Below are 72,089 nucleotides of genomic sequence, written 5' to 3'. Positions count from 1 at the left end.
TACAGGATAGGGAACAAATAAAAGATTGTTGGGGGTGTGGGGAGGACAAGTTAGTTTTAATTTGGAAAATCCTTTTCACCTTAAAGAACATATAAACAAAAGAAGCAATACTTACTTAAAGTCACACTGTCACCCCCTTTTTTTGTATGAGGAATTCTGTACACAGCTGTAAAGCCTAAATTCTGCATACCTTATTTTATAATAGATTTCTTGGTGCTTGGTTAATTGAAAAATTCTTTTTATCGTTGGTGGATTGTGCCACCTAGACAGGGCTTCATGGCCGCTGCGCTACTTCGCCACGCCCACATCGGTGCCGTAGGCATGTAGCTTTTGGAGTCTAGCCCCTCGGTGGCCATTGGAACTGGCCCCCCTCCTAGGTCAGCCCATTCCAGTGGCACAATCCACCAACAATAAAAAGCATTTTTCACTGGACCAAGCATCAAGAAATCTATTATAAAGTAAGGTATGAAAACTGCAGAATTTACACTTTACAGCTGTGTAGAGAAGTCCTCATAGAGAAAGGGGTGACAGTATCTCTGTAATAAAGGTACTTAGGTATACATGTATCAGCAGCCCATATACCTTGTAGGGGATTTGTCAGATGAATATTTACTGGTGGGGTGCTGATCGCTATAACTTCTGCTAGACAGTACCCATCGTGGCCACTTCTTTCAGTAAGTAGTTCATTAAAAAGTCAGAAAGAGATGCTCTATACTCTATGTATCGTGGTCATTCTTGTCATTTTGCACTTTCTTTAAAGTGTCATTGGCTGTCAGCAACGCATTCCCGCTCAAGGTGCCGCTCTATTATCGGGCGGTCATAAAGCACTGGGGGCAGATCTGCTGGCCCTCATTGTGATTCTAATGGAGCTGTGTCACAGAGGGGGAGGGGGTTTCGTCCTACGTATTCCAAAATTGTACCAATAATGAGTACAACTTGTCCCTCAAAAAAAGCCCTCAAATGGCTCTATCGTTGGAAAAATATAAAGGTTAGATGACTTGGGAGGTGACATGGATAAACAACAAAAAATTAAGGCTAGAATGTTTTATGGGGAAGAGGTTAGAGGGAATCTATCAACAGGTTAGACAGGTTCTAATTGGGCTGGGGACAGAAAGTGAGACCATGCCCTTCTTAGAAGGTCTGCTGTGCTATTAATGATAGATCTTATTTTTTCTTAATTTTTTTTCCGCTGGAGTACCCCTTTATTTCAAATCAACTTCAATTTCAAATTATATAGATTTGTAATTTACTTCTATTATAATCTCAAGTCTCCCTATACTCATAAGCTACCATATATCCTGCAGGAAGTGTTGTTTTATTTTCAGTCTGACACGGTGCTCTCTGCTGACACCTCTGGCCAAGACAGGAACTCTGTCTCGGTTTTCTTTTAATCCCCATAGAAAACCTCTCCTGCTCTGGACAGTTCCTGTCTCGGCTAGAGATGTCAGCAGAGAGCACTGTGTCAGACTGAAAGGAAAACAACATTTCCTGCAGGACATACAGCAGCTAAAAAGTATGGGAAGACTTATCGGCCCGTGGAATAGGACCCTAAGGTTCCATAGAGTTGTAAAACATTGTGCTGCTGTTATATAAAAAATGATAAAGAAGCCATTCTTACCAATCTGTGCTCTCCCAGTGTCCTGTGGTGTCTCCTGGTCCCTCGCTCAGTGATAGTCCACTCAGCCTATCACTGGCTGATACAGGTCATCGTTGCAGCCAGTGATTGGCTGAGCTGGGCTGTCACTGCCAAGACCAATTCTTCTTGAAGGTGGCTGTGGTCAGCAGGAGACCTGGAGACCCTGCATGAGGGCATCAGGGGAGCGTACACAATATCTGAAGTTTTACAACGCTATGGCACTTCATTTTCGCAGTGGAATAAAAAAAACTACTGAAAACTAGTGCCATGGACTTTAAAGCAACTCTGTACCCACAATCTGACCCCCCCCCCCCCAAACCACTTGTACCTTTGGATAGCTGCTTTTAATCCAAGATCTGTCCTGCAGTCCGTTCGGCAGGTGATGCAGTTATTGTCCTAAAAAAATAACTGAAGCCTGTGCCAAACGGGAGTCCCTCCTCCCTGCCCTCTTGATCATTAGGAATGCTCCAGGCAGATTGCCTCCTATTGCCTACCTGTGGCAGCCCGGCACATGGGCTGGATCGTTAAGGACCTGTGCAATGTTCAGCATGGAGAAAATGTTTCAGTGGCATTCCTAATGATGAAGAGGGTGGGGAGGAGGGACGGAGGGGTGGTGCAAAGTTAGGGCACAGATACTCCCGTTTGGCACGGGCTTCAAATTTAAAAGTATTTTTTTAGGACAATAACTGCATCACCTGCCGAACGGACCCCAGGACAGATCTTGAATTAAAAGCAGCTATCCGAAGGTATAAGTGGTTTGGGGGGGGGGGCAGATTATGGGTACAGAGTCGCTTTAAAGGAGAAGTCCGGCCAAAATTTATTTTTTATATGTTATTACTTATGGAAAGTTATACAATTTTCTAAAGTACATTAATTATGGGAAATGCTCATATACTGCTATTTCCCTTAATTTAGTGTATCAGGAAGTGTTAGAATTCTCTCAGAAGCAGTGACGTCCCGACGAAGGGTGTAATTCCTAGGGAGTGTCCAGCAGGGGGCGCTCTATATATAGAAGTCAATGAGTACCATTGACTTCTATATATAGTGCGCCCCTGCTGGACACTCCATTGGAATTACAATGGATGTGTGTATGTAATGTAATGTACTTTGCGATTGAATACATTTATGGAATACTTTGGGGAGCAAGTGTCCTTGCTCCCCAAAGTATCCCATAAATGTATTCAATAAATACATTTGCTGGGCACCGAGCAGGTAGGGAGAGAGGTCCCATCTACCCCCCCCCCCCCCCCCTCCTTGCTCGGTGCTGGGAACATATAGAAAGTACTACTCCCCCACGATCTGCAGATAATGGGGGAGTAGTACCTGTGCTATCTTATCGCCGCCCCCGCTCACACTATCCGGCGGGCCACCGATCTCTGATCCTGCAGGCCGGCCGCATCAGCCCTCACCCACACCGGCCTGGGACACCAGGAAGCACCGGGAGCGCCGTGCTCTTGGCCGGGGTGGGTGAGGGCTGACGCGGCCAGCCTGCAGCATCAGAGAGCGGTGGCTGGCCGGATAGTGTGAGTGGCGGCGGGTAGCACAGGTACTACTCCCCCATTATCTGCAGATCATGGGGGAGTAGTACTTTCTATATGTTCCCAGCACCGAGCAAGGAGGGGGGGGGGAGGTAGATGGGACCTCTCTCCCTCCCTGCTCGGTGCCCAGCAAATGTATTTATTGAATACATTTATGGGATACTTTGGGGAGCAAGGACACTTGCTCCCCAAAGTATTCCATAAATGTATTCAATCGCAAAGTACAGTACATTACATACACACATCCATTGTAATTCCAATGGAGTGTCCAGCAGGGGCGCACTATATATAGAAGTCAATGGTACTCATTGACTTCTATATATAGAGCGCCCCCTGCTGGACACTCCCTAGGAATTACACCCTTCGTCGTGACGTCACTGCTTTTGAGAGAATTCTAACACTTCCTGATACACTAAATTAAGAGAAATAGCAGTATATGAGCATTTCCCATAATTAATGTACATTAGAAAATTGTATAACTTTCCATAAGTAATAACATATAAAAAATTAATTTTGGCCGGACTTCTCCTTTAATGGTAATCACATTCACAACAGATTTCACTGTGAAACTGTAAATCTGAGCTATTGTTTGCAGTCACAATTATTAATATAATACTTGTGATCCCAGACGTATATGCCCCTTGCCTGTATTATTAATAAGCTAACGTGAACTTTTGTTATTTATTTCAGGTCACAAAGAATATTAAAAAGGAGGAACAAAGTACACCAGCTCCTGCTGTTCCAGAAATCGATCCTGCCATTGGCTTGCTGTTACCTCCTCCATATACTCCTAGTCACATAGCAGTAATATGCGACCACAATTATACAGTGGAAGATACAGTCCATCAGAGGAGGAGAATCCAACAGCTGGAGGAACAGGTTGATAAACTAAGAAAAAAACTTAGAATTGCAAACCAGAGGTGCAGAAGACAAGAGCGCAGCCTAGAAAAACTGGAAAAAGAAGTGTATGATTATAAATATGGGGCTGGCTTTGTGATTGTCCCAAGCAACTATTTTGAAGTGTACAATGAAGGTGAAAGAACTGAAACACCAACAGTTATAAATATCTAATGCTTGACCTAGTTCAATTGGTATCTGTTATGTGCAAATTCAGTATAGCATATCTATTGCTTAAAAGTTCTTTGCTAAATTGTTCTACATTTTGAGAGAGGGGCTTCTTACATCTCCTGATTTGTGAACATTACTATACTATGACAGCTTTTCAAGTTCAAGGTTTCACATACACAATAGTAAAACCTGCTTATATACCTCACTACTGGTTATTAAAACATATAGCTTTTGCATAAAACTGTTCACATTCACAGAATTATAGAGATTGGTGAATAGATTTAACCATAGTAATTGTTTCATGGTAGCTTAATACTTACCCTCCACTCTGCTGCCACAGCTCTAGTTTCTTGTTTTGATGGTTGTACTTTTTAAAGGCTCGTGATCTGTCATGATACATCGTAATGTATAGAGGGATTTGTTTATGTCCTAAACAGCTATTGAAGCAGTGACGTTCACAGGTAAATTTTGAACATATGCATTCATGCAAAATGTTAGAACTGTACTGCAACAAAATCTGTAGGATATTTCTCATAATATTGGAACAATATTGAAAAGTTGAGAATTCTGTGGTGAAGCCTCAAAACTGCATTTTCTCTCCATTGATGATTTCTTTCCAGTTTTTTTTAAATCTTTCTAAGGATGTATTTCTAATATCTGTATCAAGAGTGGGTAAATTTAACTTTTTGATATAGTTGAACCTAGAACTGTCCTGTTTTTGTACAGCTCACATTAAAGTGACACAAGTTAATAAATGCAAGTCATTGTCTTGTATTTATTTATTTAGTGTTTGTGTGTATATTGCTAAGTTTATGTTCACCAAAATAAAGCAGGCATAATTCATTAAATCCTTTTTACTGGTGAAATGCTGCTGGCATTTATGTGTGTAAGCAGTCAAATGATTGCCTATGAAAGTTCCCTGGGGGGTTTCAAAAAGTGTTAAAAAAGGTAGTATGTCTCTACAAAATGACATATTGTTTGAATACTTGACAAACATATTTTTACATTTTTAGTGATTTTTTTTTAACTTAAAAAAAAACAAAAAACTACCTGTTATAAAAAAAAATTGGACTACTAGACTTGAAACTAAAATTAAACAATGTCCAATGTCCAATGTGCTGTATGTCTATGAGGTATACTGTAAAGCTTTTCACTAAATGCTGTTAAAGGGTTTATCCAGACTCATGGCTGCTTTCTTCCAGAAACAGTACCTCTTTTGTGCTCAATTTTAGTGTGGCTTTGCAGCTCAGTTCTGTTAAAGTAAATGGAGCTGAATTGTAATACCACAAACAACCTGAGAACAGGGGTGGTTCTGTTTTTGCAAGAAAGTAGCTGCATTTTTCTCATTCTAGATAACCCTTTTAAAACAGGTTGGGCAAGATGGCAGCCCCTATAATAACATACTAAAAATAAAGCTACAATGGGAAAACAGAAACGGATTACAAAAAATAGTTTCATTATCTTTTGTCAGATACCTGCCCAGACTATTAAAGGGGTTATCAATCATTTATAATTTTTTCCTCTTGCCTCTCCGTGCTCCCCTGGTGTCCCAATGCGGCCTCTCCGGTGTCCCCTGCTTTCTGCAGCTCCGCCACTTCCGAGACTAACTCTTCTCGGCAGTGACAGCCTGCTCAGACAATCACTGGCCATGGGGGTAACCGGGCTGCAGCCAGCAGATGACACCAGCCGCACTGCATTGGGGAAGCTAGGAGAGCTAAGCATAACGTGTTTATTATGTTTACAAACAGGCCAGCAATATAGGAAAGAAATTTGTTTACCTGAAACTTGCTTTTCTTGGAGTCCATAGGCAGTAGAACAATGAGTTAAAGCGTAACTGTCATTTCAGGGTCATTTTTCTGAAAACATTAAATATCAACCGTACAAGCGATTTTAAGAAACTCTGTAATAGGTTTTATGTACTAAAAGAGTTTCCTTCTGGACTGAAAAAGCAATCTCCCAGCCTCCCCCCTCACATCAGATGAAGCAGGATTTCTGTGTCCATTATGTGGCTATGGAGAGGGGAGGGGCTGTTAGGAGTGACTGAGCACGGAGCAGTCCTGCAAAGCACAACACCCTGCAATCTTCTCTCAGTAAGTTCATAGATAAGCACTGACCTTTCTGACACCTGAATTTAGCGTTTTAGGTGCCCAGAGAGTCTACAAACAGCTGACCTTCATGTCACCTCTTCCTGCTCCCTCATCTCCCTCAGCCCCTCCCCCCTTCATAGGCTTACAATGGAGAGAGCAGAGCCCGTCTTCACTGGCTTCTCTGTAATGAAGACGTGTTTGCCTGATAATGCACAGATAAGAAGTCAGGGGGGGAGGCTGGGAGATTGCTTCTTGAGTACGGAAGGAGGCTTTTTTGGCTGATGAAACCTATTACAGAGTTTCTCAAAATCGCTTATACTTCTGATTTCTGCAAAAAAAAAAAAACATGACAGTTACGCTTTCAATTTACGTCACCTGGAACAAGGCAGACGAGACTATGGAGGAGATCTATCAAACTGGTGTAAAGTAGAATTGTCTTAGTTGCAACCAATCAGATTCCACCTTTTATTCCTCTCAGACTCTTTGGAAAATGAAAGGTGTAATCTGATTGGTTGCTAGGGGCAACCAAGACAATTCTACTTTACACCAGTTTCATAAATCTCCCCCTATGATTAGCAATTAACAAGAATTGGACTAATGAGACACCATAAATACGAAGAACACCCATAGACACACTGAGTTGTATGCAGTTGTAAACTTGTGCTGCCTAAAGACTCCAGGAAAAGAAAATTTAAGGTAAAAAAATTACTTTCCTCTGCTGGATGTCCTAGGGCAGCACAACAATGGGACAAAGAAAAAGTGTGGCACTTTCTGTCAGCACCAACTTGAAGCAGGTGTCTACTAAATGGTTCAGATATGTCTAGCCCATGAGGTTGCTCTTGAATGTGTGGAATGTACCCTCAAATGTTCAGGAGCCTGAAGACCTTCCTGTTGATAACAAAAGGCAATAACATCCCTGATCTATTTCAAAAGAGTTGGCTTTGAGGCTTTTTGACCCTTAGAGTTAAGAGCGTATTGGAGAAATACTTGCTCCACTAACCAGGGGTAAATGCCCACCCATTCCTACTCACAATCCTGTAAAACAGGCATGTCAAAGGGCTCTATTCTACGGGACGGTTATCGTTCAGATTACACTGGTCAACAAATTTTCAACAGTAGTTTGGTTCAGAAATAAAATTATCCATTTCTTAATGATTTTTATGTGCTGAATTCAAATATCACAAAGAAAAATGTTGATTGGCTCTAGTTTTTATTATATCGAAGAGTTCTCATGTTACTGTTTTGTGAATTGTATAGAATACAGTATAATAGCCGACATATTTATTACTTCTGCAATCATAAGGAAGCTGTTCATAAACTTTTGAAATATATCCATAGGAAACTTAGTTCTATCTAAAATCAACTACAATTTACAGGCATATCCAAGAATTTTTACAAATTAATTATGTTTACTGAACTCTGGAATGTAGGTCCTTATTCAATGGCTACTCGGTGCACTTACACATGTCTTTTGTATTCATACATGGGATTGTCTCTGATAACTGTCCAACAGTAATCTGCAAGCATTGATGGGTTCCATTTACCTTGATACCTTAGACTAGGTTCACACAGCGTTTTTGCAATCCATTTTTTTTCATTTGTTCTTTGCAAAAAAACGGATGCATTTGTGTGCATCCGATTTGATCCGTTTTTCCACTGATTTCCCTTATAAAAAATAAAACTGATCGAAACATCCCTTTTTTTTTTAACGGACACAAAAGTAGTGTTGCCACTACTTTTGTGTCCGTTAAAAAAAAACTGATCTGTTTTGAATCCGTTTTTTTTTTTTTTTAATAATGGAAGTCAATGGAAAAACGGATCAAAACGGATGCACACAAATGCATCTGTTTTTTTTTCATCCTTTTTTCGAAAAAAAAAAAAAAAAAACGGATTAAAAACACGGATAGCAAAAACGCAGTGTGCACCTAGCCTTGGTCATTCTAAGATGATGCAATATTCCAGTTGATGATGCAATACTGATGATGCAAACTTTTCCCAGTATTGTATCATAGGCTGTGAGAAGTATAGAAAGTACGTCTATATCTTGAAAATTAGAGCCAATTTCAAAATTTGAACATCATTTTCGATCTCAGCACCCCAAAATCAGTTAAGTTCAACTGGTTTCATGTCGGAACCTTTTTGGCTGTTGACCAGTGTTATCATTAAATTGTTCGGTTGAATAGCAGTTAAAGGAGAAGTCCGGCCAAAATTTATTTTTTATATGTTATAACTTATGGAAAGTTATACAATTTTCTAATGTACATTAATTATGGGAAATGCTCATATACTGCTATTTCCCTTAATTTAGTGTATCAGGAAGTGTTAGAATTCTCTCAGAACCAGTGACGTCACGACGAATGGTGTAATTCCTATAGAGTGTCCAGCAGGGGGCGCTCTCTATATAAAAGTCAATGAGTACCATTGACTTCTATATATAGTGCGCCCCTGCTGGACACTCCATAAGAATTACAGTGTATGTGAATGTAATGTTATGTACTGTACTTTGCGATTGAATACATTTATGGAATACTTTGGGGAGCAAGTGTCCTTGCTCCCCAAAGAATCCCATAAATGTATTCAATAAATACATTTGCAGGGCACCGAGCAGGGAGGGAGAGAAGTGCCATCTACCTCCCCCCTCCCTCCCTGCTCGGTGCTGGGAACATATACAAAGTACTACTCCCCCATTATCTGCAGATAATGTGGGAGTAGTACCTGTGCTATCTTATCGCCGCCCGCGCCGCCGCTCATAGAGGTGCCGCTTCGCCGCCGCTGTTTATAGAGGTGCCGCTTCGCCGCCGCCCCTCCTCCTCCCGGCTTGAAACACTATGGTCGCGCTGACTCCCCACCGCCCGCGCCGCTGACTCCCCGCCACCACTCACACTATCCGGCGTCAGGGGTGGGTGAGGGCTGACGCGGCCGGCCTGCAGGAGCAGAGAGCGACGGACGGCCGGATAGTGTGAGTGGCGGCGGGGAGTCAGCGCGACCATAGTGTTTCAAGCCGGGAGGAGAAGGGGGAGCGGAGGAGGAGGGGGCACCTCTGTGAGCGGCGGAGCGGCACCTCTATGAGCGGCGCCGGCGGCGATAAGATAGCACATGTACTACTCCCCCATTATCTGCAGATAATGGGGGAGTAGTACTTTGTATATGTTCCCAGCACCGAGCAGGGAGGGAGGGGGGAGGACACTTGCTCCCCAAAGTATTCCATAAATGTATTGAATCGCAAAGTACAGTGCATAACATTACATTACATACACACATCCATTGTAATTCCAATGGAGTGTCCAGCAGGGGCGCACTATATATAGAAGTCAATGGTACTTATTGACTTCTATATATAGAGCGCCCCCTGCTGGACACTCCATAGGACCATTTGTCGTGACGTCACTGGTTCTAAGATAATTCTAACACTCCATAGGACCATTTGTCGTGACGTCACTGGTTCTAAGATAATTCTAACACTTCCTGATACACTAAATTAAGGGAAATAGCAGTATATGAGCATTTCCCATAATTAATGTACATTAGAAAATTGTATAACTTTCCATAAGTAATAACATATAAAAAATAAATTTTGGCCGGACTTCTCGTTTAATGATTAAACGATGGACGGCAAATCGTTGATTGCTTAATGAGACCTGGACCTATTTTTATCGTTCGTTCGTACATCGTTCACCAATCATTCGGTGGAACAAAAAATCGTTCAGTCGTTCCTTGATCATTAGCTTAATAGCGCAAATCCTATTGGCTAAACACATTGACAGGGACCATACTTCCATTTTTGTTTTAAATTTTCTATTCATTATTCTATTAATTATTCAATTATTTGTATTTATAAGATAGTTGTGGATTGATGAACATTACTAAATAGCTTAAATATATAAAATATGAATTGCATTCTTGCAAATACCCCGTGCATCGAAAAGGGCGTTAAAAACATTTGCCAAACCCCTTGTATATGGAGACTACTGTGCTCTATAAAACCCTGCGGCCTAGAATGCGCACAGCACAGGGAGGAAATCGATGATGTGCGGGCCACGGAGAGCTAGGGGGGTGCATGAATAGATGACACCATTCCCATCGTTCTGTAACAAACCCTGGCTTCAGTCATCCACAGCCTGCATCATCTGCCTGTCAGGTCAATGCACCTTCCCCAAGCGTGATGACAAGATGCTGTACAGTTCTGGCGCAAGGATGTTGCCTGAGGCGATGCCATCTAATTTGCCTGTGGTGCTGAAGCCTACATTAGTGTCGCATAAGAGACACAGTTTTGCAGCAGCACAGCAGTCAATGTCGTTATCAAATGAAAGATGCAAGCAAAGGATTCTGTAGTATTGTTAATACATTTAAAGGCTTTGCCTGTTTTGTCACTTATCTTAATACCTATAATGGAGTGAACATGTTGTTCACCCATAAAGTAGGGGCTACCACTGGATGTGCAGGCTGACATAGTAGATGGCAGATTTGTCACCTGTTTTTAGAAATAAGACTGCCTTTAATTTTTTGTTCCATTACTCTAGCTGTCACCCATCCCATGTCAAGGATTCTATTCCTTTCAGTCAACTTATATGCCTTAAAAGTATTAATACTACAGAATTCTTTAACAGACAAGCCCATGATCTAGAACAAAGATTGTTAGCTAGAAAATATTTTGCTAAAATCGTAGCTGAAGCCAGAAAAAAGCTAATAGATTCTCCAGATCAGATTTATTCTAAGCAAAATCTCCAAAATGTTATTGCCAATAGTATACGAAAATACTGGCACATATTAAAGCAGGACGAGGATATTGGTAAAATTGCAGCTTTAGGCCCCTTAATTACTTATTGTAAAAATCGATGTTCTTAATATGAACACGCGCATAAATAGAAAGATAGAGGCTAGCGAGTAGTTTACCCGAGCCCCCTTAAGAAGTAATAAAAAGTGCGGTACCTGTAAATACTGCCCTCAGTTGATTTCTGCAGATTATATAAACCTAAACGGCAACGATTGTTAGATTGACAGCCTCATTACATGCAGAACTCCATACACAGTGTATGCCACCATTTGTCCATGTAAATGGTTTTACGTGGGCAAAACTAAGAGACCAATGTGGACCAGATATAAAGAACATGTTTATTCTGTAAAAACGGAGCGGTGTTCCCCGGCTCATAGATCATGTGAATACGATCCATGCAGGGGACACCAGTTGCTTGTGGTTTTTAGGTCTGGAAAGGATTGATTGTAATGAAAGAGGAGGAGACAGGCACCAGCGGCTCCTTAGTTGAAAAGCCATAAAGATTGTGAACTTAGATGCGACCGGCCCCAGTGGTTTAAATGAAAAAAAAAAAACGACTGGAGTGTCTTCTTGTAGGATGCACTACATTTGTTATGTGTTTGCATTACTTGTTTCTTTCTTTTTGTTTGCACGTGTACACCAATTGTATATAAGCCACTCCTTCCCCGGTAGTGACGTACTCTGAACTTGACAAAGCACTACGGCGTGAAACTGTTGTTTGCAGAGACGCTCCTGAGCCTCTACCATCCTTACCCCTCCCTGTGATGATTTACTGAATTAAAATCACTGAAGACTCCTACATCGGTGAGTGCTTTGGATTCGTTTCTTGTTTGCTTTTGCCTCTATGTAATATATTTTTTGCCCAGTAAGCATTTAAATTCACATTCCAAACTTCTGAAACTGTTAGATAGCTGTTGGGTCAAGGAGACACATGGTACCTTTACCATGCAATTTTTTTTTTTTACTTTTAAAAAAAATAGCAAAGATTTCTTTGACATTATGGGGCATTGACTGCAGAATAATGACAAAAACTTGGTCTCTTTTTATTTTAGCACAAGATCTAAACAAAACATAAAATAACATATAGAAGACCATAAATAATGATTTAATTACCAGATACCACACTATTAGAAACATGCCATGCCTCTTTATTATTGTCATGCATACGAATCTTGATTTTGGTTTCAAGTAACTCATGAAAAGATATGTAAGAGGCCTGGAAACAAAAGCAGATGATGACGCAGATTGCTAGCTATTCTTATTTAAGTGGATTCAGCCTAGCTCAATGAGAAAAAAGGCAAGAGGAAAAGAAATGTATGACTCATTGGAAATCCGAGGACACTCAGGTATGTTTCCAACTTTCTGAAGAAGTTGTATATGAATGATAATATAAAAAATTCACAGTACATAGAAAGCTACCAATAATCCATGTGTGCGACCCGTCAAGTAGTCCAAGGATATTATTGGATATATTGAAGGAAATGTCTAATTAGATTATTTTCAGGCTTTTCTAAAATAGGGCAGGTGGGACCTGTAGGATTTAAAATCGGATGTGCACCCCTTTTTCTCCAGTTACACAGTGCCTTGAGCTGGACGCTTACGTTTCTTACAAGGTTTCAAAGTGCAGACTGATATAAAATATCTTGTATTCTGTAGATACATTCACCACAACAGAGCTGTCAGACTGCGCTACCTGCTTAGAGGTCACATTTCTATAAACTGACAAGAACTTTGTATATTCACAGGTATAAAGCCAGTCTCTAGGCAAGTAAAACGACACACCACCAATCAACAAAGCAATTCACAGAAAGGAGTGTACACATGTTAAAACAGAACTTTTACAACAAAAAAAAAATACACCCCCCCCCCCCCCCCCACAATAAACATAAAAGCAAATACAGTGGTACCTTGATTTTGCTAGAAGCCCACAGTTTTTCAAAATTGTGACTTGGTTTAAGAGCATTGCTTTGGTTTAAGAGCTCCCTGTACTTGGTGGGAGATGGAGGGGGGGAGGGGCATGGCCTGCCTAGCGTAGTCTATAGCCCTGTACTCTGACCCAGGAAGTCTCCCTCACCTTCCAAATCACAGCAGATCCACTTCAGGCTGGGGCTTGCATCAGGGGACAGGACTGCGGAGGTAATCTCATATCTGTAACCCCTCTCTCCCCGGACAGGAAGTGCTGCATGTATGTGCCCACATATGTCCTGCTTATTCCTTCATGCTCCGTGCAGTCTCTGTCAGCCCTTGTGTTTCCCATCTTCTCCATTATTGGGATCTGCAGCTCCATCCTGTATCTACAAACTGCTGCTGTGTTATCAGGTTTATGCAGTTACTATACATTATACTCCACATGCTGACTGTTATACTGTACAGTAACTTATAATGACATATTCAGCTGTTTCTAAATGTTTGTTTCATGTGTTTTACTTGTTATTCAGAATAAAAAAATCATTATTTTTGGTGTGTGGTACCAATTGTCTGCCTTTCAGTGATTTCTTATAGGAAAATTTGCTTTGGTTTAAGGCTATGTTCACACAACGTGAACAACCGGCCATTCTGTGACCCCGGCAGGGTCACGGAACGGCCGGTCTCTGCCCATATCATCCCGAGCCGCTCGCTTCTCTGTGTGAACTGACAGGGTTTCCTACGGCCGCAATTCATTGAATTGCGGCCGCAGAAAACTGACATGTCAGTTATTTGCGGCCCTACATAGGATACCGGCCAGAGCGTGTACGATGTGTATACGCTCCGGCAAGGATCCCATTGAAAATAAAGCATTGTTCTACCCGGCAAAAAGTAAGGCCGTTGTTGCCGATGGCAACAACGGCCGTACTTTTGCGTAGTGTGAACATAGCCTAAGAATGGATTTGGATTACAAGCACGGTCCCAGAACGAATTATGCTTGTAATGCAAGGCACAACTGTATACACAAGGAGCCCTCCAACCTGCACAAACCATCCAGAGCAAGCCGCATAGAGACAAAAACATGTAAAGATAAGAATAAATGGTTCTTGGCAGCTAGATGTCTTCCATGTAAACTTGCCTTATGGAAAACACAGAGGTGAGTCCACACCGCTAGGTTAAGAAAAGGAGAGGATAAATCACTATATTAAATCCTTATAGGGAGATGTAGTATATAGAGATGAGCGAACCTGGAGCATGCTCGAGTCGATCCGAACCCGTACTTTCAGCATTTGATTAGCGGTGGCTGCTGAACTTGGATAAAGCCCTAAGGCTATGTAGAAAACATGGATATAGTCATTGGCTGTATCCATGTTTTCCAGACAACCTTAGAGCTTTATCCAAGTTCAGCAGCCCCAGCTAATCAAATACCGAACATTCGGGTTCGGATGGACTCGAACCCGAACCTGGTTCGCTCATCTCTAGTAGTGTACTATCCTTGCTCACACGGTATATCTGGGCTCCTTGTGTATATTTGCTTTGATGTTTATTGTGGAGACTTTGTTTTAGATTGTTTGATTACGGCTATGTTCACACATTTCTGTCAGTCTTTTTCAGTCTTATTAATTAATACAAGGCATGTACCCAAAAATGGTTCCTAACAAGCTGAAATTAGTTGTGTCACTAATGGGTTCAAAATAGACATAACACTGGAGTTAGACGCCAACAAGATTTGCTTAAAGTGACACCGTCACTCATCATTGCCGTCTAGGCCCTGCCCCCTCCTTGGACCTCTAGGCCGGCCCATTCTAATGGCCTTAGAGGGGGTGGGGCCTATATGATGACATCATGGAGGGGCAGGGCCTAGAGAGTCTATGTGGGTGGGGCTAAGTGGCACTGTGGTCATGAAGCCCCACCCAGGTGGCACAATCCACCAATGATTTAAAGCCATTTTTCACTGGACCAAGCACCAAGAAATCTATTATAAAGTAAGGTATGAAAACTGCAGACTTTTAGGCTTTACAGCTGTGTAGAGAAGTCCTCATACTGAAAGGGAGTGACGGTGTCCCTTTAAAATTTTAAAATCTACAATAAGGCAATGTTCCCACACTGTATAAAACAACGGCTGTTCTGCGTGAGCGGCCTTTGTTTTATGCTACCTACGGCCGGAATTAATGATCATGATCATTAATTTTGGGCGTAGGCAGTGTTAAACAACGGCTGTTCACGTGGATTGGCAGTAGTTTATACAGTGTGAGAACATAGCCTAAAAAAGTAGCATTTTGGGGGTTGAGTTTCCAATTTTAATTTGTTAGGATCCGCGGTCGAATAAGTAGTGAAGTCCACTCTCCTGGCAGAAGTTCGGGTCTCCATGTCTATGAACAGCCGCCATTGTGATGAAATGCGTTGTGTGCATGATGGTGTCATGCATGTTCAAAACCATGAAAAACTGGACTTCCACCAGTAGAGTGGACTTCACCAATTATCTGGCATCGGTCCCTTACGACAGGTACACTTTAAAGGGTTAACTAAAGAGTTTAAGAGGTCCTGTGACAGTACAGTAGCGCAAAGATTTAACTCTTTTGGAGATCACTGCATCATAATGAATGATGATTACAGGAGTTCTGAGGTCCGGTCTGTGGTATACAGTTCATACACAGATTATATAATACAGATGTGTGAAAAGGGCCTTAGACTGCAGTGGCCCTTGGAAGTCATTGCTGTTATAGCCCATCTCTGCTAAGGAATGATGAGCAGTGTGTTCAGACATGTTCATATACTGGTTTGAAAACACAACAACTGTGCATATTATAATATTGCCCTGTCAGTTCCACTCCTGATTTTGGGTAAAAAAAATACTGACTAAAAGACTGATGGAAATACTATGCGTGAACATAGTCTAAGAGTGATATTTTAACATGTTTAAACCCCTCTCTGTGAATATCCTTGTTTATTGGTGGTGTGCCGTTTTACTTGCCTAGAGACTGGCTTTACAACTATGAGTATACTTTAGTGATTATCCTCGGGCATAGCAGGTTTCTTTGGTAGTCTGTATTAATACAGTCATGGACAACAGACGCACAGGATGTGTTCCCTGAAAAGACCCTTGTACAGAAAATATATATTGTGTCTTTTAAATCGCCATTTAGAGAGCTTCCTAGACTATACAAAGTGTAGGAGCACTTCCTGGTGTACAAAGTTTAGAAAACTACCCAAAACATCGGATAGTCTCTTGATGCAAAAATGGGGAAAATGGGAAGCCACGCAAAACTTCTTAGATTCATGCAACCTTTATTAGATGAGGAGAAGGTGACATCCACAAACATTGAAAGTAGATTTAGGTTCCCACACAGTATTTTTGCTCAGTATTTTGGTCAGTATTTTGCAACCAAAACCAGAAGTGGATTGAAAACACATAAAGGCTATGTTCACACACTGTTTTGTTGGCCAACAAAGGTATCACTCCTAAAATACTTTGATCACAAGTATTTACCACAATATGGATTTTTCTGGCTAACACGGTACTATACTATATATTTTTTCTTTGCACACAGTTGAAATTTAGTGGATGGCGAATTATTTCAGTTATTTCAAAAAAAAGTTTGTTGTTGGCATCCTGTCCCACTGGACAGCAGGCCACCAGCGACCTCAGCTACAGCACTGGCTTTACGTCTGCATGTCCAGCACTACCGCTACGTCCCTCCGCGACACGGTCTCTACCCCTGGTGGATGTCTCGCCACGTGCCATGTGGTAGGATGACTCGGCCTTCTATGGATACTACTGCCCTGATGAAGATGAGGCCAGTTATGACTTCACTCTGAAGGGAGAGGAAGCTGCTGAACCTGTCCCAGCTCCTGAGGCACCAGAATCCCCTTCAGTGGCTACCGGATGCAAGTACCTTAATGCTAAGTCTCCACCAACACCTTTCCGTCATGCAGGAACACCTTGTCCACGCCTGGAATCCTTCTCACTGTTGTCAGGACAGTTACCAGAGTCAATCCATATTAGGAGCACAAAGTCGAAGAATCGTACTAATTTTTGCATGGCTATCTTAGGAAGTCTCGAGAAGTCTGTCTGTTGTATAGGCCTGGAGCTTGTACTAACCAACCTGGTACTATCTGAACTGGTTGGGCAGAAGGTGGTCATATATAAATATATATATATATATATATAATATATATATATATATATATATATATATATATATATATATATATATGTGTGTGTGTGTGTCTCCTAATATTCTCTTTTTAACCATAAGTATTTTTCTCTACACCAGGGGTACTCAACAACTTTTAGTGAAGGTCCACTTACCGGGGTCTATTGTCAGGTGAAGGTCCGAGCTGAACATCAGTAGGAAACGTGTTTTGTTACTTTGTCACAAACGTTCAACTATTTATATACAGAATTGCTGCTTATTAGCGGGAAAACTGGCATTTTTTTCTCTCTCACCAGGCCTTTGATATTAGGTACAAAGGGGGTGACAGCCCTGGTAGTATATAGCCCCCCTGTTGCTCCCCCACTAGTGTATAGCCCCCCCTGTGCGCTCTCCCTCAGTAGTATATAGCCCCCTGTTGCTCCCCCAGTAGTATATAGCCCCCCTGTGCGCTCTCCCCCTGTAGTATATAGCCCCCTGTGAGCTCCCCCCAGTAGTATATAGCCTCCCCGTGCGCTCTCCCCCTGTAGAATATAGCCCCCTGTGAGCTCCCCCCAGTAGTATATAGCTCCCCTGTGCGCTCTCCCCCTGTAGTATATAGCCCTCTGTGCGCTGTCCCCCAGTAGTATATAGCCCCCTGTGAGCTCCCCCCAGTAGTATATAGCCCCCCTGTGCTCTCCCCCTGTAGTATATAGCCCCCGTGAGCTCCCCCCAAGTAGTATATAGCCCCCCTGTGAGCTCCCCCCTGTAGTATATAGCCCCCTGTGAGCTCCCCCTGTAGTATATAGCCCCCCGTGCGCTGTCCCCCTGTAGTATATAGCCCCCTGTGAGCTCCCCCCAGTAGTATATAGCGCCCCTGTGCTCTCCCCCAGTAGTATATAGCCCCCTGTGAGGTCCCCCCCAGTAGTATATAGCCCCCCTTGTGCTTTCCCCCTGTAGTATATAGCCCCTGTGAGGTCCCCCCTGTAGTATATAACCCCCTGTGCGCTCCCCCCAGTAGTATATAGCCCCCTCAGTAGTATATAGCCCCCTGTGAGGTCCCCCCTGTAGTATATAGCCCCCTGTGCGCTCCCCCCAGTAGTATATAGCCCCCTCAGTAGTATATAGCCCTCTGTGAGGTCCCCCCTGTAGTATATAGCCCCTGTGAGGTCCCCCCTGTAGTATATAACCCCCTGTGCGCTCCCCCCAGTAGTATATAGCCCCCTAAGTAGTATATAGCCCCCTGTGAGGTCCCCCCTGTAGTATATAGCCCCCTGTGCGCTCCCCCAGTAGTATATAGCCCCCTCAGTAGTATATAGCCCCCTGTGAGGTCCCCCCTGTAGTATATAGCCCCCTGTGCGCTCCCCCCAGTAGTATATAGCCCCCTCAGTAGTATATAGCCCCCTGTGAGGCCCCCCCTGTAGTATATAGCCCCCTGTGCGCTCCCCCCAGTAGTATATAGCCCCCTCAGTAGTATATAGCCCCCTGTGAGGTCCCCCCTGTAGTATATAGTCCACCTGTGCGCTCTCCCCTTGTAGATGCCCCCCAGACAGAAAAAAAAAAATTACAAAAACAACTCACCTAGCACCTCGTTCCCCGCTGCGGCTGTCTTCTTCTCTTCCCGTCGGTCCGGCCCCCGGCTGATACGCGCTCTCTGGGGATGTCCCGGGGATTCCCCAGCAGAGCGCGCATCAGTGACCTCAGCGTACGCCGCCAGCCTGCACTTCCGGTAGAGCAGGCTGGCAGCGTACACTGAGGTCTGTGGTGCGCGCTCTGCTGGGGAATCCCCGGGACATCCCCAGAGAGCGTGTATCAGCCGGGGGCCGGACCGACACTGCCCCCAGCCCCACAGGCGTACTGACATCTGAGGACAGTACGCCTATGGGGCGGGAGGAGTGCGGTGGGGAGCGGGACGGACCGGATCCGGGGCGGTTAGGAGGTCTGACCAGGGGTCCGGACAGCTGGCCTCCGCGGTCCGGGTTTGGACCGCGGTCCGCCAGTTGAGGACCCCTGCTTTACACTAATCTTGGCAGAGTACATTACTACCCTAGACAAGGCCCCCAAGATGGTCCCTGTGCCTTCTCTCAGTCAAGCTTTACTTCTACCTCAACTTACTATTCCTTTAGTCACTATTGTAATCTGCACCTGTCAAGTTCTGTTTATTCTTCAACTGTATTGCACTGAACTTTACAAGTAAAAGTCACTTTAGGTTAAGTGCTGGACTCTGTACTATTTTTGCCGCCGCACCTGCACCTACACCCTTACAAGTGCCAGTGCTGTGTGGCTGGGAATGGGTGGGGGGGGGGCATACAATTACGAGATACTGAGACATGACCCTACACAACCCTCATCGTCAGAATTTAAATCCCTGATTTTAAAAGCGAAAGCAGTCCGTGTGACTGATGCTCAGACGAGAATCAGGCTTTTTGATCCTGAAACATCCAGTAATGGCAACATTTAATGTTTTGCCTACTGTATATAAGGCTACAACGCCCTAAATAGGGAGACCTATAGTCTCTGGAGTACCCAAAACATAGAGAGATATATTTTTCAGGTATTGAAGCCCTTTGTAACACTATTGTCTTCATTCCCTCAGAACACTACAGATTTATTACAAATGGTGGATTTTGAGGCCCTTTATACATTGATCGACCTTGAATTGGGCATCTCTGTGGTTGCAGTTGCCTATGCCTGGATCCTTGTTTTTAGGACTCCCTAGGGTGGCATCCGACTTTACGGCTGGACGGCCATGAAATGATTTATTACTACGATGAAATGGATGCATTGAAATTGTATTTTCATTGCAGTGTTACTGAATATATGAATACAGCCTAAGGCCGGGTTCACACTAGGCTGCTAGGGATCCCGGCCGGAGAGTATACTATGGGGAGATTTATCAAACTGGTTTAAAGTAGAATTGGCTCAGTTGCCCCTAGAAACCAATCAGCTTCCACCTTTTATTTTTCAAAGAATCTGAAAGGAATGAAAAGTTGAATCTTATTGGTTGCTAGGGGCAACTGAGACGGCTCTACTTTACGCCAGTTTGATAAATCTCCCCCTATGTGTGTACACTCCGTCCGCAATTCCCTCAGACTTCTTTGCAACGTAAGTTGTGTATTAATCACGGACGTTGTTGCAAATTGGCAACAACGTCCGAGATTAGTACACAACTTATGTTGTGTAAACATGGCTTCAGGCTATCGTCACATTAAGGGAAAAAAAGGCTCCCCTTTTTCTTTTTTAAAAAGAGGTAAGTTTTTACCACTTTTTGGTTGAAGTCGGTGGAATGATAGCCTTTTCTTTTGTCTTTTGCAAACAACGGACGTTATTTTTTCGTTGTTCACACAGTTTTTTTTCAGCGTCCTTTTACCATCTTCACTGTTAAATTCAATGGCTTTTCAATTAAGACACACCCAAAGGCCAATCAGTCCACCTAAACTAGAATAATGTAGCTACAGCCGTCATTGTACTGACAGGAGCCCAAACTACGAAATGACGGACGTAATTATAAAAAATAATGAACAGACAAGAAAAAACATTGTGGGAACATAGCCTAGAACAGTAACTTTATTGAGGAAAGGTCAAAACTTTAAAGGGGTTTGCCACTTTATAGTAAAATTGTTCATTGTAAAAGTATTAGTAGGTGTACTCATTGTATATACTGACAGCAGTTCCCTGTGTACCTCATAGAGCTAAAATCAGACTCCCCTGCTCCAGGCTGTACTGTTCTGCTCTGTGGTGTTTCTGTCCATAAGATGGCTGACATGGAGGAGCATGTGACCAGGCCCCGCCCCCAGTGTCCTCCATAGACACATACAGGCTCAGTGGTGGACACAGGGGGATGAGGCATGGTCACATGCTCTTCCATGTCAGGAATCTTATGGGCAGACACACCACAGAGCAGGACAGTACAGCCTGGAGGAGGGGAGTCTGATATTAGCTGTATGAGGTACACAGGGAGCTGCTGTCAGTATATACAGTAAGTACACTTACTAATACTGTCCACCAAACTATTTTACTATAAAGTAGACATTTGAAAAGAGCAGTTATCCAATTGGATTAACTAAGACAGCAAACAGCAAATCCTAAAAAAACAAAATTAGGCTTATGTGGTGATGGAAATCCCTTGCATCTCTCCACCTATTCTGGTTTGAACCTGTATATACCAGTTCAGCTTCTTGTAGACATTTGTCAACTTTGACCTAAAATAATCTTTTTTGAGAATATGACAAACATATACTTCTACAAATAAGACCTTATTCACTTGCATGAGTGGCAGTGCAGTGCAGCCAGGGCAGTAGAACAGCAATTTCCGCCACGCAGCCCATGTCACAGCCAAAAAAATGATGTGTAGCCCCATTCCTATGGTCTCTAAGGGTCCTATTAGACAAAGCTATTTTTAACGATTAACGACTTACAATTGCAAACGAGATTATTTATTGTTAAACTAAAATCGTTCACCATATTACACAGAACGATAGTGGTTAGTTACGATCGTTATTATGATCGTTACTGTGATTGTTACTACGATCGTTTACTCGATCTGATCCCAGCAAAACAATGAACATTGTGCAATTACACTGAACAATTAGTGAACAAATGCAGAACTTGAACGAATGCAATTACACAGGACGATTATTGTTTAAATTCGAACAATATAAAGATTTTTCGCAAGATAATCGTCCGGTGTAATAGGGCTCTAAGAGCGTAACGCCTTAAATTTCTGATTTTGACAAGCTTTTACTCTGCATTTTCAAGTCTTGCCTGTAGATGCCGCTCTAGAGCCTTCCTAATCTGTAGCTGTGGTCTAGTGATAAGTTGTGAGAAGTTATACACAAACACAGGTTGCCATCCAGCGTTCTTTGTTGTAACAATGGGGAGGGGTTAGCTAAACTCAGGAGCAGAGGAGCTACAGCAAGCAAAGCATATGATCTAATTACTAAAAAGAAATCTATAGGGATTTATTTCAAGTGTTTTATACTGCTATTATTATTTATCTGAAACATGCTTTAACATCTGAGGCCATAAGGACAGCGGAGAAAACAGATGAATGAAACATTTATCTTTTAAAACTCAAGCAAAATCTCCCTCTGAATTTTCAAGATGACAGACATATTACGTTGCCCAAGCTGCAATATGACGTTCAAGTCTTCATTATTACTGCAAAAGCATAGAGAGAAGTTCTGTATTGGTGGAGACATTGGCAGAGTGAGGAAAGTACAGACGCCACAGGACATGGTAAGTTTTTACCTGCTAGCTTCTTTTGTCAATTTCCCTGTTATATGGCTGTATGTACTGTAAGAAATCTCACCAAATAAATCATGAGAACAGCCCTCTATACTTCTGTTTATTATTCATGATCAGAGAAAAACATGGTTAATAATGTTTGTATATCACTTGAGTGCATTAATAATGCTAAAAATACATGTATTAAATATCTATTTTACCTAATGAATTTATCTGTATTTTATCACTATATCCTGTTTAAGTCTACAGCCTATGGCTGTATCCATGTTTTCCAGGACTCCCTAGGCTGCATCCAACTTTGTCTGCCACCAGTATTCAGATGCAGAGCGAGTGGACCCTAGCACGCTTATCTCTATCAATGACATCTGAAAAAATATAGGTCTATAATATGGGTTCTTGTTGTGCAGCCTTATGGAATGGGTGGGATTTATCATCTCATGGTCATCTCACACACCAGTCTTATAAATCCTCTGCCAGTGCACAGGAGAATCCAGGTGCATCGGAGCTCCCTGCTGGGCGCTGCCAGTGAAATCTCTCACAGCTTGGTTCTGATGTAGACCAACAATTTACCCCTGTGTGCTGGTGTAAATTGTGATAAATATGGTGCATGCAGAGGTAATGCAGGTAAGGAGTAATGAGGTGAAGTTAAAACCCCAATCACCAAGCACTGCTTCAGTTGTTATAATATAATTATATATAGCAGGGCAAGGTTTTTTGTAATTAAAATGGTAGATACAGCCCCCCAACCACTTGTTTGTGTACACAAGTGTGAGTAAAGCCTTGAAGTGTACTTGTTGCTTTAAAAAACTTTTAATATGTTCAAGATCAGATGTGTCAAACTCTGGCCCGCGGTACCATTATTTTTGGCCCGCCTAGGAAATCAGATGATTCCCTAGAGCTGGCCCGCCGATAGGACACTGCAAGAGATTATAATATGGGTGGTCTTCTGGACCGCCCATAGTATAATCCAGGGTTTCTTAACCAGGAAAGGGGGGAAAAAAGAAAGTTTTGATTTTATTGCCGGGACACTGCTATCACTCAGCAGTGTCTCGGCACCTATCACCGCCGCAGCTCTGATCTCCCTCCCTCCAGCAGCAGCTGACCCGCGGTACCAGCATTCTGTGTGGGTGATGCTGCTGGGGTGAAGGAGAGAGGTCAGGGCCTTTCCTATCACCCGGGCGACCACAGGAGGCTCAGCTTGCCATAGGATGCCAACTCCCCTTCCCTCCCAGACCCCACTCAGCTGGCGATAGGATGCCGACCCCCCCTTCCCTCCTGGACCGCACTCTCCCTGGCTCAGCATCGGGTGATGGGTGCCGGGATGGAAAGTGCGGGTGCTATGTGCCCTCAGCGTCAGGGGCGCAATCGCCACATAACACCTGCACTCTCCTTCCTGGGACCCATTGCCCGATGCTGAGCCCGGGCTGCCGCTATCCTCAGAGTGGGGTCCGGGAGGGAAGGGGAGTCGTGGTACTATCGCAAGCTGAGCGGGGTCCGGGAGATGTCAGTGCCGGCGCCTCCCGTGGTCGCCGGCTGATAGGAACAGCTGTGACTTCTTTCCCTCCCCAGCAGCATCACCCACCAGCGGGTGCTATGGGGTGCTTGCGCCTCCAACATCAAATTCAACCTCATTTCTTCTTCTCCTCTCACCCCCATAATATCCTCTCTACCCCATCATCTCCTCTCTATCCCATCTCCTCCTCTCACCCCCATCATCTACTTTCACCCCCACCATCTCCTCTCACCCCCATCATCTCCTCTCTGCCCCACCACCTCCTCTCACCTCCTTTTATCAAGATTCAGGTTACTAGGAAGAAGCAGTGTGAGTATTACGGCATAGAGCGTTGTTGCCCCCTCCCAAATAATGTTCTACTGAATACAAAAACATCATTCAGTGACTCACAGGTGACGTCTTCTTTGATCTGAGGCGTCACTTTCCTTTTCCTCTCCATCTGGCCCAGACCACCATGATGATTTCTTGCAGCTACAATTCAGCTCTGCCAGACAAATATCTTAGGCTCCGCACTTTTCCAGCAACTTCCTTCCCCTTTTCCCACCCATAGGCTCACAAACTGTAGTAACTCTGCTGTTTGGTAGACTCAGCAGGTATCTGGGTTGCCCCCTGAATGTAGGATCCCCTATTATGCCCCCATATAGGAATAATTTCCCCTACTGTGCCCCCATATAGAAATAATGCCTCCTGCTGTGCCCTCCATATAGTAATAGTGCCTCTATTGTGCCCCATAAAGTAAAAATGCCCCATTGTGCCCCCATATTGGTGGACTTAGCAGGTATCTGGGTTGCCCCCTGAATGTAGGATCCCCTATTATGCCCCCATATAGGAATAATTTCCCCTACTGTGCCCCCATATAGAAATAATGCCTCCTGCTGTGCCTTCCATATAGTAATAATGCCCCTGCATTGCCCCCATATAGTAATAATGCCCCTATTGTGCCCTCCATATAGTAATTATGCCTCTACTGTGCCCTTCATATAGTAATAATTCCCTCTGCTGTACCCCCCCATATAGTAATAATGTCCCATGCCGTGCCTCCATAAAGTAAGTGATAATGCCCCTGCTGTGTCCTCCATATAGTAATAATGCTCTTTCCCTGCTTTGCCTCCATATAGTAATAGTGCCTACTTCTGTGCTCTTCATATAGTAATAATACCCCTTCTCTGCTGTACCCTCCATATAGTAATAATGTCCCTATTGTGCCAACATAGTAATAATGTCCCCTGCTGTGCCCCAACACACACACACACACAAAACAAAACGTACTCACCTTATCCTGTAGGCATATAGCGGGCCTTCCTCTCTTTTGGCTTCTTCTTTCCTTTTCAGCCTGTCAGCCACCGGAGGGATCCCCCAGCAGGAGCAATGATGTCATCACTGTGCCTGCTGGAGGATCCCTCTGCTGGAGAGAGCGATGTGCGAGGTGAGATCTGGAAGGGAGGGGGGTACGCTTGGGGCAGCCCAGAGAAGATCAGAGGGGTCTAGAGGGAGGGAAGGTGGTGCTGGCTGGTGCCGACATCACTCAGGGATTATGGTCCGTACTACTGCCTGTGACAGAAGGGTAGGGGTGTGGTCGTTATTGAGCCCCGCTGGCGCCCCCTAGTTGTCGGCTCCCCGCGGTCCGGAAACATGATAAATAACAATGACAATAGCTAGGTGTTATGGTCTTCACCAGGCCAGCCCTAGGCTTTATGGTGCCCTTTGCAAAATTTCCCTCCAGACCCAACACACACACACACACAAATAGACACACACAGTATATCACTGAATCATCCTGGGTGTTTTACATTATCAATTTATCCTTCATCACAGCTCCACACAGGTTGTTCCCCAACTTTCCCAGGCTGCCATATCTGCCTAGATCCCCACTGCTTTTACATTAAAAAAAAAGTTAATAAATGTGTTTAAGGACTGGAGTCGCAGATCCACTGAACTGCTGCCAGCGATGGCATAAGCTGCACCAGGGAGCAGAGTCTAAGGGGCCACTGGTCTTCCCCAGAGCCTGCCGCAAGATGGAATTTGCTGCAACAGGCAACCCCAGGTCACTACCCATGGCTTATCTTGCTAGCAGTGGCAGGCAAGGTGCAGCTAGAGAGACACGTAGGCAGGCAGGAAGGCAGGCCGAACACAGCAGAACTGTGGTATCTCAAATGAAGAATTAGCATTCAGAGGCTGCAACAGGGAAAGACAGGGCAGGTGCACATTTATAAAGGAGAGGTGATGAGGTGCAAACTAATTAAGGGTACACTAGAAGGCGGGGATGTGCCCGCGGAGAGAGTGAGTGTGGCAGCGGCCTTGGGCACAGGACGCTGCCGCAGCCGTGACAATGCGTTTACAATGGCTCTACTCTGATCCTTGCAGCTCTTATTTTTTTGTTTATGGGGCAGCGTGAGGCATCATTTTTTGCATCATTGTTTTGGATGTGATCAGAAAATCAGCAATTTTGAGCTTCTCAGGCTTTTGCACTTATGCCATTTACTGTGCAAGATCAGAAATGTTATAATTTAGGACGAATGTACCAGCAGTACATTCGCTTTAAGATTTTCACATCGATAGAAAGGCACCGGTGCCGCAGACCTTTTTTGCAGAATCAGAAAAAAGTCCACGTGGACTGTGCAGAAATGCTGCTAGATAAGTCCCTGACAAAAGCATTAATATAATGATTATGATTTCACCTAATAACAAAGATACTGCATCTTCTTTCAGAGCTACAGTATCATGTGACAGAATTGCTACAGATTTTCCAAGCAGGAAATCCACAGCAGAATATAATTGCTAAAAAGTGGATGAGATTTTGGCAACTCCACATGCTGCAGAAAGATATCCACAGGTATATTTACTTCTGTGGATTGTCATCACATAGAAAATCCACACAAAAAAAGGAAAAAAAACTGATGAAAAAAAAACAAACTACATTTAGGCTATGTTCACACAACATATTTTGGTCAGTATTTCTGTCAGTATCTTGGTCAGTATCTGTAGCCAAAATAGCAGTCAAAGTGACAAAGAAAAAACTATAATGGAAAGAACTTGATTTAAACAATAGGTCTTTTCCTAGGTGGTTTGTTTGCTTTAAGAATGTGTTTGTTCACATTTTTATTTTCTTATTAGGTTAATCGGCTAAAAAATTCTCAATATAATAAAAATGACCAATTACTGCATCATCAAGCCCCCAAGATAAATGATCATCTTCACATGTTGGACTCTAACGCGGAGAAGGCTGATTTACCGAAGGTGAGTACAGACTAGATGATCACTATACCTGAAAGGGTCCAAATGGAATATTAGCAGAATTCAGACTTCCTTGTGTAATTTATTAAAGGTATACTCCAGAGAAAATTTTTTTTAAACCAACTGGAGACAGGCCATTATATAGAGTTGTAAATTATTTCTATTTAAAAACTGAAGTCTTCCAGTACTTATTAGATGCTGTAAGTCCTGCAGGAAGTGGTAACTTTTTTCCAGTCTGACATGGTGCTCTCTGCCGCCACCTCTGTCCATGTCAGGACTTGTCCAGAGCAGGAAAGTTTTTTATGAGGATTTGCTAATGTGCTGGACAATTTTTATCACGGAAAGAGATAGCAGCAGGAAGCACCATGGAAGACTGGAAAGAATACACCATTTCCTGCAGGACATACAGCAGCTGATAAGTACTGGAAGACGTGAGGTTTTCAAATAAAAATAATTGCATCTGTAATGTCTGGGGGAAAAAAATAGATCACTTTAATTTTACCTTGCCATTTATCGTGGATCCGCAGATTGCACTTATGAACACATTTTTTTGCAGATGGCTGACAATGATTACAGACATACGGTCCTGAAAAATTACTGAACATGTGAATGAAGCCTTAGGCTAGGGTCACATCACGATTCTCCTGTCTGATGCATGGATACATCAGCACCCTGTCAGAATCGAGTGCTGATGTATCTGTGCACAGACTTGCACAGATCTTATTCACTACTATGGCTTGAACATAGTCAGCTAGTGGCTATGTTCAGGTTATTTCCTGCAGATTTACCAGTTTTCACATGGAAGTAAATGTGAAACAAACAATGCATTTTAGTCCCATTAAAGACTTGTATAAGTGTGTGAAATGACCCATACGTAGTGAGTAGTGATTATCTTCTGGCCATAGAAATGAATGCAGTCTGTGCACAGATACATCGGGTGCTGACATATCCATGAATCAGATGGGAGAATCAAGATGTGAACACAATTTTTATTGTTATTTATCTTGGATAAGTTACAAACTGTTAAATATTCATTTGAAACCAAATGTTTTCATTTTTAGATGAATGGAGCAAATAATGATACACAACTACACTATCTGGCGGAGGCTCACAGCAAGCAGATCAGTGAAATTATGTCTCAGAACAGACTGTTGGAAAAACAGAGAGATGGTACGTCATACAACCTACTGGTAAAGAGAAATTCAATTTAAGAAGGTGGAGTCGAAAATACAGCATCTACTTTACTAAGCTGTTTACATTTCTCTCCTTTTTCTGTATTGAGCTCAGTTTTCAGGTTTTTTTATTTTTTATAATACCCATATTTAAAAGAGGTTTTAAAATTAGACTTTATGCTTGGTAATACTAATACAAGTAAGTTTGCACATGTGATTGTTTACTTGGAATCAATTACAAAGAACATCTCTCCCTCTCGTGGACCTGACCCATATGTGTATTGCATGAATAGCTATTTGATTTAAATGAAAACAGTTAAATTTAAATTTTTCCTGTGCTAGTACAGCAGGAAAGGAACTGTGCAGTTCTCCCCGCAGTTTATGCTGATCACTGATCATCCTGGCAGTGGGTCGCCCTGTGATCTTCCTATGGTCAGGGCATCTTTCTTACAAAAAATAAAACAAAAAAGTATTGTTGAAAGAGGACTTACCAAAGTAAGGGATGAAGAATTACAATACATTTGGAGATTCAGAGATCTATGTATATTGAAGATGAATCTTTCAGGAAACTTCTAGGGGGTGCCGTTATATAAGTGTGTTTACGCTTATTACACAGTTACATGTCTCAATTAGGGATGAGCGAACCGAACCGTTACGAACTTTGCAAAAGGTTCGGTTCGGTACTGAACTGAACTTTCTAAAGGTTTGTAACGAAGTTCGTTAAAACCGCAACGGCGTCGCAAAACTGTATTGTTTTCACAGAATGGAAGAGGATATAAGGAATTATTACTCCTATAATCCCTTTTATCCTTTTATTATGTGAATATCAAGGTGTGTGACGTCACTACAGGAACAGGAAGTGCCTGAGCGTCCATGCTCTTTCTCATTGTGTGTCTAGACTGCAGAGAGAGAGGAGCTCCGTGCTAGTTAGGGAGGGAAAGCACATAGATAGATAGGCAAACAAGTAGATATTTACAGGGAGGTAGAGAGAGAGAGATAGGCAGAGATAAGAAGTAAAAAACTTGTGATATCCAGAAAATAGTCAAACACTGATATATCACAAAATATCTTTACTACATGCTCGAAATAGTATAAAGCACAGGATAGTGGTTGAGGGGGGGGGGGGGGGGCAGAGGCTGTGTGACCACTAATCACAATCATTTATGCCAACAACAACTTTAGTATAAGAGGGAGTGCAGGCTGCCCACAATTTATTCTTTAACGTCAAGCCAGATGTTCGTCTCCCTGCCCAGGCTCAACAGGGCCCTCTTAGCCTCTTGGTGGTGGAGTCATGGTGCGTGCCTCCGTCAGATGAGGTTCTTTATTCTCTTCATCTGATGAGGCCTCTGCTGTTTGTTGAGCTTCTTCATCTCTGCTGACAAATGAACAGTGGACAAAATCTGTTATTACAAACATGTTAGCAACATTGTAACAATTCTCAAGAACCAATATGCATCCAATGCAGGATTTTACTTAGGCTTTTTGTGTCCTTTTTTATCCAGTATGTCCAATGTGTTAGCCTTACATAGTGGGTAAATAACTTACCAATGATCAACTTCTGTAATCTACTATGCTTGTCCCAACCTGGGTACACAATCCGGACAACCTCCCTCCATGCGGCACTCCGCCTTAGCCAGCTTGTGTACCCAGGCGCAGGGCCGTCCCATAGCAGTGGCCGAGCATGGCCCTTAATAAAAAGATAAATAAATAATATAAACCTCTTGCAAACAATGCTCGCTTGGTAAGGTAATAGCTAGTCGAGGCTTTTTCCTTGTTAGGGTACAAACACACACACACCGTATACACAGCAGATACGCAGCAAATACGCAGCAGATCTGCAGCAGATTTGGTGGTGCAGATTTGATGCTGTGTTCAGTTATTTAGATCTAATCTGCTGCGTATTTGCTGCGTATCGCAGCAGTAAATAGGCTGCGTATACGGTGTGTGTGTTTGTACCCTTAGAGGCAATGTTGCTGACTAAATATGACGTCACTTATGTGGGTGGGTTATGGAGCTTCCCGTGCTGCTAACTCCCTCCCTCCTCCCTCTCCCTCCATGATGTCTGCTGCCGGCCCATATCATATACACAGTACATAACTACTCCCATCATGTGGTCATAGTGTAAGCCTCAAATATTTCAAACATAACGTAATAGTGAATTCAACACCACAATCCGGAGGGGGGATGGGGGAGGGGGGAGTGAGTTAGCAGCAGGGGCAGCTCGCTAACACAAACCATAAGTCACACCCTCGTTTCTGAGCAACATGTGATCAAACAAAGAAAATTCCTGGAAGAGATATTACACAAACATAGCGAATCAAACATAATTAGCGGCACATTGGCTACAATTGGAAATACATTGCATTATGTTTCACACAGACACATAGCCTAAGGGTACAAACACACACACCGTATACGCAGCCTATTTACTGCTGCGATACGCAGCAAATACGCAACAAATACGCAGCAGATAAGATCTAAATAACTGAACACAGCATCAAATCTGCACCACCAAATCTGCTGCAGATCTGTTGCGTATTTGCTGCGTATCTGCTGCGTATACGGTGTGTGTGTTTGTACCCTAACAAATATAAATGTATAGTGCGATTTAGAGCTAACCCTTATGGGCAAGCCATAGGAATTACACACATTCGTAGGGACGTGAACTACTATCAGCAATGTATGGTGACCAATGTAGTCACACAGGGCAATGGGTGGGGGCAAAAATTCATAATAAACATTTAGCTTCGTCATAAATAAAGATCATTCATTACTAACTTGTAATTGAGAAATTAGGAAGGAAAGAGCCTTTAACAACACATATATAAAATGAAGCAATGTAAAGTACCGGGACAGAATGTAAGCATTATTGAGAACAGATATCTGATATATTCGAAGACCAGACCTGTACATTTAATTTTGACACTAACTCTAAAAAATACATCAAGTGACTGTCACACACATCGCTTCTCAGACTCACAATGATAAGCCAAAAAGCGGTAAGCTGTTAGAACTCCACCTATGTGAACATTTATTAACTCATTAATGGCAAGGCGTTATCAAATACTCACTTCTAAGATTAGTCCATAAATGTCGATGAGTGATTTATCAATAACCATATCTGCCTCCATCGATTTGCCTTCACAGTTCTAAATAAGCTAATTGAGTGAATTCCTTTCACTCTTCAGATGTGAAAATACAGAAAATGGCGAAATAACCTTGGCATATACACACAGGAACAAAAGAATGATACATTTGTTATTTTGTTTCTCAAAACAATCATGTGACCCCCTAGATGCAATTGTATCATGGCCAGTGAACCTGCTTCGTAGGAGTAAGTAGATTTAGTTTGTCAGAACTTTGTAAGCCGAGGAACAAAAATAGAAATATAATCATCACTAGCAGTAGTGGATTACAATAGGGGCGTTTTGGGCGGCAGCCCGTGGCCCTGAGCTCCTGGGGGGCCCATGACCACCCAAAAAGACTTATACTTTCAATGGTGTACTGTTTCCTGGCTACACTTCTGCCATGATTTGCAAAAAATCACAGTTTTTTTTTATGGCAATTTTGCACAAATCAGGACATCATGACATTATCTATCCTGTACTATGAACGCCAGGCTAGTGCTTCCATAGTTACAGTGGGGTGGGGGGGGGGGGGGCAGGCTTGGTGAACAGCCCGGGGCCTATGGTAAAGTTAATCCGCCCCTGATCACTAGTAGTCTGTTTTTAATTATACTGGCCTGGAAACAATCAACTGCTGCCTCCTCCTCAAGTAGCCTCTCCTCAATAATACTGGCCTGGAATCGATCAACTGCTGCCTCCTGCTCCTGAAGTAATCTGTTTTTAATAATACTGGCCTGGAATCGATCAACTGCTGCTTCCTCCTCATATAGCCTCTCCTTGATAATACTGGCCTGGAATCGATCAACTGCTGCCTGCTCCTCATCAAGTAGCCTCTCCTTGATAATCCTGGCCTGGAATCGATCAACTGCTGCCTCCTGCTCCTGAAGTAGTCTGGTTTTAATAATACTGGCCTGGAATCGATCAACTGCTGCCTCCTCCTCATATAGCCTCTCCTCGATAATACTGGCCTGGAATCAATCAACTGCTGCCTCATCTTCCTCAAGTAGCCTCTCCTCCATAATACTGGCCTGGAATCGATCAACTGCTGCCTCCTCCTCAAGTAGCCTCTTCTCAATAATACTGGACTGGAATCAATCAACTGCTGCCTCCTCCTGCTGCTCAACTTGTCTCTTCTCAACAATACTGGACTGAGAGGCGAGCAATCTACTGCTGCCTCCTCCTGGTTCTCGACTTGTCTCTTCTCAACAATACTGGCCTGGGTGCAATCAAGTGCTGCCGCATCCTCCTTGTAAACTTTTTTTCCATTTTTTTTTTCACTATTTTGGCACTTTGATTCACTATTTTTTATAAATTTTATTCCTATTATTATTATTATTATTTTTTTTTTCTCATTATTTTTGGAAATTTTTTTCATTGTAATATCAACTGCAACTTAACAAAACTATACCCTATCACACTCCCACTATTGTAGCTGCAATTATTCAGAGCAAGGTTCGTTTTCGGTTCGGTTCGCTCATCCCTAGTCGGTTCAGTTTGCTCATCCCTAGTCTCAATTTAATAGAACCTGCTGGTAATAAATCAATATCATAAATTAGACTTCCATTTTTAACTGGGAGATGCCAGAATGTCATAGTATAGATCCTGTGCTGTTAAACCATATATGTAACCTAATCTACCACAATTACAGATATTGTGCAAAGGCTGCATGAAATAACAGCTCAAAACAGGAATACAGACTACTTAGAAAAAATGATAAGGCATTTGAATACTCAAGAGCAAAAGAATGAACAACTTTTAATCACAATGAAGCACCAAATCGACCTGCTGCAGACTGGCGCAATGTAAGGCTCTTTAGAATTGCTAATTTTTTCATTCATTGTCTCTCACAAAGGTGTAACTCAACTCAAAACACACAAATACACTATTACTTTATTAGTACACCTTTGCTTTACATTAGGCCATGTAACTGGTAGGTAGGGATAGTGCTGCCCTGCCCTCACTCACAGCCCCTGTCAATACCTAATTAGACAATCAGCCTTAGGGTATAAACCCACACACCGTATATGCAGCGTATTTACTACTGCGATACGCAGCAAATATGCAGCAGATTATATCTAAATAGCTGAACACAGCATCAAATCTTCACCATCACATCTGCTGCGTATTTGCTGCGTATACGGTGTGTGGGTTTATACCCTTAAAGAGGGGCCACCAACTGGGCGACAGTTCCTACACTGAACTACATGCAGAAGAGAACACCAATATTCCTAGGAAACAATATTTTGATACCAAAATAAAAATGGCACCCTGTACCTATATCTAGAACATACAACAACTATATGGTACCGCGTGTCCCTTATAATAAATATTAGTCACTCAAGATTTAGAAAAATATAACAAAGCCTTATTGAATCCATCACAAAGAAAAATCACATAAAAACAAGCCCTGGAGGTGGGAGACCCACTACTGGGACAGAAATAATATAATGGTACTATAAAGTACCTGTGCATATATAATGTAAACCACTGAATAGGCTTCTTCAGCATACATGCATACAATTCAGATAAAGTGAAACTGCTGTACCTTAAAGGGGTAGTGCGGCGCTCAGAAATTATTCACAGAATAACACACATTACAAAGTTATACAACTTTGTAATGTATGTTATGTCTGTGAATCGCCCTGTTCCCCATGTCCCACCACCCCCACCCGTGTACCCGGAAGTGTGGTGCATTATACATTACCTGATCCGTGTCGAGGGCCGTCCGCCATCTTGTGCCAAACGTCATCTTCAGACGGACGGCCGAGTCCCTGCCGCCCGTCCCCCCTCCGTCGCGTCACAACTGTGCTCAGCCGCGATTGGCTGAGCACAGTTATGCTCAGCCAGTCGCGGCTGAGCATCGGATGACGCTGCAGAGGGTGGCCGGCATTCGGGACAGTCGGAGCTGTTCGCCGTCCGCCCGAAGAAGACGTCACTCGCTGAAGATCGGAGACGGGTGTCGGCACGTGACAGGTGAGTATAGCGCACCACACTTCCGGGTACACGGGTGGGGGGGGGGGACACGGGGAAGGGAGCCATTCACAGACATAACATACATTACAAAGTTGTATAACTTTGTAATGTGTGTTAGTCTGTGAATAATTCTTTACCGCCGCACTACCCCTTTAATTCTACAGTACGCTAAACAGAGTAAAATGCTCAATGTAAACCTGTACACATGCCAACAATAGCATTACCAATAAAAAATGCAAAGTCCCAGTCTGCTGGCCTCCTACCTCACTCCGTCTTTTTGGAAGTGAAAGAAAAACAACATTGCAGTTAGGTGGGAGGCCAGCGGACTGGGACTCTGCTTTTAATATTTTAAGCATGTGTACAGGTTTACATTGATCATGAACTTCTAAATAGGTTTAGATTTCTTACTATTTGAGTTTTATGTTCTAGGAAAAGAGGTATTTCAACAAGGCTCAGTGAGTCTACAACATCTCGAAAACTAGAAAGAGCTTTTCAAAAGCCATTTGTTCATATTTATGGAGGTGGAAGCCTGACGTCTGAAATAAGGTAAAAAAAAACAACAGCCTTTTGTGAAGATGAGGCCGTGCCTAATTTATCAAGGTGTAAACCTGGAAAAATCTGCACCTGCTCTAGAGCAGGTATAGATCCCCACGCAATGCCTGCACCAGGCGTAGGTTCCGGATGGCTGTACTAAGAGGCGTTCGAGATTCCAGTCTTGATAAATGTCTCCCACAGCGTTTAATTTGCACTATTTTGCAGCAAACTGCAACTGGCACTGGTAAAATAGTGCTATTTAATGCCAACTAAACGCTATGGGTGAATATAACCTTAGATGTGATACTGCCATCAGAATAGCAACAGGAAATGTCATTGTAACTATTAAAGGAGAAATCCAGCAAACATTTTTATTAAAGCATTGTATTGCCCCCCAAAAGTAATACAAATCACCAATATATACTTAATACGGGAAATGCTTATAAAGTGCTTTTTTCCCTGCACTTACTACTGCATCAAGGCTTCACTTCCTGGATAACATGGTGATGTCACGACCCGACCCCCAGAGTTTTGCGGGCTGTGACTGCTGGAGAGGATGATGGCCATCATCCTCTCCTGCAGCCACAGCCCACACAGCTCTGGGGGTCGTGACATCACCATGTTATCCAGGAAGTGAAGCCTTGATGCAGTAGTAAGTGCAGGGAAAAAAGCACTTTATAAGCATTTCCCCTAATAAGTGTATATTAGTGATTTGTATAAATTTTGGGGGGCAATATAATACTTAAATAAAAATTTTCCCCGGACTTCTTTTGGTTTAGAAATTCAGTTTAAAAATCTTGACCTTTCTAATGTTTCCTTATTTACACAGTGCATTACGCATGACTTACCTGCAAAATGGTGGAAATGATCAAATGATCTTGGCGAATTTACAGGATCTTCTTACTGAGGCACAGCTCATAGAACAAAGAGAAAAACGTGCCCACTCCATTCGGAAGAAGAAAAACAAAAGTAGGTTACATACCTCATCTTTTATTCATGACAGCTTTTACAATTTCTTTGAAATGAGGTATTATGTATGAACTTAAGACTCATTCTGTGGGTAACAAGCTTGTGATGATTAAGTATTCATGCCTTCAGTCAGGTCAGCACCCATTACTGTTGTTCCAATAACATACCAGACAGCTTTGTGGAAAACCCTTCATTTGTTCGGCTTTAATTATGTAACGTTTCATTCTTACCCCAGCCAATTTTTAGGCCCATGATACATCAGATTTTTTTTTAAATTTCAAACTCTTTTGTGAGTGTGTGCGGTTTAGTACTTCATCAAAAGGAAGTAATCATATTTCATGAAACTGTTCGCCTTCCTTTCTTTCTTTTCTGCCTCTGGCATATTTGGAGATTAATGTAATCTGATACAAATGAAAGCAAAGTACACTAATTTAAACCCCTGAGGAGGCACTTTTTTTGTAGTGTTCCAACAGCCATAACTTTTATTTTTCCACCATATGAGGGCTTTTTTGTGGAACCAATTGTACATTGTAATGGCACCCTTCATTTCCCCATAAAATGTACTGCAAAAGAAAATATTTCTATAGGGTGAAATTGAAAAAGAGAAATGCAAGATAAAGAACTATCTTTCAACAGTTTATGATTTTTTTTTATTTAAAAAAGAGGAATGTTGAATAATATATTTAAATTTTTTTTTTTGCCTTTTTTATACATGCTGCCTGTGGAACCTTTTTTTTGCAAAAAATTGCTGTTTTTTTACCTGTTTATCGTCACTCATTCCTAGAACTGTATTTTCGTATTATTCTACTGTGCGTGAACATTCTTAAAGCGTAACTGTCATATTTTTTTTTATTGCAGAAATCAGTAGTATAAGCGATTTTAAGAAACTCTGTAATAGGTTTTATCAGCCAAAAAAGCCTCCTTCTGTACTCAAGAAGCAATTTACCAGCCCCCCCCCCTGACTTCTTATCTGTGCATTATCAGGCAAACACATCTTCATTACAGAGAAGCCAGTGAAGACAGGCTCTGCTCTCTCCATTCTATCCTTATGGAGGAGGGAGGGGCCGAGGGAGATGAGGGAGCAGGAAGAGGTGACATGAAGGTCAGCTGTTTGTAGACTGGGCACCTTAAACGCTAAATTCAGGTGTCAGAAAGGTCAGTGCTTATCTATGAACTTACTGAGAGAAGATTGCAGGGTGTTGTGCTGTGCAGAAATCCTCCGTGCTCAGTCACTCCTAACAGCCCCTCCCCTCTCCATAGCCACATAATGGACACAGAAATCCCGCTTCATCTGATGTGAGGGGGGAGGCTGGGAGATTGCTTTTTCAGTCCAGAAGGAAACTCTTTTAGTACATAAAACCTATTACAGAGTTTCTTAAAATCGCTTGTACTATAGATATTTATTGTTTTCAGAAAAATGACCCTGAAATGACAGTTACGCTTTAAATGCCTAACTCCCCCCCCCCCACGTTGTCATATAAACCGTCTTAACTTTAAGCCCAATTATGCCAAATGATTATTGTCCATATTTGGCCGATTGCTGGCCGATAATCATTTGGTGCGCTTGTTAAAGAACCACAATCTGCCAACATGCACTATGTCAGCTGATTGTGGTCTTTCAACAGGTTTAAAAATCACAATAACAATAGCGACAGTCTGCTGTACGTTGCTACGTGTAATAGGTGATGGGCAGTTCCTCCCACAGCTCCCCGTGGCTCCCCCGGCTCCCCCGGCTCATCCTCGCTCACTGTGCATGTGATAGCACAGACTGCAAGCAGGAAATGCTTGTGAAGCCAGCATTGATTTGACAGGTCGGGGCTTGTTTCCTCCTGGCCCTAAATGAACGATCAGCCGATGACACGATCATCGGCTGATCGTTCTCTCTTTTTCACCGAACGATAATCGGCCGAATCGGGCCAAATGGGGCCGATCCGGCCGATTATCGTTACTGTGGAATAGGACCCTTAGGCTGGGTTCACACTACGTTTTTTGCAATCCGTTTTTTTCATCTGTTTTTTGGAAAAAACGGATGCATGTGTGTGCATCTGTTTTGATCCGTTTTTCCTTAGAATTCCACTATTAAAAAAAAGATGTGAAGTTTTTACATATTAAGTTTTACATATACATGAATTTTTGGTCTCTTTTATGTCATTTTTTCTTAGTCAGATTGATAAAATACCGCAATTATGGTGCTGTCTTATCTTTATTTATTTTACAGCATGCATCTTGCGGTATAAATAACAATAACATTTTATAGCTTAGGTGATACCAAACATGTATAAGTTTTGTGTTTTTTGAGTGTTTTACAGTTTATTATTTTGGGGGAATACAATGCATTTTTATTATTGGGGGAGAGTGGGGGTATTTTTCGAATCACATGAATTTTAGTGACGCTGTTTAAAAGCATATTGGCGGTCACTAACAGGTTAAAAATCTCAAGTCTTCCAGTACTTATCAGCTGCTGTATGTCTTGAAGGAAGTGGAGTTTTCTTTCCAGTCTGACACAGTAATCTCTGCTGCCACCTCTGTTTATGTCATGAACTGTCCAGAGCAGCAGCAAATCCCTAAAAAAAGCTCTCCTAATCTGTAAAGTTCCTGTTATGGACAGAGGTGGCAACAGAGAGCACTGTGTCATACTGAAAAGAATACCCTACATGTTGTAGAACATACAGCAACTGATACGTACTTAAAGGATTCAGATTTTTAAATAAGCAATTTACAAATTTGGTCAAATTTGATTTCCTCTGGAGTACTTCTTATAAGTGACTCTGTACTCACAATCTGTCCCCCCCAAACGGTTTGTAATGGTTTGGATAGCTGCTTTTAATCCAAGATCTGTCCTGAAGTCGTTCGGCAGGGGATGCAGTTATAGTCCTAAAAAACAACTTTTAAACTTGCAGCCCTGTGTCAAATTGGCGTGGCCAATAGTGTCTTAAGCCCTAGGTTTGCACCGCCTCTCTGTTGCTCCCCCCCCCCCTCTTCACCATAAGGAATGCCCCAGGCAGGATTTCTCCTACTCATCACCTGTGTGAACACTGCACATGTGTTAGATTCATTAAGGCACCTGTTCAGTGTTCAGACAAGTGATGAATAGGAGAAATGCTGCCCAGGGGCGTTCCTAAAGGTGAAGAGGGCAGGGAGGAGAGACGGAGAAGCTTAGGCTATAGACACTCTAGGCCATGCCAATCTGGCACAGGGCTGCAAATTTAAAAGTTGTTTTTTAGGACAATAACTGCATCACCTGCCGAACAGACAATAGGACAGATCTTGAATTAATTTGATGCTGCAGATTTAAGGTATTTATTTAATCCATAATATCAAATCTGCAGTATGGAATCTGCAGTGGATTAAGTATATGTAAATGTATCTTAGTGGAGATCTATGGCAGTATCGTATAGAAAAAAAAGTAAATAATTTAAAATCCCTATATGAGAATTAAAAAATAATAATAAAAAACTAAACTTAGGACCCCTGGTATACGCTATGGAAAAGGAGCAGATTTACCCTTTTCCATGGCGTACGCCAGCTGTAAGCCCTGCTGACCTGATGGGCGTGCAGGGGGGACGTGGCAAGGCATGCCTAATATATCATGGTTTACACCTGGAGACACAAACCTACCTGCTCCGGAGCAGGTGTAGATTCTGCGCCAGCTGTGAAGCAGGTGCAGGTCCCGTCAGATTTACTAAGAGGTGTGCGCCTCCTAGTAAATCAGGCCAGGTAAATGGGGCTGGATAAAACTACTCTTTTGTGTTCTCAAAGCTAAACTTGGCCTGCTCCTTTTTTTTATTATTATTTTTATTTTTTTTTTATTAAAGAATTGTATTGCTCCTCAAGGGTGCATCCACACTGAGAAATCCGCACAAAGAGGTTCCTGTGGATTCTGCCGCTCGCCCCCGCTCCCACTTTGCCTTCTCTGCATCTCAGCCCGTCCCATAGACTCCTTTTTATGGTCAGGCAAATTCCACCATCCACCCAAAGAATTGACATTGACATATCTGACATAGGGCACACCCACAAACTAAACCTATCAGTTTACAGCAATCAAGACACATACTGCCCTTAATTTATTAGAATTTTCCAATAATAAAACATAGATAATACCATTTGTCCAAAATCATAACCTAATAGTATGACAAGGATACACTGAATGAACTATATACCAAAACACAAAGACATCACCCTTATTTGAATCCATGAGAAGTGGACTCCAGTAGAGTTGAAAAAAAAATCTAAAGGCAAGATAATCCCCCATCATGTGAAGCAGGAGTAACATAAAGGTCTCAGAATGGTTATACACAGAAACTGTGGCTATAAGGGGCCCTTCTGTCCTAACACCTCGTTTCCCTTGCGGTGGCAGGAGGAAGGCATGGAAACGGATAAACAATATCCCTTATTTCATGCATTTCATAATGCGATAACAGGAAAGACTTCCATTTAGCAAAAAATTGCTTAGTACCTTGGGATATTACCATGGATTACCATGGATATTTCTGGCACCTCCTTTGCTAACCACTCATGAAACAGGCATCTCAGAGCCACATGAATAATTACATGAACTATTTCAGGAATTTCCCTTTTTGCCTTCATCCTCAAAAGGTCTTAATTAATGGAAGAGAAAAGCCTGGGGGGTTTCAGGGAATTTGACTTTCCAGTGGGTAAAGATATAGGTGGCAACCATTTGCCAATACATTTTAGTATGGGCACATTCCCAGATGCCATGCCACAGGTTAGTGAAAGACCCATAATACTTTGGGCACGCTATAATTTGATCAGGGAAGTTGGGTGAGGGGCAAATGGTGAATCCATATAAGGCTGTAAGGGCCAGCTTAAAATAAGTTTCCCTCCATCTTTCATTTCTTATACACTTATGTATAATTTTCCACCCTTTGAGAATATGGTCCTGGATTTGCCGATAATTAGTCCATTTCACCTATGCGGGAAAGATGGCTTTCGGGTCAATTTTTAGAAAAGTATTTAAAAGCATTGTAGAGACTGGAGATGGATGTCTTACGAGCTACGTCACTGATAATAACATCTAAAGTGTGACGGTGCCTTTGCATCCAGATTTCTCAACCTAGCCAAACAAATGAAGTGGCTCTGACCAGCGTAAAAACATTCCTTTAATTTTTTTTATTACACATTACACCGATATATAATTTTTCTTTGCTTTTTATGTTTACTCATGCTATGTTTAGAAGGATACCCAAATACAAAATGGGACCTGAATGAGAAGTTAATTACTCTTGAAATGGAAAACCAGCAATTAGAAGATGAGCTCTTTAAACTTCAGCTTCAGAGACAAAGAAACACAAGGATTCCCAGAACAACAAATGGAGGTATGGTGTGGAGTCTCATTCGCACATTGCATATTTGGCTGGTATCTTGTACCAAAACACATCAAACATTATACAACCTCCTGATTTTGACTTCAAAATACTAATGTACCACTATTCTGAGCACTTCCATGAGAGATAATGAAGCATTGTGTTGTGAAACCTTTCAGTAATATTATTTTGAAGTACTAAAGTACTTTGCCTGAATGCTCCTAATATTTTTATGAACGAACTAAAACTTATAAATTGTGTTGTTTATTTTTTAATATAATTGTTTATAGTCGGTCAACTCAAGCATAATTCCTGCTGACTTCTCAGAAGAAATGAGCATATTAGAATTCTTGGAATATTAAGGTACAGCCACAAGTTGAAGCTACTGCATAGAGATAAAGCCAGTTCCACATATGGTGGACAATATATTTTGTCTGTAAACTTGTGGTATTACCAGCAAAGTCATGAGGACATTGTGCCAGGAGAGGACCGCTCTAAGCACAGTCTTCTCCTGGCTTGTTCTCCCGATCTTTAGGGGTCTGAACACTCAGACCCAGAGCAATGAAACCTTTTCACATGTCTCTGTGACATGTCAAAAGTTTTTTTATAACAACTGTGCCACTTTAAATCACATGTACAGACAACTTTCACAAAATATTTGTGTCACTATTACCTGAAAAATATATCAAAGGGAAAGACATAAGCTTAAAATAATTTGCCTTCCTTGTGTAGGCCCTCTGCATGTGGCCCTAACAGCTCTTACTTGTTGAAGCATAGGCTCTTGAGGCGTCCTGTGCCATTTGAGAGATTAGCAGCATATCCTTTAATTACTTTAAATTGTGATTCTTCTCAGACAGTGATGTATTGTGGCACTACTCATTCAGGACACGGCTGTGCAGACACCGGTAATTATGGCTGTGGATGCAATCCTGCTTAGCCCCCTGTTCACGCCTGTGGTTCTTCCATACATGCATATATCATTACATAGATGTGGCACTCACTTGAGCTTCATCAAAAAGAGCTTTATTCTATCATATCACCAACAGGATAGAGACTAGTAGGGTGATAGACCATTTCACTCACTCACACCTGTGTGCTTCCTCCAGACTCTCAAGGGCTGCAAATATATACTTATAGCTACAACTATAAATTGTGAGATGGGGGCTCCAGAGACTGGACCTGTTTGTCTGGCACATCCCACATATTCTTGATCGGATTGAGATGTAAGGAATGGAGATGAGCTAAGTTGCCGAAATAGGGAACTGTGGTGTACATGTTCTGCAACAGTTTTTAGGTAGGCCTCTGCTTGCCTTCTTTCCATAGTGCATACTTGGAACCATCTCTTCCCCAGATAAGTCATGTATGCACAGCACCAAGACATTTACAGTACATGATCTAAGAGGAAACGTGATTCATCAGACTAGGAAACCTTCTTTCATTGTTCCATTGTCCACTTCTGATGCTAATGTACCCATTATTAAGATTTGACTAACTTTTATTAATATACAAATGGCCTATAAAAAATATGGTGGGAAGCTATTTAATGTAAAACAAATGTAAGAAAATCTTCATTTGAAGAATAAAAGTTTCAACTCTTAAGGCGACAAGCCAATCATAGACGAAATATCTCTGAGGACTTCATGAAAGGTTTATATGATTACTGCAATTACTAAATTAACGTGTGGAGGAAAATGTCTAAATATTTTCTTTGGAACTGTCTATTGGATGATGACCAATATATTTGTAGTGTGAATTAAAAAGAGATTATGTACAGTATCTACTGTTTCTACCACAGTATATTTGCACACAGTGACTAATACAGGTTAATGCACCTTAATGTAAGTATGAGTGGTGTAATAAGTGAATAGGTTCTTATCGTACACATAAACAAGGGTGAGGCATCTCCTAGTTACAACAGATAATAAGCTGCATGTTTCACTTAACTGCTCAGTTTTCCTAAGGGTACTATTACACGGAACGAATCTGGCCGATTGGGCCCATTATCGCTCCATGTAATAAATACAACAACCTATTTTCCGACCTATTTTCGTCGGGCGCTGACCGCGCACCGCTATGTGTAATAGCCGTGTGCGTCCGGCGACTGACGATATACATACATTACCTATCCACGTTCCAGGGCTGCTGCTTCTTCTCCCAGAGTCCTGCGCGCTCTAGCTTCAGAGTGGCCTGTCAGCTGACAGGCTGCCCGGCCAATCACAGAAGAAGACCGCAGCTGCAGCCCTGGACCATGGATAGGTAATGTATATAGTTAAGCAGGGGCCGCAAGGACATCGGTAACGATGTCCCTGCAGCCCTTGTCTAACGATTATCGGGCCGTGTAATAGGTCCAGTAAACGAGCGACGATCTAGCAGATCGCTGCTCGTGTACAGGTATTAACGGGCCCCCATCGGCCCGTGTAATACCACCCTAAGTAACTAAAAACAAGAAAAAACAAAGATGCAATAGATTTTACAAAAGCCTGTTTCTATTGAAAGGGGCAGATGAGTACAGTTTTATACAATGACATTGAGTTGTGTCTAGTTCTGCGGAGAAGGGACCATGGCACATTATTAAATTATACAGCTACATCTTTGGTATTATAGTAAATAGGAACCCCTTTTTTTTTTTTTAGGAAAAAATCAAACAAAAATTATTTGTGTCTATATGGGAAGCATACGTTCACTTTACTGATTGTACTTTGACTTTGATTTTCTATGTGTTTTCATAAACAGAAGTTGAGAGGACCCTTCAGTTCCCCAGGTTTATGAAAGAACGAACCCAACAAAATGTAAAGACCCTTAATGCAGAATTAGAAGTGTTAAAGCAAGAACTGGAAATTCAGAAGCTAAAACGTCGTATTAAAACCTCAGTTACTCAGCGAAGCAAACCCAGGCTTGACATACTTCATCCAATGGTTTGTTCAAAATTTAGTGATACATTTTTTGATTCCAGAATTGTGAACAGAGACAGGCCAGAACATAACTATGCATTTACCTGCTCTACAGGAAATAAACAAACCGGAAACCCCAAGTATTGGTAGACATTTGGATCTTAGTCATGGACTAGAGCCTGCACCGTATGATCCAATGTAAGTATTATAAGTTAATACCAGCATTTAGCATAATAGTGATACTGTCACCTCTGTTAATGTAGGTGCCGTTCCCTGCACCATTGTCAGTGGTGTCTGTGTCTCCATTTATGTCCATTGTCAGTGGTGTCCCTGTCTCCTTTTATGTCCAAAATGCTTTTATTCATTAGTGGACAGTGCCACCAAGGCAGGGCTTCTCTGCCAAGTCCTGCCTACCTGCTGTAATCCATGCCCCCCTCCCCTGTGGTGTTGGGGGGGGGCATGGATTATAGTGCCCCTTACCTTACACACATCAGTGAGCCTTGAATGTTCATGAACCTATTACACGTTTACTAGTTGTCATACCTGTGACCACCTTTGGTAGGTAACTACTGCATACTAGAAACACCTTACAAGACATTCTTTTTTTAATTTATCTAGCCATTACATTTTGTCTGTATCAGTGATATCTGTACCCTTGTCTTTTTTTCTGCTTTTCTTGCTACATAATATGTTCCAATCCTTGACAGATGTCATTGTCATTAGTTTTAGTTTTATTGTTATGGCTGATTGGTGTTTATTTAGTGTTGTGTAGACACAAATAAGTAAATTAGCTATCATTTGGTTTTCATTTTTAACCCCTTCCCAACAAATGACATATATGGACATCATGTGTCAGGTGGGGATGAGCCTGCTTAATACATGGTGGACACTAGATAAGTCCTATGTTGGCAATGTACATGTATAATAATGCAATTAACAGTGAGTGTAGTATCAAGACAACCTACACTGTGCATTATTGATGGTTCAGGGGTCTGATTGTCGGGGTGCCAATCAGTTGTTATGGCCAAGCCCAACTCGTTCTAAAGACCTCCATGTCTGCTATGTCAAATCTGCTAAATTAAAAAAACAGTCTATAGTAAAAATTCACACTCTTTCCCATTTTTCTAATTAAAAAAAAAGTTAAAATTACATATTTTGTATCAATAAATGCAGAATTGTCTGAACTCTAAAACAAAACATTATTGATCCCACATGTTGAATGCCATACGCAAAGAAAATACCAAATTGCCAAATTTCCGTGGACCTTATACCTGAAAAAATGGAATAAAGAGCATTAAAATATACTAATCTATTCCAAAATGGTAGCGATAAAAATACCTGTCATGGCAGGGGGAAAAATGAGCCTATACAACTCCGATGGTGAAAAAAGGAAAATGTAATAGGTTTTAGAAGGAAAAAAAATCTAAGCAAACAATTAAATAAAAATTTGTCATGTCACGAAGGGGTTAACACTATGATGCAGATTTTATCTTATTGTTGCACTACAGAATGGTGCACTGATATTTTATTGAATTCAGTGTGCAACACACTGAGGACTTCAATGCAGTCCCTGACAGTCCCTGAAGTTGCATTACTAAATAAGTTATACAATAGAGAGAAAAATCCCCCGCACCACTTGCTCGCCGCTTTATGTAGATCTTACCCTCCTGCTGCCACTCGGGACCACTTACTGCCAGAAGGTGCTCAACGACACAGGTAGGCAATGGTGTCATAAACAACCAATGAAGAAAGGAAAACCGGAGCACTCCTTCAATATTGCAATGTTCGTCTTTATTCAGCAATTGGCATTACAGCTGATGTGGAGACTGAACAGGCAACAGCTGTTTCACACGTCACAGCGTGCTTTCTCACAGCCCTAGCGTCAGTGCGTATCCTTCCCCTTTATATACAAATCACACGTGAAATACATAAAAACATAGTTAGCAAATATACATTTGTCACAAATAAGGAATACATTAAAACCTTTTCACACAATGCAATAAACAAAAAATTCATTATTTTCTTACCAGCAGGTACCATGTATTGCAGAGCGATCATTTAACCCTAATGGGCCCAGTGCATCTAATCTCAGAATTAATTCTGTTTCTTTTTGCAACAATTGCACTCGTCTATCTCCACCTGCCGGAGAACCTCTTAAGCGTACTAAACCCATAAAGCACATTTCTGAACTATCATTGTTATGTATGGTGCGCATATGTTCCATTAGTTTTGGGCAGCCTTTCCTAGTACGCAATGATCGCACATGTTCGGAAAACCTAATGTGCATAGGGCGCTCTGTTTTCCCAATATAGTACATCCCGCAACTACAGATAACAGCGTAAGCTACAAATGGCATCTTACATGTAATCAGATTCTTAACTCTCCATCTCACACCCCCTAACTGTACTTCACGGACGTCATTGAGTTGTGCACAACTACTACAATGCCCACATTTGAAATTACCATATAGATCCGTAGATTTACCTAACCATGTTGTAATAGTGTTACCTCTTTTTCCACTCTGTAACCTTCCCCTCACCAGTTCATCACGTAGGTTCCTGCCACTGCGGAAAGCTATGATTGGACGTGTCTCTGTTAACTCCTTCAATGTAGGTTCACCCCTTAAAAGATGCCAATGTTTACAAATAGCAGACTTAATTATATTATCCATGGGACTATGATTTAAACAGCTGTTGCCTGTTTAGTCTCCACATCAGTTGTAATGCCAATTGCTGAATAAAGACGAACATTGCCATATTGAAGGAGTGCTCCGGTTTTCCTTTCTTCATTGGATGTTTATGACACTAAATAGGTTATTATGCTCCAATTTATATTACTGTATGCCAAAGTTTGTACTGATTTAGTTTTAGAGAATTTTTTTTGTGTATGTTTTTGAGTCTTTGCCAATTTTTTCCTCTAATGAATTTTTTTTTCTTAACTTCTAGTTCTGGCTTTGTAGTATTTTATGACTATCTTCTTGGACTTGATTCTTCCTACCGAGTTTGCAGATTAGCTGTCAGTTTATGCAGTGCCGGTCAGGAGATTGCAAATCCTTCCTACCTTCCACCAGTATATTGTGATGCTTCCATATCGAAGTTCTATGACAGCAAAAAACAGAATATAGCAATTCTTTCTACAAAGCAAGCCGTTCCCAGGTACTTATTATTGTTATAACAACATTTTATTCTGTGTAAAATATAATATATATATTTCATTCTGTGTAAAATATATATATATTAGTAAATAAGGCGTGTCCCTTTTATGTTTCAACATTGTGGGGCATATGTAGTTTCAGAAAGTTTTTTAAGTGAGGGCCACACGTGTATTTCTGCTGTTCTACTTTAACCCCTTGCCTCCGCAGCCTGTTTTGGCCTTAATGACCAGGGCCTATTTTTCAAATCTGACCAGTCTCTCTTTATGTAGTTATAACTTTGCGGTGCTTTTAACTATTGCGATTATTCTGAGATTGTTTTTTCGTGACATATTCCTCTTTATGTTTGTGGTATACTTTGGTTGATACACTCAGTCATTTTTTTTTTAAAACACAACATTTGCGCAAAAATTAGAAAAATTTACAATCCTTTATATTCAAAATTCTCTTTTCCTAAGAAAGATAGTCATGTCACATGAACTAATTACTACTGCAACATCTACAACATGTCTGCTTTATGGTGACATCATTTGGTGAACGTCCTTTTACTTGTTAGGATGTTAGCAGGCTTTGAAATTTTGCAGCGATTTTTCAAATTTTCAGGAAAATGTCAAATTCTGATTTTATTAGGGACCAGTTCAGTTCTGAAGTGGATTTATGAGGCCTGTATGGTAGTTATCCCCATAAATCTCTCCACTGTAAAAACTGCACCCCTCAAAGTATTCAAAGTAACATTTCATAAGTGTATTAACCCTTTAGGTGTTTCGCAGAGATTTAAGCAAGTTGGAGGAGAAATTTAAAATTTTCATTATTTTGGCAGATATTCCATTTTAATCCATTTTTTCCTCTAACACAGCAAATACTAACTGAGAAATGGAACTTACTATTTATTCCACTTATTCCAGTGTTTCTAGAAATCCCCCATATGTGGCTGCAGTGCGTCACCTGACTCAACCACAGGCCGCAGACATGACAGAGACCTGGCAAATTTTGGGGCCTTTTTTTATTTAAGTTTTTTTTTAGCCATTATACCATGTCACCGAGGCCTTGCGGTGCCAAAATATTTGTGTAAGACAAGTTGACGTTTCCATTGTTGCCATTCTGGGGGACGTCTGACACCCTGATCAATATTTAGTTAATTTTTAATGAGGTGGTATGAATAAAAAACTGAATTTAGCAGCTGTTTTTCACCATTTTTTGTACGCCGTTTACTATCTGTCACATATGACATGTTATCTTTATTCGTCAGGTCGGTACGATTACAGTGATATCCATGTTATATAGCTTTTGTTATATTTTATGACATTTATGCTATAAATACTGTTTGTGTCTTGTATATTGTAACAGCGGTAATAGTTTTCTTTTTTTGCAAATGGATTTATGTAGGGGATTTTCTTTTGCAGCATAAGCTGACATATTTAATGGTACTTCTTTTGGGTACATATGTCAGTTTGATAGCTTTTTTTCTATATTTTATAGAGGGCGGAATTAACAAAAAATTGTCATTTTGGTTAGTTTTTTGTTTAGTTTTTTTACAGTGTTCATCGGGTGGGATAATTGATGTAACGGGTTAATAGACGGGGTCATTACGGATGCGGCGATACCAAATATGTGTATCTTATTTATAGGGGATCATTTATAAAGGGGGATGGGGAATGTGTATATTTATTTATATTTATTTAATTAATTATTTATTTATTCAATTATTTATTTATTTATTTATGTATTTATTTATTTGTGTGTGTGTTTTTACTTTGACTTTTGTAGGTACTTGTATAATGCAGTACAGCACCTGATCGGTGCTGTACTGCATTATATAGTGAATGGGCTGTCAGTGTTACACACTGACAGCTCATTCTAACGATCCGGTCCCTGCACTGTGCAGGGACCTGATCGTCACTAGCCATAGTAACCCAGACGCACCGGGTAGCGTCTGGGTTACTATGGTAACCCGAGGGGGAGGCGCGGCTCCGGGATCCGGCTCGCTGGAAGCCCCGGGGGGGGGAGGGGACTGGAGGCTCCCGGCTGGGGGGAGACTGGAAGCTCCGGGCAGGCAAGGGGGGGGGGGTCAAAAGCTCCGGCGGGCAGCCAGGCGGGGGTAGCGCTTGGGAGGCGGGGGGGAGGGGGGTCTGGGTTGAAAGCTCCGGCAGGCGGGGGTGGCGCTCTAAGCCCGGAGCGGCAGGCTGGAGGCACGGGGAGGACGGGGGGAGCGGGGGGAGCTGCATGGGGGCCCTGGGGAGGACATCAGTAGTGGCGGCAGGAGGAGGCAATGTGCCGCAGCTTCCTCCTGCCGCCCGATCGGCGAGGGAGACAGCAGATCTCCCCATAGACGCTGCGGTCACAACGACCGCGGCGCCTATGGGGTTAACTGTCCAGGGGGAAACACAGTTCCCCTCCGGGCAGTGGCAGCAGGGTGAGGCTGTGTGACACAGCCTCCTCCTGCTTCCCGATCTCTTGATAGTGACAGTGGGGGGAGGCAGAGAAGGCATGACGTCCAGGGACGTCATGATGCGTTCTGGCACTGCTTTTCATGACGTCCCTGGACGTCATATTGGGGGAAGGGGTTAATCATGCTGATAAATCAGTTTATTTGCCAGAACATCAGCAACTTTGACTGCACTATATTATAAAAATATTTAAAACTTTCCTTATACAGTGCCAGAATAAATAGCAAGTAATGTTAAATGTTTTTTTTGTTTGTTTAATTTTTAAGAGTGCGGCCTTCACCAAACATATCGCTAATAATCGAATTGCAAGCATCTGGTGGATATGATCCTTATGGGCAAGAAGTCAGTCGCTTAATCCCTCGTGGATGGGTGAAGGTGGACATTTTTGACTATCAGAACCGAGTAATAAGTGGACTGTGGAAAGTTCCAGTTCGGATCCTTCCTGTTAAGACTTCCCTGACAACAGGGGCTTTAAATGGAGTACCTCAGGTGCATATCGGAGTCTGACATTCATACAATGGATATGTTTTCAAGGTGTATAGTTATCATCTGAAATGTAGCACAATTAAAATATCTGTAATATTGATATCTAGAAATAAGTTAATGATAACATTATTAATAATAATAATAATAATAATAATAATAATAATAATAATCTCTGCTGTCTCAGCCATTTATCATTATTTTATTTTTTTTATTCTAGTTAGAAAATGCAGAACTGTTTATTCGACTTGTAAATGCAAGGGATGCAGATATACAGAGCACTTACCCCATTGATGTCAGTAACTCTGTACACTATAAATATCCCCCTTTGGTAAGTGCTATACTTTTTATATTTTCTACATTTCCCAATATTACACATGGTTGTGGAGCTCTGCTGACCCTTTCACATTTCTTCCTACTACTTTTATTGTCATGCTGTTTCATTTTTCCTTACAATTTTAGCCTTTTATTCCTGCTATTTGAGCAGTTTTTATTTTTTTGTCTGGCAATTTTTTTCCTGAGATTTTTGGCAGCTTTTTTTTTTTTGCTACAGCAAATGCTATTAAGAAGTTTGCAAACCCCATGTTTTTTTAAACAAAAAAGGCCAAACAATATGCAAAAAATGTAAAAAAATAAAAAAAAGTAGTTAGTAGGACTCAGTAATAAAAAAAAAATGGCAATTGTTAAGGCATAACATGTCTATGCCTTAGCCCAAAATACTATGGGGGAGATTTATCAAACTCGTGTAAAGTAGAATTGTCTTAGTTGCCCCTAGCAACCAATCAGATTCCAACTTTCATTCCTCACAGATTCTTTGAAAAATTAAAGGTGGAATCTGATTGGTTGCTAGGGGCAACTGAGCCAATTCTACTTTACACCAGTTTGAAGAATCTCCCCGTATGTGTAAACCTAAAAAGGTACATATATCTACCCTTTTTTCTTCTTCGCATAAGAAACATACTGAAGTGTACACATGCTTTTTAACATTCTTGAAATGGAGAAATTAAATTCTGTTATAATGGCATATAAAGTATTAGAGGTGGGAGTCAAATGCAGAGCCTTAAGGAGTCCACAAACCTAAACTTACTGTAAGTTTGCTTATCTCTAGTGTGTGTGTGTGTTTGTGTGTGTGTATACACACACACACATATATATATATATATATATATATATATATATATATATATATATATATTCCTGTAATCATAATAACTTTGTATTAATAATGGCATTATTATGCAGCAAACAATATTTAGTAAGTGATAAGAGAAAACGTAGCAAATATAAACTGTATACATGGTATGTATTGAAAATAATATTCACTTCATAAATGTTGTTCTAATTCACAGACCGCTGTATATTTCCATCCAGAGGAACCTGTCCTTCCATCTCCCTATTATTCATCCCCATACCTTTTCCCGAATGTGCAGCCTATGTATGGAGACAATGTGGATTCTCCCCCTTCAAGAGATAACATAATGACACAGTGACTGACACTGAAAATTGAGTTTTTAAAAATTACTGACTTCTGAGAATGATTTAATTGACAATAAAATGTATTTTTTTTTGTTATCATTTAAATGTTCAACATCAAGTTAGTGAACATTTTGGATGGCTAATACTTAACTGTAACATACTTATTGCAATGCACAAAGAAGTAGAACTTATACTTTAAACTATACCCTATCAGACTATGCAAAAGATAGGGCATAGACAAGAGATTTCAGGGATGTGATGTTCCCCCAGGGAACTTCACCCAATATTCTGACAGTGGCATTAAATGTAGCTTAATTGCAAATCACACCTGAACTGGAGGCAAGAGTGGTGCTTTCTCTGGAAGAAAGTGCCCATGTTTTTTTAACCCCTTTTTCTTTATTCCTTTGGTATCCTATTGGAAAATGTCACTGAAAATCTTACACAGGGATTACATTAACCCCTAGCCGCACCAAGCAGTTATTGTACATCCTGGCAGGAGGTCACTTTCCGCACCAGCGCGTACAATAACTGACCGGCTCTTGGTGCTCACTGTTTACACAAACAGTGACCGGCAGCCGCAGCTAAACTGTCAGCTGATAGCTGACAGTTTAGTGTAACTGGTGCTGGACCCCCTTTAGGGGTCCAGCATTGGCGATTGCCGGCATCAGTGGATCAGTGACCCCACCAGGAAGACCCCAGGTTTGATCGGCTAAATAAAATCAGGCCAATCATTAATATTTTAGCCCAGAATTTCTCCAGTTTATACACCCCCAAGGAGATTTCAGTGGATGAGTCATTGGTGAGCTTTAAGGGCAGGGTAAAAATTTGCCAATACTTGCCTAATAAACGTGCCCGGTATGGACTCAAGCTGCACAAGCTATGTGAGTCCGATACCGCCTATGTGTACACTTTCCGGGTGTATGAGGGGAAGGACAGCCACATTGAACCCCCTGGCTGTCCCTCCTTTATTTTCACCAGTGGGAAGATTGCCTGGGACCTCCTGCGCCCACTGTTTGATCAGGGATACCACTTGTATTTAGACAGTTGGTATACAAGTGTACTCCTGTTCAAATGTCTCTTAGAAAAAAAAAAACTGTGGCATGTGGGACGATGCGAAAAAATCAGGAGCATCTCCCAAAAACCCTCAACCTTAATCAACGCTGAAGATTGGAGAGAGCAGGGTGTTGCTTCATGATAGGGTCTTGTGTCTCAAGTACAGAGACAAGAAAGATGTGTGCATGCTCACATCTATTCATGATGATGCCAGCACCCCTCTCCCCAGACGTGGCTTCATATCAGCCAAAATGACCCCTGTATGCATACAGACATACAAAAAATTTATGGTTGATCTGAACAATCAAATTTTGAAGCCATATAGTGCCATGCGTCGGAGCAGAATCTGGTACTAGAAATTGGCTGTAAACCTTATCCAGATGGCACTATATAATTCTTTTGTACTCTACAGGAAGGCTGGCAACCTTGGAACATACTTAGAGTACCAGGAAAAAGTGATCAAAAGGCTTATACTTGGAGAAGAGGTAGGTGAAACCTCAGCTTCTTCAAGCAATGTGGGCTGAATAATTCCTGCGCAGCACTTTCCTGGTGTAGTGCCTTGCACAAGGAAAAAGTGCCAGGCACAAAAAAAGGTGCTGTGTCTGCTCCAAAAAGGGTATCCGCAGGAATACCATATACCAATGCGACACATGTCCATCTAAACCTGGACTCTGCATGAAAGAGTGCTTTCACATGTTTCATACATCCCTGCATTATATCCCTAGAAGAATACATAATACATTACCAAATGCTCCTTCTCTTCTGAGCCCTGTTGTGCGCCTGCACAGCACTTTACGGCCACATATAGGTTATTTCTGGATTCAGGAGAATCTGCATTACAAATATTGAGGGGCTTTTTCTCCTCCAAGCTATTTTAAATTAGAAAAATGTGGGGGTTCACCAACGCTTAAGTGTGAAAAATGTGACTTTTCCTTTTCACTCCCCACTTTTGCCAAAAACTGTGAAAAACCTGTGGGGTTCAAATGCTCACTGTACCCCTTGTTACATTCCTTAAGGGGTGCAGTTTTCAAAATTGGGTCATTTGTGGGGGATTACTACTATCTAGGCCCTAGGGGGGCTTTGTAAACGCAACATGGCCTCCATTATTCATTCCGGCTAAATTCACTCTCCAAAAGCCAAAAAGTGCTCCTTCTCTTCTGAGCCCTGTTGTGCGCCCGCACGACACTTTACGTCCACATATAGGTTATTTCTGGATTCAGGAAGAATTGCATTACAAATATTGTTTTTTTTTTCTCCTCTAAGCTATTTTAAAATGGGGTCACTTGTGGGGGTGTCTACTATCTAGGCACTAGGGGGGCTTTGTAAACGCAACATGGCCTCCATAATTCATTTTAGTTAAATCCACTCTCCAAAAGCCAAGATGTGCTACTCCTCTTCTGAGTTCTGTTGTGCGCCCGCGCAACACTTTGCATGCACAGATGAAGTATTTGTATAAACTGCAGAATCAGGGAAATAAATGTTTTTTTTTATTAATTTTTTTTGCATCTTGCTGTATAGCTGTGTGGTGTGAAAGAAATAGGCTTGAATTGGAATCTCGGCAAAGAAAATGGAAATCTTCACAAAATTTTTAAAAATTGTTACTAACCATTTACTGCCTCTAACATTATAAAAAAGTAAAAGCATGTTCACTAAATGCTGAGAACACAAATTAGACATGTTATATTTATGAATAAATTTATAATGTATGGGGTATAACTTGCTTCCTTATTAGCAGAGGCTTTCAAATATAGAGAAATGCAATTTTTTAAAAGATTTTTCCCAACATTTTGGAGTTTTTTAAAAAAAAATGCTAAAGGTATCGAACCAAATTTACTGCTAACATAAAGTAAAATATGTCACGAAAAAACAATCTTGGAATCACAAAGGTGGGTAAAAGCATTCCAAAGTTTTTAATACATAAAGTGACACATGTCATATTTGAAAAATTTGGCTGTGTCATAAATGCCAAAACTATCTGTGTGCCCTAAGGGTTAAACCCCAACTTAAATTTTCTTATAGGTAAACTTCCAACCCGGCTTGTTCCAGGTTGGGGGGAACACCACTGACCACTTCCACTGCTTATGGGATTGCCCCCAAATTAAATTATTCTGGTCGAGAATTCACGTCTTTGTCACTATATGTATCACCGATACATTTCCCCTGCAACCAGTTTGGGGCCCCTTTGGTCAGTTTCCTAAAATTGCTACAAATCCTCTTCACAAACATACAGGCTTAGGCTGCATTCCCACGTTCTGTGATCCTGGCGTATCACGGACGTGGAATGCATGTACCGGAGTCCCCCCGCGCCCGGACAGCATCTAATTACAGATGCTGTCCGGGCGCGGGGGAACTCCGGTACATGCATTCCACGTCCGTGATCCGTCAGGATCACGGAACGTGGGAATGCAGCCTTAATCTTCTACTTCTCAGCAGCAGCTAGTAAAACAACATTACAAACCTGGCTGGCACCTAATACATCCACCGTTTGCATTTTTCTAGAAAAAAGTATCTTCCTACTTAGCATGGATTGGGTGGAGGCCGCGTTTCAGCCTGTTGCCTTCATCCACATACTTGAAGGCCACAGGCCGAAACGCATCTTCCTTATTTGTACCTGTATGATGTGACACTTTAATAAAAAGCATAATGAACTTGGTGAGTGCCAGGACATCCTTTTACTATTGACTTGGACTTGCTCCCACCACAAGCACCATCTCTCCACAGAGTGGCTTCTTGCCCATATACCTTTGTGTAGAAACAAGACTCTCGTGCTCATGGTTAGAATCAGAAGTAAGAAAAAGAAGACCGTCTTTTGCCGAACAAGTCGAGTGAGTGTCAGGTTTGGTAGTACGAGTCCCAAGCTTGAACAACTGGACGAAGCTAACGTCTCAAGATTACCCTACTCTGCTCTGCTACTCTGTGTTGTAGCAGAGGCCAGGGTTTCACACCAGCTATGACACCAGCTCCTGTGATCTCTCAGACTTCCCGACCTAAGATGCTTATGCCTGACCGGTTTGAGGGGAACCCGGACAAGTTCGGGACATTCAGGGAGTCCTGTAATTTGTATTTTAAGTTTAACTCTTTCTCAGGAGATGCTGAGAAAGTAGCTAGGGAATTAAATAAAATAACTATTAAGGACCAGCATCCTCTTCCTCTGATCCCGGACCTTCTCAACCAGGTAGTGGGTGCCCGTTGGTTCTCGAAAATAGACCTTCGGGGGGCATATAACTTGATCCGGATCAGAGAAGGCGATGAGTGGAAAACTGCTTTTAACACTCCTGAAGGGCATTTTGAATATCTTGTGATGCCCTTCGGGCTCAATAACGCTCCAGCAGTTTTTCAAAGGTTTGTCAATGACATTTTCCGTGATTTGTTTGGCCAATTTGTTGTTGTATACCTGGATGACATCCTCATTTACTCACCAGACTGGCCGTCCCACCAGAAACACGTTCGTGAGGTGTTATCCAGGCTCAGGAAGAAGTGTCTTTTTGGGGTAAAAGAAATAGGATTTCTGGGATATATCCTTACTCCTGATGCTGTACAAATGGACCCTAGTAAAGTAACAGCAGTACTAGAGTGGGCAAGACCTACTACTCTTAAAGAGGTTCAAAGGTTCCTAGGTTTCGCCAATTTCTATAGGAAATTCATCCGTAATTTTTCTCTAGTAGTTAAGCCTCTGACCGAGTTGACTAAGAAAGGGGCGTACCCAGCTTTTTGGTCGCTGGAGGCCGAACAGGCCTTTACTCAATTGAAGAAAAGTTTTTCTACTGCGCCTGTCTTGGTACATCCTGACTTGGATGTTCCATTTGTGGTAGAGGTGGATGCCTCAGAGGGGGTGTAGGGGCGGTGCTTTCTCAGGGGAGAGAACCCTGAGGCCTGTCGCATACTTCTCCCGGAGATTCTCCACTTCTGAGGCCAATTACGATTTTGGCAACCGGAAACTGTTGGCTATCAAGTGGGCCTTTGAGGAGTGGAGGCATTTCCTGGAAGGAGCGAGACATCAGATAACAGTTTTAACCGTTCACAAAAACTTGTTATACTTAGACAATGCTAAGAGGCTAAATCCGCGTCAAGCTTGCTGGGCATTGTTCTTTACTCGTTTCAATTTTATAGTGACGTATCGTCCGGGGTCTAAGAATATAAAGGCTGACGCCTTGTCCCGAAGCTTCGGCATTTGTGGTGTGCCTGAGGTGGAACCTGAAAACATACTACCTCCAGGCATTGTTCTTGCTAGTATATCCATTGATTTAAAGAAGGAAATTTTGAGATCTCAAAATAAAGCGCCAGCTAACTTACCTCCAGAAAAGCTGTTTGTTCCTATGCACCTTAGGTTAGCAGTGTTGAAAGAGATACATGCATCCGTACTGGCCGGTCATCCTGGCATAGCTGGGACTGGCTATCTGTTGTCTCGCACATGCTGGTGGCCTTCATGGCAGAGGGACGTTCGGGAATATGTGAAATCCTGTGAAACATGTGCCCGAGCCAAAACCCCAAGGTCTCTGCCTGAAGGTCTACTCCAGCCACTACCACTGCCAGGTCGCCCGTGGTCCCATCTGTCGATGGACTTTATAACTGATCATCCCCCCTCACAGGGGAAGACTGTGATCTGGGTAGTGGTTGATCGCTTTAGTAAAATGTGTCATTTAATTGCATTAAAGAAACTGCCTACTGCCAAAACTCTTGCTAAACTATTTGTTCGTCACATCCTCCGGTTACATGGGGTAGCTACCAACATTGTCTCTGACCGAGGGGTGCAATTTGTGTCCAGGTTTTGGAGGGCTTTTTGTGAATTCTTGAAAATATCTTTGTCATTTTCCTCAGCATTTCACCCGGAAACTAATGGTCAAACGGAACGTACTAATCAATCTCTTGAGCAGTATTTAAGATGCTATGTCTCTGATAACCAAGGTACCTGGTCTGAGTATTTGCCAATGGCCGAATTTGCTTTAAACAATCATGTCAACGGCTCCACAAAGCAAACACCCTTCTTTTGTAACTATGGTTATCATCCCCAGTTTTCTGCAGTCCCCAATCAGAAGTCACATTTCACTTCCATTGCAGAACTTACCAAAAAACTGTCCACAGTTTTGGCAGAGTGTCTTGCGACTAACTATATCCCAACAAAAACAAGTTCAATACGCTAATCGCAAACGCCGTCCTGGTCTCCAGTATCTTGTGGGAGAAAAAGTGTGGTTGTCTACTAAGAATTTACGTCCCAGGGTCCCTTCAGCCAAATTCGCTCCCCGATATATTGGTGCGTTCCCCATTATAGAAATTATCAATCCAGTCTCCTTTAAGTTACAGCTACCCCGGTCATTAAGAGTCCATCCGGTATTCCATAAAAGCCTCCTCAAGAAATATACTCCTCCTACAGTCACTTGTCCTCCTCCCCTTTCAGTTGTGGTCCAGGGTGAGTTAGAGTATGAGATTGAAAGAATTCTAGACTCAAGAAAGATCCGCAGGACCATACAGTATCTGATACACTGGAAGGGGTATGGTCCAGAGGAGCACACATGGGTATCTGCTCGGGATCTCCATGCCCCTGATCTAATCAGAAAGTTTCATCAGTCATACCCTGATAAGCCTGGGGGTCCTAGTGAGTGTCCGGAGGCCCCTCCCCGGGGGGGGGAGGGGGTTCTGTTAGGACTTGTACTGTGCATTCGGCTCCCGGCATCGCCGATGCGTGCAGCCAAAGCATTCATAACAACCGCTCAGGCCGGTTGCTAGGGGCACGACGACGGCGTCCATAGCAGCCGGACTGCTTCTCATGTTTTTTACCTACTCTGCTCTGCTACTCTGTGTTGTAGCAGAGGCCAGGGTTTCAATCCCCTGGATGATCAGCATAGCTGTTTTGTGTGTTGAACTGATTGTAGATTGACAGCTGACTCTGCCAATCAGCTGTCGGTAATCTTGAGTCTGGGACCTATAAGTATCCTCCCCAGTCTATTTTGCCTTGCCTGTCAAAGTCCCTGGCTTGCCTGGTGTTACTTGATCTAGCGTTCCTGCATTTATATTCTGGTTAACTGACTTTAGCTTTGACTACTTGACTATTCTTTTGGACACAATTTGGTACTTTGTTGCTCGGCTGGTTTTGACTCGGACTTCTGACCTTCCCCTTATTGTGTTGTGTATTGTCTTGTTTTGTTTTGTGTATTCACTGTAGTGAGATCAGGGACTGCCGTCCAGTTGTCCGTTTGCTAATTAGAGCATCTGAGGCAAGCAGGTAGGGGCAGTGGGGCGGGTGCCAGCTTCAGGGCTCACCTGTCCTTGTGTCTCTCTGTCCTGATCCTAAGAAGAAATTTACGTTTAAAGACCCCGAATTTCCCATAGAAAATAATGGCCCATTGGAAATAATGGCCACACCCTAACCGCTAACTGCCAATCACAGCACATATGCAAATAGCTGAAATATAGCAGCCAATAGGAACTCTAAGGTCTTGTCAGGAAATGTATCACAACATCCACAGTCACATGTCCACTATTGGCCAATAGAAGATGTAATATATGGAAGGTCCTTAACGATTTTGTCTCCCTGACATGAGTAAGATTGTCATGGTAACCGAGCAATGATCTTTACCATTATAAGTAGCAGAGGTCAGTCAATAAAATAGCAGAGCTGAGACAGGCATGTAGCAGGGACGGTACCCAAGCCACTCTTAAATGGAGGGTACTAAAGACGCTCTTAAAGGGACGCTACCCAAGCCGCTCTTAAAGGGACGGTACCTAAGCCGCTCTTAAAGGGGCGGTACCCTAGCAGCTCCTAAAGGGACGGTACCCAAGCCGCTCTTAAAGGGACGGTACCCAAGCCGTTCTTAAAGAGACGGTACCCAAGTCGCTGTGTAAGGGGAATTACATAAGTCGCCCTTACAGAGACAGTACCCAAGGCGCTCTTAAAGGGACGGTAACCAATTCACTCTTAAAGGGACAGTACCCAAGTCGCTCTTAAAGGGACGGTACTAGAGATAAGCGAACCTCGAGCATGCTCGAGTCGATCCGAACCCGAACTTTCGGCATTTGATTAGCGGTGGCTGCTGAAGTTGGATAAAGCCCTAAGGCTATGTGGAAAACATGGATATAGTCATTGGCTGTATCCATGTTTTTCCGACAACCATAGAGCTTTATCCAAGTTTAGCAGCCACCACTAATCAAATGCCGAACATTCGGGTTCGGATCGACTCGAACCCGAACCCGGTTCGCTCATCTCTAGACAGTAAAAATGAAAAACTCGAATTTTTCCAATAATATGTTCCTTTAGTTTGAAATTTCACGAGGAACAAGAGAAAAAAAGTACCCCACAATTTATAACGCAGGTTCTCCTGCGTAAAAAGGTACCTCACATGTCGGTATAAACCACTGTATGGGCACACAGCAGGGCTCAGAAGGAAAGGAGCGCCAATTAGCATTTTCAATGCAGATTTTGCTGAAGAAGTTTCTGAGCGCCAGGTGCGTTTGCAGTGCCCCTGTAGTGCCAGTGGAGTAAAATCTCGCCATAAGTCACCCTATTTTGGAAAGTGCACCCCTCAAAGAATTCATTTTGGGGTGTGGTGAGCATTTTGACCCCACAGGTATTAGAGGAAAGTATTCAAAAGTAGACAGTAAAAATGAAAAACTCAAAATTTTCCAATAATATGTTCCTTTAGTTTGAAATTTCTCAATTTCACAAGGAACAGGAGAGAAAATTCACCCCAAAATCTGTAACGCAGGTTCTCCTGAGTAGAACGGTACCCCATATGTAGGCATAAACCATTGTATGGGCACACAGCCGGGCTTAGAAGGGAAGGAGCGCCAATTAGCATTTTCCGTGCAGATTTTTCTGAAGAAGTTTCTGAGCGCCAGGTGCGTTTGCAGCGACCCTGTAATGTCTACAGAATAGACCCCCCCCAAAAGTCACCCCATTTTGGAAAATACACCCCTCAAAGAATTCATCTTGGTGTAGGATGAGCATTTTGGCCCCACAGGTATTAGAGGAAAGTATTCAAAATTGGCCAGTAAAAATGAAAAACTTGAATTTTTCCAATAATATGTTGGTTTAGTTTGAAATTTCTAAATTTCACAAGGAACAGGAGAAAAAATGTACCCCAAAATCTGTAACGCAGGTTCTCCTGAGTACAATGGTACCCCATATGTGGGCATAAACCACTGTATGGGCACACAGCCGGGCTCAGAAGGGAAGGAGCGCCAATTTGCTGGAGCAAAACCGCAGCTAGTAATAGTTATTAGAATAGCGCAGTTACTAAAATAAAATAAAAAAATGAGATTACAGGTAATGTGGGGTGGTTCCGGGTAATCTGGAGGTGATTACGGGCAGTCTGAGGTGGTTACGGGTAATCTGGGGTGGTTACGGGTAATCTGGGGTGGATACGGTCAACATGGGGTGGTCACGGGCAACCTGCTGTGGTTACAGCAACCTGGGGTGGTTACAGACAACCTGGGGTGGTTAGAGGCAACCTGGGGTGGTTACCTGCAACGTGGGGTGGATACGGACAACCTGCTGTGGTTACAGACAATCTAGGGTGGTTACAGGCAACCTGCTGTGGTTACAGACAATCTGGGGTGGTTACGGACAATATGGGGTGGTTACGGACAATCTGGGGTGGTTTTGGACAATCTGGGGTGGTTACAGGCAACCTGCTGTGTTTATGGATAAACTGAAGTGCTAATAGGTAATCTGAAGTGGGTACCTGTAATCTGGCGTGGTTACGGGGAATCTGGAGGGGGTCACTGGCAATTTGTGGTGGTTAGAGGCAAGGTGCAGTGGTCAGAGGCAAGGTGCGGTGGTCAGAGGCAAGGTGCGGTGGTCAGAGGCATGGTGCGGTGGTCAGTGACAAGGTGGGGTGGTCAGAAGCGACGTGCGGTGGTCAGAGGCGACCTGCGGTGGTTGCGTGCAATCTGGGGGGTTACATGTAATCTGGCATGATTACGGGCAACCTGGGGTGGTTATGCGCAACCTGCGGTGGTTACAGGCAACCTGGAGGGGTTACAGACAATCTAGAATTGTTACGGATAGACTGAAGTGCTTATAGGTAATCTGGGTGGGTAAATGTAATTTGGGGTGGTTACAGGCAATCTGGGGTGATTACGGACAATCTGGAGGGGGTCACTGGCAACGTGCGGTGGTTACGGGCAAGGTGCGGTGGTCAGAGGCAAGGTGCGGTGGTCAGAGGCAACCTGTGGTGGTTGCGTGCAATTTGGAGGGTTACATGTAATCTGGCATGATTACGGGCAACCTGGGGGGGTTATGCGCAACCTGCGGTGGTTACGGGCAACCTGGAGGGGTTACAGACAATATAGAATTGTTACGGATAGACTGAAGTGCTTATAGTTAATCCGGGGTGGGTACATGTAATTTGGGGTGGTTACAGGCAATCTGGGGTGATTACGGACAATCTGGAGGGGGTCACTGGCAACGTGCGGTGGTTACGGGCAATGTGCGGTGGTTATGGGCAATGTGCGGTGGTTGCGGCCAATGTGCGGTGGTTGCGGCCAATGTGCGGTTGTTACGGGCAACGTGCGGTTGTTACGGGCAACGTGCAATGGTTACGTGTAATCTGGGGGGTTACGTGCAATCTGACGTGATTACGGACAACCTGGGATGGTTACGGGCAACCTGCGGTGGTTACGGGTAATCTGTGGAGGGGTTAGGGGTAATTTGGGAGTAAACTGCAATTATTACTATAATAAAAAGTGTGTGTTTTATTTTTTTGTATGTTTGTCACTTTTTGTACTTTATACATTCATTTTCACTTTATTACTATGATTACTGTGATATTTTCTATCACAGTAATCATAGTTCAGTGACAGAGCCCAAATTGGTCTCTGTCACTTTAAATTTTCAGAGTTGGCTGGTTGTGGAGCGCATGCGCACTTCATAACCAGCCAGGACGTCGAGGAGAAAGGAGCTCCAGGATCAGGTGAGTATATGGGGTAGGGTGGGTGACTGGGGGATGGGGGGTGACTGGGGGGGGGTGGGGGTCGACTTGGGGGGGGGGGGGGCACATCACTTTTTATCCCCTGTCACCAATCATTTATGGTGACAGGGGATAAAAAGTGCCTGGAGCACATGGCACAAGCGATCAGCGGTATATAGTATATACCGCTGATCGCTTGTACCGGGACCCCACAGGGGTGTCCCCGATCACTGCCCCATGCTCTCCGCTACTTCCGATGGCGGAGAGCATGGGTGTTTCATTCATTTTTACTAGGAGATCACTGTGAACAGATATACTCTGGGATCGCAGCTGATCCTCATTATCTCCAGTGCTGTACACAGATAAGAGTGGGATCGCTATCCCTGCAGCGATCCCGCTCTCATCATAAACCCTGTCAGTAACAGGAACGTATATGTACATTCCTACTGCACGGGGCATGTGCAATAGGAACGTATATATACAGATTGCTGACGTGAAGGGGTTAAAAACAATTAAAAAACAACAAATAACATGGGTGTACCAGACAATATAAAGTACCCCCCCCCCCCCCAGGTCTACAACCCAGTTATAAATATAAACCAAACCTTCCCAAATAAATAAATGCCCAGATCCACAAAAAAAGTTAACAACTATAAATATAAAGTGCTATGGCTCAAAGGTGCAATCACAGAGAGAAATCATCATCCTAATTCCAAGAACAGGGGTGCAACACAAAAATATATGTGTATGTATAAAAGCTAATAAATTCATATCACCATGTGCATGGGAAGGGATGGGAAATTGGGGTGACCCATGATGCCCTACGCGTTACGTCCACCAGGAACTTCGTAAGAGGTAGGGAGTGTCATATGGGGATCCTATTTATACACATAAATTGAATTAAGCTGCGCATGTGCAAAAAGAAGCCTAGCAATATGGAAGCCTCCATCCACCTTCATGTGGGTCAAATACGTCACTTCCGGTTGCGCGGCTTCCAACACTATATACAAACTAAAGTAATCATACAAATATAAGACAGAACACATGTACTTAGGTCTCAGAGGTAAAGGAACCCTTCTCCCCTGTAAATATACGGACGCTGGCAATAAACTACTTTTGTCCAATGTCAAAGATGGACATGAGATAACTTTTGGTATATACTCCGTACTCCAATGGATTCTAGAGCCTGCAGCAGTAGTCACAATATCACTACATTAAAACTTCTAACACTGACGGCCATGTTGTAGATCATGGACTTATAGCACAAACCTAGTACGGCGATTACAGTGGCGTAGCTACAGGGGTCGCAGGGGTCGCCATGGCGACCGGGCCCCTACGCTAGGGGGGCCCGCACGGCCCCCCTTGCCACTTCCTCCTGTGCTCCCCCAATCCGGGGGAGGTGCGCGGCAGGGGATATGCCCCCCGGCCCGGTCCCCCCGTGCAGTTAAATAGCCGCGGCCGCCGGACCTCTTTCAGTTCGGTGAGCTTCCGGGATGCCGGCCCTGGCCGGAAGCTCACTGATGCAGGACCGCGGCGTCGGGACTTCTCCTCCTCCTCGGCAGCTGACATGTGACGTCATCACGTCACATGTCAGCCGCCGTGCAATAGAGAGGAAAAATCCGGGCGCCGCGGTCCTGCATCAGTGTGCTTCCGGCCAGGGCCGGCATCCCGGAAGCTCACCGAACTGAAGAGAAGCTGCCATGCCTGAGGGAGATCAAGGATCCAGGTGAGGTGAGTTTATTTTGTTTGTTTTTTTCATTTTTTACATAAACTGGGGGGGGGGGCTGCACAAGGGGTCTATACTGGGGGGGGCTGCACAAGGGGTCTATACTGGGGGGGCTGCACAAGGGGTCTATACTGGGGGGCTGCACAAGGGGTCTATACTGGGGGGGGCTGCACAAGGGGTCTATACTGGGGGGGCTGCACAAGGGGTCTATACTATGAGGGGGGGCTGCACAAGGGGTCTATACTATGGGTGGGGGGCTACACAGGGGGTCTGTACTGTGGGGGATCTACACAGGGGGTCTATACTGTGGGGGGGGCTACACAGGAGGTCTATACTGTGGGGGGGGCTACACAGGGGGTCTATACTATGGGGGGGCTACACAGGGGGTCTATATCTACATTATCTGTACTCAGAGATATCACTGTGTTGTCTGTGGCGTTACATAGGACTGCAGGTGACTACTACATTATCTGTACTCAGAGATATCACTGTGTTATCTGTGCTGTTACATAGGACTGCAGGTGACATCTACTGCATTATTTGTACTCAGAGATTTTACTTTGTTATCTGTGGTGTTACATAGGACTGCAGGTGACTACTACATTATCTGTACTCGGAGATATCACTATGTTATCTGTGGTGTTACATAGGACTGCAGGTGACTACTACATTATCTGTACTCAGAGATATCACTGTGTTATCTGTGCTGTTACATAGGACTGCAGGTGACAGCTACTACATTATCTGTACTCAGAGATATCACTGTGTTATCTGTGCTGTTACATAGGACTGCAGGTGACATCTACGACATCTACTACATTATCTGTACTCAGAGATATCACTGTGTTATCTGTGCTGTTACATAGGACTGCAGGTGAGATCTACTACATTATCTGTACTCAGAGGGATATCACTGTGTAATCTGTGGTGTTACATAGGACTGCAGGTGACTACTACATTATCTGTACTCAGAGATATCACTATCTTATCTGTGCTGTTACATAGGACTGCAGGTGACTACTACATTATCTGTACTCAGAGGGATATTACTGTGTTATCTGTGGTGTTACATAGGACTGCAGGTGACTACTACATTATCTGTACTCAGAGGGATATCACTGTTATCTGTGGTGTTACATAGGACTGCAAGTGATATCAGGTGACTTCTCCAGGTTGCAGAAGTTTAAACTTCATTGTGCCCTGCTGATAGTTTATTATGGGAGTTTTGCAGCATTTGGCTCTTCAGGTTGCAGCACTACAACCCCCATCATATCCAACTGACAGTTCATGATGAGTGTTGTAGTTTTTGTTATTGTGTAAACATGATTTTTATCTAAGATATATATATATATACATAATTGAATGATCAAAAAAATATATATTTTTTTGTTATTTTAAGAAATTACGCACATGAAAATACCAGCCGCGCTGCGGTCCCATATATTACTCCGACCAGATCAACACACATTGTCCCTACAAATTTTACAAAAATACACAAAATCAAAAAACAAACGCAAAGAAAAAATCATATATATACATAAATTGGTATCCATAAGGGAAATCCTCTAATGAGTGGAAAGGATATCGATATTAGGCACTGTTCGGCTTCCAGTACGTAGAATAGTTCATCAAAAGACTGTAAAATGTCCACTATGGAAAGAGGAGAGCATGGAGGTAGAGTACTGTTGTTCCAACTGTTCCAATAGGTCAAAGGGTCACTATTCCAGGGAGTAGACCCTATGCTTAGATATGGCGGCAGGTAATAAAGCTTTCAAATATGATAAAAAGTGACGAGGGTGACATATTCTCTATGTTGGCCATTCCCAGAACTTTATAACAATTTTATTTCTTCTTTCTTCTTTTCTCTTTTTTTCTTTCTTTAATTGCTTTTTCTCCCGGTAAGTAAAAATGCCATACACATGAAATAGATTGTATCATATTATATGACGTTCAATCACCAAAGAACCTGAAAGGTGACAAAAAAGTGAGTCATACACGTAGTGAAAAAAATTATGGTTATTGTGAAATAAAGCCTGATGACAAAGAAGGAAAAAAAATGAGGGGTGAAAAACGATGCAAAAAAAAAAATTGTGAGTGAAATGTATAAGAGAGTTTTACTACATGTGGAAGCTTGAGTATGTGTGTATTGAGGAGTGAACTATATAGACTGTATCAGTGTATATCTGAGTGAGAAGAAATGTGTACTTGTGAGAAATAATGTAAGAGGATAGGAAAAGCCTAACCATGTACTGTATGTGATGTTACCTGATGACAAACATAGTTATAAGACCATTAAAGGATACTAAACCTATTATACAGGCAAAACTAAGAAAGAATAAGATAGTTACTTACTTATTAAATCCCGTGTACAATAATTCCTCATTTATTCCACCCGGGGCTAGGCATCCAAGCTTGTATATCCATCTGGACTCCACACCTAAAAGACGTTTGCTAATATTACCACCCCTTACACCCAAGGACACTTGTTCAAGGCCAATGACTTTCAGCCCCTCACACTTACCACCATGTTTTTCCATAAAGTGGGATGCTATTGACGTCTCGTCAGGGGTTGGATGTGTCGTCCTCGAAGCACATCGGACATTCGATAGGTGCTGTTGAATACGTTTTTTTAGTTCTTGTGTTGTCTGTCCAACATAGACCATAGAACAAGGGCAAATAATAGCGTATATGATATTTTTGCTCCTGAAGTTGATATATTGTCGGAATCTGTATTGTTTGGAATCCCTTGGATTACAAAAGGTCTGTGTCGGAACCATAAATTGGCACACACTGCAGTTACCACATGGGTAGGATCCTTTCAGTCTTATGCCAGTGCCTGTTGTAGATTTGGGTCGGGAAAAATGGCTCTGAGTCAACATGTCCTTTAGATTTATGGCCCTCCTTGGGGTAAGAAGTGAACCTTCCGTGAGGTGCGGAGCAAGGCGAGGTTCAGCTAGAAGTATATTGCAATTCTTCTCCAAAATCTGTCGGATGTCCTGCCATTGATTATTAAAGGTGGTCAACATTCGTATTTTTTGTGATGTAGCTCTCTGTCTTGGTTGCAACAGCCTTCCTCTGTCAGCATCATGTGCTCGTTGATATGCTTTAGCAATAACTTTTTTAGGGTATCCTCTCGCTTTAAATCTGTGTGTTAAAAGTCCTGCTTTGTCCCTAAAGTCGCGATTGTCCGAACAATTTCGCTTAATCCAATAGATTTGTCCCACTTGTATATTATCCCGAAGGTTCCTGGGATGGAAGCTGTCATAATGTAACAGGCTATTAGTCGCCATCTTTTTGCAAAAAAGAGTTGTTTCAATCCTATTGGAGATCAGTTTCAGGTCAAGAAATTCAGCCTCTGTTTCTGAAAGATGAGAAGTGAGATGAATGTTACAATCATTCCGATTAAGTAGCATCAGAAATTTTTCACACTCCTCTCTGGTACCGGTCCATAGCACTAAAATGTCGTCTTGAATACATGCTGTTGGAACTCGGCCATGGGGTACACGTGGGCCCCCTCTCACCACCCCAAAAATAGGTTGGCGTACGAGGGGGCACAACGAGCCCCCATGGCCGTGCCAGAGACCTGTCTGTAGAATGTCCCATTGAATGTAAAGAAATTTCTTCCTACCTGGTGGCGTCTCATTCTCTTCTGCAGAGGATAGAAGGTCCAAAAAAACTTGTTGGTCTTCCTCCCGGATGGAATCAATCCCTTTAAGAGCGACCTGGGTCCCTTTAAGAGCATCCCGGGTTCCTTTAAGAGTGACCCGGGTCCCTTTAAGAGCGACCCGGGTCCCTTTAAGAGCGACCCGGGTCCCTTTAAGAGCGACCCGGGTCCCTTTAAGAGCGACCCGGGTCCCTTTAAGAGCGACCCGGGTCCCTTTAAGAACTACCTGGGTCCCTTTAAGAGCGAAATATGTCTTTTTAAGAGCAAACTGGGTCCCTTTAAGAGCGAAATATGTCCCTTTAAGAGCAAACTGGGTACCTTTAAGAGTGACCTGGGTCCCTTTAAGAGCGTCCTGGGTCCCTTTAAGAGCGACCTGGGTCCCTTTAAGAGCAAAATGGGTCCCTTTAAGAGCAAACTGGGTCCCTTTAAGAGTGACCTGGGTCCCTTTAACCCCTTAAGGTCAAAGCCAATTTTCGTTTTTGCGCTTTTGCTTTTTCCATTTTATGTTTAAAAGTCCATAGCGCTTGCATTTTTTCACCGAGAGACTTATATGAGCGCTTATTTTTTGCGAAACCAATTGTACTTTGCAATGACCGGCATTATTTTTCCATAAAATATGCTGCGAAACCGGAAAAAAATCATTTGCGCTGTCAAATTGAAAACAAAAACGAATTTGTTTTGATTTCGGGGAGTTTTGCATTTACGCCGTTCGCCCTATGGTAAAACTGACTTGTTATGCATGTTCCTCAAGTCGTTACGATTACTATGATATATAGCGCTTTTATCCTTTGGTCTATGGGTCTGTGTCAGGTGTCATTTTTTGCGCCATGATGTGTTCTTTCTATCGGTACCTTGATTGCGCATATACGACTTTTTGATCACTTTTTATTCCATTTTTTCTGGATTTGATGCGACCAAAAATGCGCAATTTTGCACTTTGGAATTTTTTTTTCGCTGACGCCGTTTACCGTGCGAGATCAGGAATGTGATTAATTAATAGTTCGGGCGATTACATGTGCGCCGATACTAAATACGTTTATTTATTTGTTTATTTATTAATTTATATTTATAAAATGGGAAAAGGGGGGTGATTTGGACTTTTATTGGGGAGGGGATTTTTTATTAATAAAAACACTTTTTTACTTTTTTTTTACATGGACTAGAAGCCCCCCTGGGGGACTTGTATATAGACAGCACTGATCTCTCATAGAGATCAATGCTGTGTATATACACAGCAAAGATCGATTAGATCGGTCATAGATTACTATGGCCTGCTGCAGGCCATAGCAATCTATTGCCGAGCCGGGATCAGCGTCATTCCGACGCTGAGGCCCGGCACGGGGGGGAGATCCGACCCACTAGACACCAGGGATAGTGTGCATAAAGCACTTCAATGCAGCTGTCAGGTTTGACAGCTGCATTGAAGTGCTTAATTAGCCGGCGCGGCAACGGGACCCGCGCCGGCTAACAGAGGCACTGCCCGGCTGCACGTGTCAGCCGGGATCAGCGCCGTTTAGAGCGAGGTCCCGGCGGGACCCCGCTCTGAACACCCCCCGCGGCACCATGACGTATCAGATACGTCATGGGTCGCTAAGGGGTTAAGAGCGTCCTGGGTCCCTTTAAGAGCGACCTGGGTCCCTTTAAGAGCAAAATGGGTCGCTTTAAGAGCAAAATGGGTCCCTTTAAGAGCGACCTGGGTCTCTTTAAGAGCAAAATATGTCCCTTTAAGAGCAACCTGGGTCCCTTTAAGAGCAAAATATGTCCCTTTAAGAGCGACCTTGGTCCCTTTAATAGCAACCTGGGTCCCTTTAAGAGCATCCTGGGTCCCTTTAAGAGCGACCTGAGTCCCTTTAAGAGCAAAATGGGTCTCTTTAAGAGCAAAATGGGTCTCTTTAAGAGCGACTCGGGTCCCTTTAAGAACGACCTGGGCCCCTTTAAGAGAGACCTTGGTCCCTTTAAGAGCGACCTGGGTCCCTTTAAGAGCGACCTAGGTCCCTTTTAAGAGCGAAATGGGTCCCTTTAAGAGCGAAATGGGTCCCTTTAAGAGCAAAATGGGTCCCTTTTAGAGCGACCCGGGTCCCTTTAAGAGCGACCCGGGTCCCTTTAAGAGCAAAATGGGTCCCTTTAAGAGCGACCTGGGTCCCTGTAAGAGCGAAATGGGACCCTTTACGAGCGACCTGGGTCCCTTTAAGAGCGACCTGGGTCCCTTTAAGAGCAAAATGGGTCCCTTTAAGAGCAAACTGGGTCCCTTTAAGAGTGACCTGGGTCCCTTTAACCCCTTAAGGTCAAAGCCAATTTTCGTTTTTGCGCTTTTGCTTTTTCCATTTTATGTTTAAAAGTCCATAGCGCTTGCATTTTTTCACCGAGAGACTTATATGAGCGCTTATTTTTTGTGAAACCAATTGTACTTTGCAATGACCGGCATTATTTTTCCATAAAATATGCTGCGAAACCGGAAAAAAATCATTTGCGCTGTCAAATTGAAAACAAAAACGAATTTGTTTTGATTTCGGGGAGTTTTGCATTTACGCCGTTCGCCCTATGGTAAAACTGACTTGTTATGCATGTTCCTCAAGTCGTTACGATTACTATGATATATAACATGTATAACTTTCATTGTATCTGATGGCTTTTAAAAAAATCAAACCATTGTTAACAAATACACGTTCCTTAAAACCGCTCCATTCCCAGGCTTATAGCGCTTTTATCCTTTGGTCTATGGGTCTGTGTCAGGTGTCATTTTTTGCGCCATGATGTGTTCTTTCTATCGGTACCTTGATTGCGCATATACGACTTTTTGATCACTTTTTATTCCATTTTTTCTGGATTTGATGCGACCAAAAATGCGCAATTTTGCACTTTGGAATTTTTTTTCGCTGACGCCGTTTACCGTGCGAGATCAGGAATGTGATTAATTAATAGTTCGGGCGATTACGTGTGCGCCGATACTAAATACGTTTATTTATTTGTTTATTTATTAATTTATATTTATAAAATGGGAAAAGGGGGGTGATTTGAACTTTTATTAGGGGAGGGGATTTTTTATTAATAAAAACACTTTTTTACTTTTTTTTTACATGGACTAGAAGCCCCCCTGGGGGACTTGTATATAGACAGCACTGATCTCTCATAGAGATCAATGCTGTGTATATACACAGCAAAGATCGATTAGATCGGTCATAGATTACTATGGCCTGCTGCAGGCCATAGCAATCTATTGCCGAGCCGGGATCAGCGTCATTCCGACGCTGAGGCCCGGCATGGGCAGAAGAACGGATCTCCCCCCCGCGATCGCATCGCGGGGGGGAGATCCGACCCACTAGACACCAGGGATAGTGTGCATAAAGCACTTCAATGCAGCTGTCAGGTTTGACAGCTGCATTGAAGTGCTTAATTAGCCGGCGCGGCAACGGGACCCGCGCCGGCTAACAGAGACACTGCCCGGCTGCACGTGTCAGCCGGGATCAGCGCCGTTTAGAGCGGGGTCCCGGCGTCCTGGATCCCTTTAAGAGCAAAATGGGTCGCTTTAAGAGCAAAATGGGTCCCTTTAAGAGCGACCTGGGTCCCTTTAAGAGCAAAATATGTCCCTTTAAGAGCAACCTGGGTCCCTTTAAGAGCAAAATATGTCCCTTTAAGAGCGACCTTGGTCCCTTTAACCCTTTAAGGACATGGCCCATTTTCGTTTTTACGTTTTAGTTTTTTCCTCCTTGTGCATAAAAGGTCATAGCACTTGCATTTTTCCACCTAGAAACCCACATGAGCCCTTATTTTTTACGTCACTAATTGTACTTTGCAATTACAGGCTGAATTTTTGCATAAAGTACACTGCGAAACCAGAAAAAAATTCAAAGTGTGGTGAAATTGAAAAAAAAAAACGCATTTCTTTTATTTGGGGGAAATGTGTTTTTACGCCATTCGCCCTGGGGTAAAACTGACTTGTTATGCATGTTCCTCAAGTTGTTACGATTAAAACGATATATAACATGTATAACTTATATTGTATCTGATGGCCTGTAAAAAATTCAAACCGTTGTTAACCAATATACGTTCCTTAAAATCGC

At 42.6% G+C, this 72,089-nt stretch overlaps 2 protein-coding genes across 4 annotated transcripts in view; both read left to right on the top strand.

The window, feature by feature from the left end:
- THAP1 (THAP domain containing 1) overlaps positions 1-5,067 on the top strand; it is an 18,812-nt gene extending 13,745 nt beyond the window's left edge. Inside the window, exon 3 of one of the 2 annotated variants that reach the window (XM_069964387.1) lies at positions 3,865-5,067. In XM_069964387.1, the coding sequence (XP_069820488.1) occupies positions 3,865-4,245 (381 nt within the window). In that variant the 3' untranslated portion in view covers positions 4,246-5,067. The remainder of the gene's footprint in view (positions 1-3,864) is intronic. The other variant, XM_069964386.1, reaches the window with a different exon arrangement.
- A 17,004-nt stretch (positions 5,068-22,071) lies between these two features.
- On the top strand, positions 22,072-51,731 carry LOC138787195 (coiled-coil domain-containing protein 17-like). Of its 2 annotated transcripts, none has more exons than XM_069964384.1 (13): positions 22,072-22,379; positions 27,016-27,138; positions 28,197-28,305; positions 33,081-33,234; positions 34,835-34,951; positions 35,769-35,908; positions 41,104-41,244; positions 43,966-44,147; positions 44,239-44,321; positions 47,069-47,278; positions 49,988-50,210; positions 50,425-50,535; positions 51,554-51,731. In XM_069964384.1, the coding sequence occupies exons 1-13, from the start codon at positions 22,245-22,247 to the stop codon at positions 51,692-51,694; spliced, it is 1,869 nt and encodes a 622-aa protein (XP_069820485.1). In that variant the 5' UTR covers positions 22,072-22,244; the 3' UTR covers positions 51,695-51,731. The 2 variants fall into 2 exon arrangements, with proteins under 2 accessions (XP_069820485.1, XP_069820486.1); XM_069964385.1 differs by lacking the exon at positions 22,072-22,379 and adding an exon at positions 26,662-26,734.
- The last annotated feature ends 20,358 nt before the right edge of the window (positions 51,732-72,089 follow it).

Source organism: Dendropsophus ebraccatus, chromosome 3 (genome assembly GCF_027789765.1).
Source record: "Dendropsophus ebraccatus isolate aDenEbr1 chromosome 3, aDenEbr1.pat, whole genome shotgun sequence".
NCBI lineage: Eukaryota > Metazoa > Chordata > Amphibia > Anura > Hylidae > Dendropsophus > Dendropsophus ebraccatus.
This window is presented reverse-complemented; position numbering and strand designations above follow the sequence as displayed.

What these genes read in the sequence shown, in the direction of transcription:
- LOC138787195 (XM_069964384.1), top strand. Translation starts at nt 22,245, where the DNA reads ATGACAGACATATTACGTTGCCCAAGCTGCAATATGACGTTCAAGTCT. An exon ending in AGCCTGACGTCTGAAATAAG is followed by an intron (nt 34,952 to 35,768) that starts GTAAAAAAAAAC and finishes TTATTTACACAG; the next exon opens with TGCATTACGCATGACTTACC. An exon ending in ACAAAGCAAGCCGTTCCCAG is followed by an intron (nt 47,279 to 49,987) that starts GTACTTATTATT and finishes TTAATTTTTAAG; the next exon opens with AGTGCGGCCTTCACCAAACA.